A 72,089-nucleotide genomic window follows, 5' to 3' on the forward strand; every position below is an offset into this window, starting at 1 on the left:
ACAGCCTATCATCCTCAGACGGATGGACAAAGCGAGCGTACTATTCAAACCCTGGAGGACATGCTTCGTGCATGTGTGATAGACCTAGGAGGAAGTTGGGATAGACACCTGCCTCTGATCGAGTTCTCATACAATAATAGCTACCATACCAGCATTAAGGCTGCGCCTTTTGAGGCACTATACGGTAGGAAGTGCAGAACACCCATTTGTTGGGCAGAGGTAGGAGACGTTCAAGTATCAGGACCCGAATTAGTCCTGGAGACGACCGACAAAGTTACCCAAATCACTGAGCACCTAAAAGTTGCCCGTGATAGACAAAGAAGCTATGCCGATGGTAAGCGAAAGTCCCTCAAGTTTGAGGTTGGCGATAAGGTTTTGCTCAAGGTATCACCTTGGAAAGGGGTAATGAGATTTGGCAAGAAAGGTAAGTTAAGCCCAAGATACATTGGACCATTCGAGATCATCGAATGTGTAGGATCAGTGGCTTATAAGTTGAACTTACTAGAAGAGCTTAGTGGTATTCACAATGTGTTCCACATCTGCAATTTGAAGAAGTGTCTGGCTGATGAATCGCTAGTCATACCGCATACAGATGTGCATATTGATGAAAGCTTGAAGTTTATAGATAAACCTGTGTCGATTGAGGACCGACAGGTAAAGAAGCTTCGAAGGAAGCACGTACCCATTGTCAAGGTTAAATGGGAGGGCCGCAGAGGTCCTGATTATACGTGGGAGTTAGAATCCACGATGAAGGAGAAATACCCTCAATTGTTTCAGTAAATCTCGAGGTCGAGATTTCTTTTAAGGGGGTGAGGATGTAACACCTCAAAAATTCCTGTCCATTAGAATAAAGGCACGTGTCATGTGTGACAGACGTGTCAGAAAAACCGGATTTAATAAAGAGATTTGTGGTAGGATTTCTAATAAAAGGGGGCGTCATGTTATTTAAAATACCTCTGAACGACCCAAGGGCGACACGTTATTAAATCACCTCTGAGCGACCCGAAATTTTCATAAATCCCAAGATCCTTAAATCAATTGATGATCATCTCATTCGATAACCGGTTGCCCTCAAATAAATAAAGTTCCGTCTTTATTAAGGGCTATGGAATTATAGGTTGTTACTACTCATAAATTAAATAAAATTATTATGAATAAGAATTGTTATAAGCTTGGCCAACTCCTATGAAAGTCCAAGACTCATTTCTTTGAATCTCCGTCAAAATACAAGTCCCTTAATAGGTTGATATGAATGGGGAACATGTAAGAAGAAGTAAGGCATGCAATGGCTGGTCTTGAAGGCCCCACATCTGAAAAGAGACAGCATGTTTCGGGTATTGTGGTTGCATGGTCAAGACTTAAAAGTTTGCAAACTTTTGTCTTCTGGCCATCGCTTACGGACCGCAAGACCCTTGGCTTACGGTCCGTAAGCAGGGTACCTGGGAATGTTCCGCATGGATCGGTTACGGACCGCAAAGCCCTAGGCTTACGGTCCGTAAGGTGGGCACCTGAACCATGTTTCAGTAAAGTCTGTTACGGACCGCAAATCATGTAGCATACGGTCCGCAAGAGGTCCTTACGGACCGTAAGGCCTCAAGCTTACGGTCCGTAAGACCGTCACTGGCAGTATGTTTTGGACAGCTACCTGTCCAATGCATTTAACCGACTTAAAACGTAAATTTCCGATTCTATGGGCTTCCTAGGCAGTATTTAGACCCTTAGGGACATCTGGGATGATCTTGTAACTACCCTAGACTTGCTTGTCAAGATCTTGGAGCTTCTAGTTCACTATATAAAGAGCTTGAAGTGTGACCATATGAACTTGCTCATTTGGAACTTTGGCTAAAAGCTCTCTGGAACTCCTCTGGTCACCAACACATTTTCTTAGGCTCTCTAATCCATCTTAGGACCATTGTAAGTGTCCTTAACCTTCTTTAATCCTTTCTAGCTTAGCTAATTAAGTAAAAGTCAAACCGTCGTAATTAAGGTTTGACTTCGTGATTAAGCATAATGTACTTTGTCTAATCACGAATTAAAGATACATTTAGGAAGGTAATTAAGTGGGTAACAAACCCGTAAAAGGGTGTTTCCAGATTCCCACTCTAAGCATGCTAATTGTCGAGTCAAAGCTAATTATAAAAAGTCAACAGAATGCTAAATTTCAAATTAACGCATAATTAGCAATGTAGGTTGAATGTAACCTGTTTGAACATTAATATAACTTGGTAATAAGTATAAGAACATGTTCCAACATGTTCAACTCGACAATTTTCTGTTTAGACCCGGTTCGGAACCGAAAGTCGCATAGTTTGACTTTCGCTTTGACTTTCAGTTCTGACCCGTTTTAGTCAAGATTAAAATACCTTAGAGCTTCTTTTGAACCTATTAACATGTTAGTATATCCTCCTGTGATTATACAATGTGGTTCATTAGATATCTTGTTCATATGCATGTTTCCGTTAAATGCCCATATGTTGACCATTATGCCCGAATGTCCAAAAATTATAATTTTTGAAAATGTAAAAGGGTAGACACCTTAGTTACTGAAATATAAAGTTGTCCCCAAAATTTGACATCAGTTTGAGGTCTAGATTAAGAGTTATGCTCGTTAGCGTAATTAGAAGCTTTCTTAATAAATAATTAGCGCATTTAACGCATAACCTATCTAAACCCGAATTTTATACCAAAACTTTATACCCACTATTATATAATAATATTTTGGGAATTTTAAAGATTTTTATTCACTTTTAGGCTGAGCATAACTAGAGGTTCTAAGCTTATTTCGGCTTATGCCGGTTTTACCCTTTACGGTCATAAAATGAGTTTTACATGACCTTTTGACCCCAAACCTTTTCCTACTGATTTGTTATATTAAATATGATATTTTGAGCTTTCTGGAAATATAAAAATATCAGCTTTCCTTTTAAAACCCGGAAATGGCTCCAAATCGCCTTTTTAGGCATTTTTACGACATAGTATATGTCAAAACGAGTTTATATATAAAAGGTCTAATACCTACTGATATATTTTGTGAAAATATATATTATAACAGTAGACTAAAGTTGGAAACTCAGATTTTCCGTTTTTACCCTTTTAGCCTATGTAAGATTACCAAAATGCCCTTATGAGGCGTAATTGGCGTATAAAAACATTTGGGGCATATTTGGACATACCTTACTGATATTACAATATATTTGGTGCATATAACCTCAGGAAATCTTGCATATGACTTATATGGTTACTCGTTACGCACTTTCGCGTTCGGATCGGCTTATGTGACTAGTTCACGCATATTAGCCGAAACGGGTCAAACCATATCATCTTAGTCTCAAAATTCAGAATGTGTTTAGTTTACCCATAGTATACAAGTATCCAAGCTTGTAGGGTCTAAATCACATTCCTTCCCGGTTTTCGCACTCCTCGCGAGTAAACCATATTTATTCTTCGAAACTAACCGGTCTAAGCTTAGGCTACGTTAAAAGACCCGTTAGGATTCTAATAGGTTATTATAACCTTCGTTCCAGAATAGGAGCCCAGTAAAAGACACGTGCATTTTTGAAATTGTGGTTATACTTGCTCAGGTAAATACTTTTAACTTATTTTCCCTTATACGGACTTGGGGGTACGGTATATAAAATACCGCTTGGTCGGGCGATTGACCCCATCTCATTAGTAGATGGGTATTATCAATGGGACCCGTTTAAAAACTTGGTGTTGTTTGTTTTTATGCCTTTGGGAGCTTAATGACCATGTCCCGGATATCCTTGGCATCATTTTTGGCCACGACCTTGACACCCGGGTGTAGGCGTACACCCGGTATTATGTCCATTATTTTTAAGGTATTAACGTTGGCTTCCCGCCGCGGACTTATACCATGTGGTGTGTCATTTAACCTTAAACCCGATACGACTCGGGCGACTGAACGGTTAACAAACATGTAAATCTTTTACAAGTTTAACTCTGGTTAATTATTCCCAAGTTATAAAATGTTTTGTGCCTTGTGCATTTAAAACCAATTTTTAAATATTTTCAAAATGAGTCAGTTAAATTGTATTTACCAGTGCAAACTGACGTAATTTTCCCAAAAAGATTAAGTGCAGGTGTTATACGCAATAGGTTGGTTTCTCCTTAGCATCATAGAGTCTCGCAAGCTTTGGGATGCATTTATCTGTTGAACAATTTCCTTCTTTTATTTTCGATCCGCCTGTGGATCTATTTCGACTAAATTGTGATACTTGATACTACACTTAATGGTGGAAATAAATCTATTTTCATTTGCTTCCGCTGTGCATTATAATTTGTGTTGTTTGACATATGATGGTATCAACTGCGTCACGTAATCCCCCACCGGGCCCACCGGTGACACGTGGAAATTAGGGGTGTGACATGTGTGTTTACAAAAATCACTCTTGTTCATGTAAAACCTGGTTTAGAAAATATGATTTCTTTTGACGCTTGGTCCTTTGAAAATACCACTTGTAGATCCGTAGATCTACTAGTTTACAAGTCTATTTCATAAGAAAGATTGTCTTTACACAAGTTCATGCTTGATATGTAGTAGTGTTCATCATTTAACCTCTTTCATACTTTAACATATTCTAGGTCATGTTTCATAGACATGACTTAGCCGGGTTAGATGACGATCCGAGCTACTACTAGCATAGATCAACACTAAATAATCGCCATAAAACAAGTCTTACAAGTTTTACACAACTCTATTGTTTTTATCCAACATGTTTATCATTTTTGTAAACTTTTAGCATGTAATCTTGTATATTCATGATTTTAACCGACAAAGTTCATTTTAACCACTTTAGAATGGATCAAGAAGGCGTTTAGAGTCACTTACTACTAGCTCGAGGCTAGGGAAGAAACTAGTCGGAAATCAAGTGGATAAAAGCAATGTAGTGAGGTCCTTCGCAATCCGAGTGCACCGAGGTTCCTTATACGTGATCCTTAACCCTTGTATGTGCTTGGAATGTCTTGAATGAAATCGAAAAATGATGGATGGTGGTGCTTGGTGTTCGGCCGAATGGAGCAAAGGAGAGGAGAGAGTAGTGTGGTGATTTGTTAAGTGTTAAGTGAATATGATGGATCATGCTTATTACTTATAGATAAATCTTTCCATTTTAACCAAAGGGTTTTATGTCCACTTGATTTTAGACAACCAAGATTATTTTAATCTTGCAAGGACAAGGGGTGTCCCCTAGGGGACGATTTCGGTTCAAGGGGGGGGGGGTCTTTGGTTCGATTTCAACTAGATAATTAGGATATAGTTATGTTAAGTTAGGAGCTTAAGACTAGATATTGGCATGTAGTAAGTTGTAACGGGTGTTAGAGTATTCGGGGACCCTAACTGGCTCAGAAAAAGAAAAACAGTGTTGATGGCAATATTTTTATGTTCCGGGTTAAGCCCGGTTGTACGGTTGGATATTAATCCGTTAAAGTGCTTAACAAAGCTTTAAAGTGTCGTAAATACTATTTTTAGTGACACGATTTATTCCCGACACTTTGGAAAGTGTCTAGTAATGTTTTTCTCATGTTTTGGCACTTTATTAGTTGGCTAAATGCTGAATTTTTATTTAAAGTGCTGAATTTTGTATTTAAAGTACGTTTTAGCCACATCCGGTCACTATAACTTATACCTAGTGACGCAGTTCTAAAACCCTCATATCCCTACACTCTCTACTAGTGTAGTGATCTATTCCTAGCTCATACAGGCCTTAGAGGCAGTGCCTGCCTGGTGCTGGCTATATCAGCATGTTAAATGGGTTATCCGTTCATTGTGCTACTGTGCTTTTGTGCATCAAGGTTGTCACTAAAGTTCTGTATGTAAATAATGGAGTGACAGCAAATAAAGTATGATGCAAGTATGTATATGTATTAGTATTCAGGTAGCAGTTTATCCATAATTTCAAGCAAGCACAGTAATTAAGCAGTAATTAAATATTAATTAAGTCGTACGGATACCTGATTTGGTGAGGGTTGTCACACGTGTTGTTCAAAGCCAGTGAAAGTTACAAAGACTGAGGCAATGAAGAATAACAGTCGTCAGACCAAGCCCTCTGATTTTGACTGGAATGCAGCCAAATAAAGAAACCAACAATATCAAAGAAATTTCCAAAGAAACAAACGTAATGCTTTTGAAAACTACAATTTCCAGTGGTCAAATCAATACTGGAAACCCAAGGATAAGGCTGCTCTGTCAAACACGTGTTCGAACAAGTTTGTCAACAAAGACAAGTCAAAATTTCTGAATAAAGAAATTTAGTTTGGCAAAAAGTAACGTATATTGATGCACAAGGAAAACCCAGATCCACCATGCGCTGGGTTCCCAAATCTAACTAATCCCGTAAAACGTGCAGGAACAGCTGTGGAGGACTACCGTGCGACTTTAGTACATGGATAGTGGCTGTTCCAGGCATATGACAGGAGACTTGTCTCAACTTGAAAATGTCAGGGAATTTAATGGTGGATATGTCTCTTTTACGGGAGGTGAATTAGGCAAAATCACTCTAAAAGTAACAGTGAGAAACGGCGTTTTGAGCTTCGAGAATGTGAATTATGTCCCAGAATTGAAACACAATTTGCTGAGTATCTCACAGATTTGTGACCGAGGAAATTCGGTTCATTTTACTAAGAAAGGTTGTCACGTGCTCAAACCAGGAATTGTGATTCCAGAAGATTGGTTTTTGATGACTGCAGAAAGACGTGGAAACGCATACATTATTGATATGAACAAGAAACCATGTGAAGAAATTACTTGTCTCTTCTCGAAGATTTCAGAGCATGACAGTCTTTTAGGGCATCGTCGTCTTGGTCACGTGAATATGAAAAATTTGAATCGTTTGGCAAAAGGTGAGTTGGTTCGTGATCTACCTGTTAAGGATTTCATGCTGGTAGAGAAGTGTGTTGCTTGTGCCAAAGGAAAGGCTCATCGGAAACCCCATAAGTCTAAGCCTGCTCCATCCACAAAAGCTATACTTGAGTTGCTACACATGGATCTCTTTGGTCCAGTGAATGTTCTCAGTATTGGCAAGAAGGCGTACTGTCTTGTGATTGTCGATGACTACTCTCGTTACACATGGGTTTATTTCCTTAGTCATAAAAGCGAGGCTGCAACTTTGATCAAACAATTTGTCACTCTCATAGAAAATCAGGCCAGTACCAGAGTGAAAGCAATTCGATCTGACAATGGAACGGAATTCAAAAATATCACCTAAGACACATTCTGCGCAGAAAAGGGAATTGAACGCCAGTACAGTACCCCACGAACTCCACAACAAAATGGTGTCGCTGAGAGACGAAATCGTACTCTCATTGAAGCAGCTCGAACCATGCTGGCTGACTCGAAGCTTCTTAGTTTCTTCTGGGCTGAGGTAGTTAACACGGCTTGTTACATCCAGAATCATGTGTTAGTTAACAAACGTCACATGAAAACTCCTTATGAGATTCTGGAAGGACGTAAACCCTCTGTTTCACATTTTCGTATCTTTGGTTGTCCATGTGTTTTATTACTCATGGACACTAATGGAAAGTTTGAAGTCAAAGGGGATGAATGTTTCTTTATTGGATACGCTAAAGGATCTTCCTACAGAGTATACAATAAAGTAACCAAGAAGGTCGTCGAGTCGTGTAATGTTGAATGGCTAGATGAAAACTCCACGGATGCTAGAGTTGGTCCAGATTGGTTGTATGATTATGCTGGCTTGTTCAAATCATTTAATATTTTGTCTAGTGTTGTTCCTGATGCAGGTGTGTTGAATATGAAACAATCACTTTCATTTGGTGATCCAGAAGAAATGGAGCAAGAAGAAGGAATCTCAAAAATCCACACTATTGATCCTCCTGGAATGCGATTTACTGAGAATCCATCGTCTCAAGTAACCTCTGAAGGTGCACAATCTAGTGGTGCTTTATCAAATGCATCTGGATCAGAATTATTTACTGATCCCATTCCTGAAGATTGTACTGTCACCACTCCGGTGGAACACAGTCTGTTAGCACCTGATGAGGGGGAGCCAAGCAACATCAACACACTTCAAGATGAAAACGTGTTTGAATTTGTTATTCCAACAAGCGTTCAAAGAAATCATCCTATTGAGAATGTGATCGGTCCTGTAAGTGCAGGAGTTCAAACCAGGAGCCAATCAGGAACCATTAATTTGTGCTTATACTCTAGCTACATTTCTCAAATTGAACCTAAATCTATTGATGTGGCGTTGCAGGAACCAGGATGGGTTGATGCTATGCATGAAGAGCTAAACCAGTTCGAGAAGCTCGGAGTATGGAAACTTGTAGTGTTGCCAAAAGGAAAACGGAAGCTTGGAACTCGCTTGGTTTTCAGAAACAAGCAAGATTCTGAAGGAGTTATTGTTCGAAATAAAGCACGATTAGTGGTTCAAGGATTCAAACAAATAGAGGGTCTGGATTACGATGAAGTATATGCTCCGGTTGCCCGATTTGAAGCCATCCGAATCTTCTTAACTTACGCGTCATATATGGGATTCACTATGTTTCAGATGGATGTCAAGACAGCGTTTTTGTATGGAGATGTTAAGGAAGAAATTTTTGTTGAGCAGCCACCGGGTTTTGTTCATCCAGATCATCCAGATTATGCCTACAAGCTTGACAAGGCATTGTATAGATTGCACCAAGCACCATGAGCTTGGTATGCTACTCTAACTGAGCATCTTCTGGCTCATGGATACACACGTGGCATGATAGACCAGACTCGGTTTATCAAGAGAGTGGGCAAGGATCAAATCTTGGTTCAAATTTATGTCGATGACATTATCTTCGGATCTACAAGTGAGGAGCTTTGCAAGGAGTTCGAGAGAGTTATGCAAAAGAAGTTTGAGATGAGTGCGCTCGAAGAAATGACATTGTTTCTGGGTTTACAAGTTAAACAAGATTCACGAGGCATTCTGATTCATCAAGGGAAATATGTGGATGATGTGCTAAAGAAATTTAAGTTCTCAGATGCTAAACCGGCATAAACTCCAATGGCAGAAAGACCGTTGTTAACTGAAGATGTTGAAGGATCTCCTGTTGATCAACGACTCTATAGGTCTATGATAGGATCGTTGATGTATCTGATAGCTAGTCATCCTGACATCATGTTTGTTGTCTGTAATTGTGCACGATATCAAGCTAATCCTAAATCTTCTCATCTTACTGCTGTTAAATGAATCTTTCAGTACCTTAAAGGCCGACCCAGGTTTGGTATGTGGTATCCGAAGGATTCAAATTTTGACCTGTTTGCGTTTTCTGACAGTAATTTTGGAGGCACTGACAAGGACAGGAAATCCACCTCAGCTGGATGTCAATTTTTGGGTGACAGGCTCATTTCTTGGCAATGCAAGAAGCAACAAACGGTAGCTATTTCCACAGCTGAAGCAGAATATGTTGCAGCTTCGGCATCTTGCTCTCAAGTGGTGTGGATGCAACATCAATTGCAGGACTACGGTTTGACTTATCTTAAGACTACCATATACTGTGATAATGATGCTGCTATACAAATTGTGAAAAATCCTGTTTCCACTCAAAAACCAAGCACATTGATATTAAAGTTCATTTTATACGCGACTGCTTTTCAGGGGTCTTATTAAATTGGAGCAAATCGATACAGATGCAAATGCTGCCGATTTGTTCACCAAACCTATCAGCGGTTCGAAATTTCAAGTGCTTGTGGATTTTCTGAAAATGATCCGCTTTACTGACTGAGCATGTTTTGTTTTATGTCATAGGTAAATTTGTTCATAAAGTTTTCTATTCTTAGGTAGTTTTTATTTATGCTCAAATTTAGGGGGAGAAAATTTTGAAAAATACAAAAACATTAAAAATTTTGAAAAATACAAAAACATTAAAAATTTTGAAAATACAAAAACATTAGAAATTTAAAAAAAATACAAAAAGAAGCATTGCATGACATGGGAAATGAAATGAATTTTCACATCATGGTAGAGGGCTGACTCATGTAAGACCAGTATCGAAATAGTTTGACTCTAGTATGATGTGCTGGTAGGCTCTATCCTTAAGGTTGGAAACATTGGCTGTTTCTGTTCAGAACTAAAATTGTACATGACCCCAGGAAAGAAAGTCACTTGGAATTAGCTCATTTCTATTTGAATGTCTGTATGTTGTCCCGATACACACAATTTTGATCTGATTCTGAAATCTTCTCTGAAAAAGTCGTGTACCTCCTCTGCTGCATCCAGATACATGCTGACCTGGAGGTGCTAGGCAACGACAGCTTCTGCTGCATCCAGATACATGCTGACCTAGCTGTACGTTGTCGCGCTGTAGATCAATTAAACACCCGAAAGAGGCCCTCTAGTGCCCAAAAGAAACCCCAAGAAACCTATATCAAATTGAGAAAAACTCATTTGATCTGTATATTATACCATCTCTGCAAAAGATCTATTATGTTCTCTTCTCAACCTACTCCCAGTTAAGATTTCAGAAATCTGGATTGGACTTGTGAAATATGTGGTAGGGAAGATACTTGCATGATAGAATGTGTTGTTTATATTTCCGGGATTTGATTAGTATTTATTTGGGTGTTCATCGTTAAGAAATCAAAACATGATAAAACGTGTTACAGGCAGTTATATGGAAAAGGTCTAGGGAGATGAGTTTAAGTGGACAAAAAATACTGGCAATCGTCTAGATCATTCGGTAATATATCAGTGTTGATAAGTGAAGTCAAGCCCAAAACCTCGTGATTTGATCCCTGAGCAATTATATTATTTCCTGTTTATTTTTGTAAATAATACTTTTTATTATTATTTATTTTTGTTTTAGGTGTTTTGCTTTCGTAAAACGTGCTCAGAAAGTTAATCGGGTTATTGAAAATAATAGCTGTTTTTTTAAAGGATTTTGATTTTAAATTAAATTTAATTAAAAGAAATCCTTTCAGTTAAATAAAAGATGGATTTGGCCCTAAATATTGGTCTCGGCCCAAAGTCAAGGGCCCAGTCCGTGCAAGGAAATGTGATATAAAGGACAAGTCTCGAGTCGGGACCTCATTTCTCACTCGAGACTGGTTGTGTTTTCTCTCAAATACTCTCTCTAATTTCCGGCGAGTTCTCTCTGTTCCGACGATAACTATTGTTTCCGACGGTGTTTTGAGTCTTGAGTCACCAAGATTTGAAGGTATTGTGATGATGTGGTTGATGTTTTGCAGGAAATATGAGGATTTGATGATGATTTCATGAAGATTTGATGATTATCTTAAACCCTAGTTTTTGAATATATGTTGGTCTTCATAGAAATCATGGGGTGTTTATGGTGTTTGATCCAAAACTCAGTGAATTTAAGTTGTTTGTGGGGTCTCGACTAGGATTGCGACTGAACACATGTGAAGACTCGAGACATAAAGTTGCGAGTCGCAATCTCGTCTGTCTCGATTGAGGTCTCGACTCAAAGTTGAGGGTCTCGACTGAGGTCTCGGTTTAAGTTAACTTAGTCTCGACTGAGGCCTCGACTCGAAACCTCATGGTCTCGACTCGAAACCTCATGGTCTCGACTCAAAACCTCAAAGTCTCGAGTTGATTGAAGTGTGTTACTAACAGTCTATGTTTTGACTGCTGATTCAGTGTGACCTGTTTTTAAATTAAGTTGACTAAAATTTTATTTTCATGTCTTTATGCTTAATGTTTCCGTTTGGTGTAGGATATGGACTTAAAATTTATCTCAACGCACAATCAATCAAGCTATCTGGCTGCTCCTCCAGAGAAGCACAAGAGATTATATACATCGTTGATTAAAGGGTTGAATAGCTGCCGACTTGTTCATGCTTTGAGAGAGAATCCTGTTGTCTACGAGAGTCTAATTCAAGATTTTTGGAAGACTGCAAGTTTTGATGCCCTTGGAGCTGAAGGCAAAGGAGCTTTAGTTGCTGAGATACAAAAGAAAAACATTACTGTGACTAAGCAGATGATAAGGGAGGTGCTACAGTTCAACGACCAGGAAACTGATCCTATTGAGCTGCCAGCAGGAACTGTGGAAGCGATTTTGCCGAGGTTAAGTTATGAAGGAAAGTATCCACCGTTAGTGAAGAAATTTGTGCATCCCTATTGGCGTCTGTTGGTGCACATGTTCATTCTCTGCATGACAGAAAATCGAGGAGGCACTGATCAGTTGAACATTACTCAGTCTGCTGCTTTTTCCTGTCTAATAACCAATGAACCTTTCAATTACTCGAAGTACATATTCGAAGGCATGAAGAGAAATGTGACAGGAGTTCGAAAGGACAAGTTTCTGATGTATCCAAGATTTTTGCAGATGATTCTAAATGCTCGTTATCCAGATTTGGTGAGATCTGGAGATACTTTGGAGTTGAAGCCTATGGGTCCTGCTTGCTTTGGAGCTCGTACTCCGAAAAAGGGTACTGAAAAGAAGTTTGAAGGATTAATTCCTCTGGAGAAATTTGGTCAGTTTGCTGAGACTGAGGATGTAGTTGCTGATCCAGTAATAGTACAACCCGTTCCTGTAAATGCAATGGTTGCTGAAGAGCATGATGTTCAGGGTGCTGTTGATGATGATCCTGAGACAGAGATTTTAACAATTAACTCTGACGATGAGGGCATATAGATTATGTGTGATTCAGGAGATGATGAAGAGCTTCCTCCTGAAAATGAAGCTGATGTTGCTGTTTCTACTGTTCCATCTATGATTACTGCCGAGAATTTGGCTTTGTTGTTAAAGTCTGTGACTGATAAGATGGGAAATCCTCCTTCCAATCTTACAGTATCAAATGAAGAGCCTAGTGAGAACCCAAAGGATCCTGATTCATTGCCGTTGAAGCGGAAAAGGAGGGATCCTCGACTCGGAATGTATGTTGAACATAACAAAGATCAACCTGTGCATGCTGCTGAAGATGATGATGGTTTATATAACTTCGATTTTGAGAAAAGTGTCACTGATACCACCACCTCTACTGAAGACATCTTTGAGTTTAACGCTGATACTGAAAGAACTGAATCAGAAACCACCACTGCTGATGTTCAAGTTACAAATGTTGTTTCTGATGCTATGCCACTCGGTATCTCTGACTCTGCAGGTCCTTCTGGAGTAATTCATGACATGCCAAGCAGTTCAAGTCGTAAGAGACCTGAAGAGCCGCTGAGAATGCCATTTGATGATGATTCAAGTGATGAGGATTCCTCATAGGGATGAGATCGGTATGATACCGGTACCGTACCGGTACCGATACCGTAAATACCGTTACCGAAATTGAGGAAATGTGGATACCGATTACCGTACCGTATTTATAGATTCGGTACCGGTAAGGTATCGGTATCGGTACCGGTATTTCGGTACTTTACCATATTGCTACCGCTTTGGTGTCATCCATTGTTTTACCTAAAAAAATTTCTTATGCAACCCATCCATCCATTATTAATTGAACTAGAGTAATATATAGAGAAATGTAAACAAATGGTAAACATATTAAGTAATAAAAAAAAATCAAAATGTAAACATCCATGGGTCCGACCTTTAACATCCAAATTCCAACATGTCTAAAAATTCATCATAATTGATTAAAAATAACCAAACGAAAGAAATTTGATATTGTTTTTTGTAAAACAATGTTCAAGAAAATATAACTTAATAGTGGGATCTAAGATAATAGCAAAATACATAAGTCATTATTAAATTCGGTATTAATACCGGTATTTACCGAAAAATACCGGTACCGATACCGCTTTTTACCGATACCGAATTTCAAAAAATCTATTACCGATACCGGTACCGTTTATGATCGGTACGGTACGGCATCGGTCGGTATTTCGGTAAAAAATCTCATCCCTAATGAGGATGAGTTTATTAGCATGAGGGAGATGAAGAGACGAATGGTTGTGCTCGAGCAAGATTCTATTCACAAAGACGCCAAGATTGTCCAACTTGAAGATACTATAGTGAAGAAAGATCAACAAATTGAACAGCTTCAAGGAGATGTCAGTTTGTTGTTCAATATGGTGTATGATTTACGTGGGAAGCTGGAGAAGAAATTTGGGAATGAATTTTCTGATCCAACAGATGTGGAAAACAGAAGAAAAGCCTTTAATAGAGATGATGCTGAACGTAGTACTGCTATGGAAAAATACTTTGAAAGGGTAATTGATCCAGTTGCAGAAAAGGAAAAGGCTGAGAGGATTAAGAAGAAAAGGGAGTTTGTTATTCTGAAGAACAAGAATCTTAATCCTGATGATGATGATGATGCTCAAGCAACTCATCATTTAATGGATGTTGGTGAAACTCTCTATGATAAAGTTGGAAATAGATCTGGTGTGGTTAGCTGGGGATTTGATCATGACCGTAAAAGATGGTGGATAAAGAGAAAGGTTGGTCCTGTTGAATGGTACAAGAATCCAGCTCAGTTTCAGACATTTACAAAGATTGATTTGACAAACTTGTCTAATTCACCTTATGTGGATGATAAGCCTGGAGGTCGTGGTTATTTGTTTTACGAGAGATTGAAGAGGGAGGTTCTTCGTGGTTTTCCTTCTATGCATACTGCAGAGTCTCTTGTTAAACCAGCTAAAGGCGTTCGAGATCCATATACAAACAAGCGGATGAAGATTGTTCACTGGCCTGCAACTGACAAGGAGAAGGTGATTCCTTTAGTAAGAAAGATTCCAAAAGGCGCTTTGAAGTCTCTGCATTTTTGGGCTTATGATGAGCGTCTAGGGCAGGCGGTGATTGTTTGTGATGATGATGTGAATTTCCGTTTGGTGGATCAAGTTGATTTACTGAATCTTGCTTATGAAGATCTAGAGGTGTTAGCTCAGAATCAAATTAGAGCTACTGAGAAATATGAAGAAGTTGCTAAAGGATAGACTGCAGCTGTTGCTTCAGCCATTCACATTTGCACAAAAGGCTTTGGTGGGCTCAAAGATCGTCTGGGTGGTGATCGTGACAGTTGATGTCCGAAGACTCTCTATGCATAAACCTAAGGGGAGATTGTTGGAACCTTGAAGTTTATACATAGAGAAATATAAAAGTTTAGGGTTGATCATGTAATGTTTAACTAATTAGTGTTTTGGGTCGAAACTATGTATGGGTCATGTGAGGTTTCGGTTGGGCTTTAGTGGGTTCACGGCCCATAGTGTTTAGTATATAGTAAAACCTCATTAGTTGTTTTGAGGTTGATCAGTTATCAAGAACTAGGGGAGCCGAAACCTTATTGGTGTCTTGTATTAGTCACGAATCAATCAGTGAATGCAAGTTCCGGTTTGTTTTGATATATTGTTGTTGGTTTCGATTACTATTATACTTGAATCCACTTGTGTTTCATTTACGCACTTACACAAGTTATTGTTTGATATCATTGAAAGATCCTAAAGGATTTTACAAAATATAAAATTTCCCTTGAGAGCAAACATTACAGCTAATTATTAGCTTCAAGAATCTTTTAGCTCTTCATTATGTTTCATATCATCATTGACTCGGTGTGGTCTAACCGGTCATGCCAACTAAGTAAATAATCATGATACATAAACTTCTAGTTTATGATCGTATGTGTGTTAGTTGCATTATGCGAGAGAACAACTCATTATCATTGCAAACTATCATGTTATATAACTTTTATCCTTTTCACATTTTGTTCTCATATAATCGCTCTCATAATTTGCCACTTCTAGTGGTCTATCTCATTATGACCATTATTACAATTCTGATAGTCGGTCTCATTATTAACTTGGCTATCAAATAGTAATATTCTGATGGTCAATCTCATTATCAACTTGGTTATCATAGCACTTCTGATTATCGATCTCAATACTAACATGACCATCATTACAAATTTCTCAATTATGTCATATCTATACTATCTATATAAGAAACAATAGCATGCATAATAGAAGCTATACAAATAATCAAATCATATAATACATTACACTACAATATGTCATCATATATAAGGAGTTACACTAAGACATTTTCGAAATAATATTTATTTCATCACTTGAAAATATATATAAATTATACATTAACCTATTAAGGTATAATTAAAGGTATATCTTATTTATAAATATTGTCACTCTAATTTGAACCAAAACAAATATCCTCGTATGATGTTTAAATAACATATAATCAAATAAGTTTTTTTTTCTGTAGTAACAAATAATCTCAAATTCTCAATGTAAAGTTAACTTGCAATTAACGTACATGTTTCACACGTTTCATATATTGTAGAAAATAACAAATAATTATGATGATATCTTAGGATATATGATGGAAATAAATACATATTCCAACTTTGATATATGATAGAAATATATATACACATTCCAACTGATACAACATAAAGATAAATTAACTAATAATATTAAAATAGTATCATAATCCTTTCATTTATATATCCCCTTGTATCTTAATGATTGCTCATATTAATACGTTTTTCTTTTAAGATTTTCTATAATATTTTAACAATATTTTATAATAATATAATATTAATATATTGAAGATTGATATTAAATACAGTGGCGAAGCTTCGCCCCCCCCCCCCCATTTTTCCGAAACCGGGGGGTGGAAACATATATACCTAAAAATTTTCTATACGAAAGTACTATTCATAACACTACGCATCGAAAAATTCGAGGGGTCGGGCGCCCCCTCGGAAGTCTTCTAAGCTGCGCCCCTGATTAAATATATGATATATCAGATTATTTTCATGTTTTATTTTCTATACGTATAATATATTAACAATATTTTTTTCCTTCATAGATATTATAAAATATATCATGAGGATTTCAAGGTTATATTATTTCATTGTCTCTTGTCACACGAATGTTTCATCTATTCGTATTTTATACAATCCATTTATGCTTTAATGACGTTCAAATATCAACACAACATATATGATACATCTACCGATATCATAGTAAATAAAAAGAAGATAATAAAATCAATTAAATTAAAGATGATACATACCTTGAGATCTTGATGGTAAATTGATGGAAGATTTAAAACTTCAAAGATACTATGACGATGTCATCTCCATGTGATAAGCAAGATTGAGAATTCTCAATTTTCTCAATATATGTCACTCAGTTTATGAACATCAATAAATATAAACAATGGTTACGGAGAAGATCAAATAAAACAAAATTACTAAAATAATTACAATATATGGAAATATCTTTTCATGATTCTTATTAATCATACTAAAAATATGTTAGACAATTTACGAGTTTTAATAAAAATATTCACAAATAACACCATAATAATTACTCCATTCAAATCATGAAAAGGAAATAAATCAGGGGCGGATCTATGCTTTGTGGAGAGGTAGCCCGGAATACCCCTCAATTTCCTTGATGAAGTACAATATTCTTTCTTTTTTTCTCTGTTTTATTGTATGGGATACCCCTCAACATATATCAGGATACCCCTAAATACACGTGGGTGAAAGAAATCAAGAACCAGTAGTAGAATTCTCTGGTAAAAAAGCAGCGCAGAGTTTGTTTGGTTCAGCTCTGGTTATGAGTTTTATCAAGGAAGGAAGAAGATGACTGAAAAAAAGTATATTTAAATACTGAAAAGTTGTGTCCTGTGCTCTTTGAATTAAAAAGCAACTATACCTAATTGCCTAAGGCTAGGTCTCACTGTGTAATTATTATTACATTAAAAATAACAGTTTCTTTCTATGTCTGCACGGTTCACAAAGAAAAAGAAGAACATTGAGTATTTTGTTAATTTAATTATTCATTTAGGTTTTTATATTTATATTTTTTTCATCTTGCTGTCTGCGAGAACTAGTTTATTCTAAATAATTATATAAAAAGCTAGGTTCTTATATTTTGTAATATTAATTATTAAATATTAAATATGATAATTTAATTGTCATTACTTTATTTGTTTTTCATCTTAGTCTGAAAAAAATGTATTTTTTTCTAAATTGGTTTGACCACTTATCTGGTTATCTCAAATGTTCAAAATTTTATCTAGTTCTTGTAAATGTGTTCTTATCACAATCATAGACGTTAAAGTCTTATCAAATCAACAAATTTCTATAATTGATTATATGGTTAGATTAATATTTTGATCGAGTATAGTATATGATTAGTCGATTAGATTAATATTTAAATCTTATGATTAGATAACACTTATGTTTGATTTAGCCTACTTTAGCATAATCTTAGCTAGTAGCGTTACAAATTTTAAGGGAAATTGGCCTGTAATAATCCCACCTAGACCTTATTGGCCATTAATAATCCCACCTCAGAATATTCCCCCCACCAGTCCCACCTTTCACCTATTTTTCCTACAATGGTCCCTCGTTAAAAAAACTTAACGGAGTTAAGCTTTTTTCCAAATTATACAGATTTTTGAGGGCTTTTGATTAGAACGACGAACGAGTCCATTCATGTAAAACTTGCCTCGAAAAGGTGCTCCAAACGATGAAAACGGCGCTTCAATTCGGGTGTTTAAATTTCCAATTAACCAAAATCAAGTCACTTGGAGCACCATTTCGAAGTAAGTTTTACATCAATGGACTCGTATCATCGTTCTTATCAAAAGCCCTAAAAAATTTGTTTGTAATTTGGAAAAAAACTTAACCTCGTTAAGTTTTTTTTAACGGGGGACCATTGTAGGAAAATTAGGTGAAAGGTGGGACTGGTGGGGGGAATATTCTGAGGTGGGATTATTAATTGCCAATAAGGTCTAGGTGGGATTATTACGGGCCAATTCCCCAAATTTTAATACCCTCTATGCAGGCCGCGAGTAATACACCACTAGTTAAATTTAAACCCAACAAAAAAGTAGTAAAAATAGATTATTTAGTTTTTTTCATATTCAAGGCTCATAAAAACGTCTTATTACTGGTTTTTTATAAATAAGTTTGTATTTAGGGGCCTATGTTTTCCTCTATTTGCAAAGGGCCCTTGAGGACATCTGAATTCTCAAGTACGCCCCTAAGTATTTGTTTTACTTTATTTATTATCGTGTTTTGTTTTCTTATTGTACAAATGCACGGTAAAAAAATTTAGGATACCCCTTAATTTTTTTTCTAGTTCCGCCACTGAAATAAATTTTATGATTATAATACACTGTTTTAATAATCCTTATACTAGTTGTAGACCTTAAAATTTATTTAAGATTTTGATAAATATATTTATCCAATATAAATCATATATGTTTTAAATTGATTCTTGAAATTCACTCGTTGATTTTTATATAATATAGATCAGGTTGAAAAATTATGTGTAAAAAGAATGAATCATAAAGCAATCGTACTATTCGTCTAAAAAAATAAAAAGATCAAGCTGACATCACGAGGACTTTTGACGCCCATGTTACAAAACTCATTTGTTGATAAATTGATTAGGCTTTAATTTCAATACTTTCCGATTCTTCCTTTTAAAACCAATGTTGTCGAAAATATATACTAAAACCCAATGCAAAATTTCAAGCGGTGGTATGTATATGATTATTTAATGTATACTAATAAAAGAAGATTCAACAAAGATTACCCTTTTTTCTCGAAGGATGACACTTTAGCAAGCTGTGGATCTCAAACTGCCCAGATAAGCATTCACGCCATTTACGATGTTTGACAGAGTAATAAGGTACGTAATGACGACTATAGAAACAAGGGTTCTAGGTGCTGATAACGTGTTGTGAAACAACGACCTATAATTAGCCTAATAGCAAACAATAAGAAAAAGAGATGTAGGGAGAAAGAGACTGATATTTCATTGATAGATAAGTCATAACGAAAGAGCTATGAAGCCGAGTGGAAGTAAAAATGTGGATCTGGACAACGAGTGCCGAGCAATAAAAAGTTCAACCCAAAAATAAAAAAAAAAAAAAACTCAGATGATATGACTGTTTTCTTCCTGCTCTTTTGCTTGAATTAAGAAAAAAAATCATTAAAGTTTAATAACTGTAAATATATATTGTACAGATCAAAATCAAAGGAAACCCCTTCCGAGTTGTGAGAACTTAGAGAACTCAGCTTTTCCGTGCGAGTTTTGCCCCCAAGTTTTTTTCACACCCCTAGATAAAAATGTTACAAAACACTGCCATAATTTTTTTTTCGAAGTCGTGTTTTTCGGTCCCTGAGCTGTAAAAAGCTGATGATATAAGAAGACATCACTTTTTAAGCATTTACGGCTGCCGTAATTTTGGAAAAGTTGATTTTTTAAGGATTTTTGGTAATTTAAAAAAAAATCTTTCGTAAGGTCGAGTTCTCTAAGTTCTCGCAACTCGTATAAGTTTTCATTTAAACTCGTAGTTAAGCTTGACTTTGTTCATTTAATTTAACGAGACCAAATATAAGCTCAGGCTCTGGCTCGAGCTTCTTCACACTCGGCTCGATTTGAGCTTTTAACAAGCATAGATTAAGTAGCTCACGGGCAGGTCAACTTGTTCACATCACTAATAAAAAGTCATTGCTTTGTAATTACTAGAGGGGGCAATCTTGACCCAAAGCCTTTTAAATGGGTCAATTTGGGTTGCTTTTAAAATTATATGGGTTGGTTTGGGTAAGATATTTTAACTAAATGGGTCACAATGGGTCACTTGAAATTCCATCTTGTTATTTTCGGGTCAAAGCGGGTCGACAACATTAAAGAAATGGGTCGATGTGGGTTAGTGTCTTAAAGAAACGGGGCATGTTTCGGATCGGAATGGGTTTCGAGTCGGCACAAGTATCCGCACAAGACGGGTTACGACACGAAACGGGTTTAGGGTCGGGACGAGTTTCGTACCGTTTCGACCCGTAGCATTTCGAATCGAACCGTTTCGACGCGAACCGTTTCGACGCGTACCGTTTCGACGCGAACCGTTTCGACGCGTACCGTTTCGACGCGAACCGTTTCGACGCGTACCGTTTCGACGCGTACCGTTTCGACGCGTACCGTTTCGACGCGAACCGTTTCGACGCGAACCGTTTCGACGCGAACCGTTTCGACGCGAACCGTTTCGACGCGAACCGTTTCGACGCGTACCGTTTCGACGCGAACCGTTTCGACGCGAACCGTTTCGACCCGTACCGTTTCGACGCGTACCGTTTCGACGCGAACCGTTTCGACGTGAACCGTTTCAACCCGTACCGTTTCAACCCGTACCGTTTCGACGCGAACCGTTTCGACGCGAACCGTTTCGACCCGTACAAGCACAACATACATCTCTCGGTATATTCAACGCCCATCTCTTTGTCTTCACAACATCGCTCGCAGCTCAAAGTTCCGGCCGTTTCTGTCGTTTCTCTGTCTTGGCAGCCGTGTTTTAATCGTCACAATAAGCAGATTATCAGTTGATAATCTGCTGCGTTTTGTTCCAGATTTGCGGCAAGTTGCGGACAAGATTACTGCTGTGTTTGGTTCTTTTTACGGCACTGGACAGATTGTTCTCTGTGATGTTAGTGTTTTACAGCTTGAATAGCAATTGCAACGTTTGAATTTGTTCGAAGTAGATGTACAGATTGTTTTTATAAATAAAGTTTGTGGCTGATATCCAGTTGTTGACATCATGACGATAACTACCATCAAACTCCAAACATTTCCATCTCAATTTTAGTAACAATCCCCCACACTTCAATTTAAATCACCAACACTTACACTAACTAAGCTCTTTAATCAACCCGAACCGACCCGGACCCGTTTCAACCCGACAAAATTGCCCCTTGATGTACAATCTCTCTCTTTTTTTTTTTTAAAAAGCATTTTTTTTAACAAAACTGACCCGACCCGACCCGAAACCCGTTCTGACCCGGACCCGTTTCAACCCGAACCCGTTCTGACCCGAACCCGTTCCGACCCGAACCCGTTCCGACCCGAACCAAAACAACCCCTTTTTTAATTGACCCGTTTTGACCCGAACCCGTTCTGACCCGAACCCGTTTTGACCCATGACCCAACCCGACCCGACCCGACCCGTTTGCCAGGTCTAGTAATTACATGCATATGATGATTAGCGCTTGAAAAACTCATACAACCCAATTTCAGGCACATATATTATATGGGGAGAAGAAAAACCAAGAGTGTAGATATGGAACGAAATATCCATTTGAAAACAATAGATGTTTGATTATCGGTTAGAGCCACTTTTATCGACGAACTACAAACTAAAACACTGGTCGCAAAATGATTCCCACCAATAAACGACTAAAAGCCTGAGCACGATATTAGCTGAAATCTTATGGTTAAACCAACAATGTGTTACCAAGGGGCAAGCCGTCATAAAACAGTTTCCAACACCGGCGGATCTTGTCATGGGCCAAGGGGTCCCCGGACCCCCCAGTTTTTTCGCGTCGTAGTATTAATTTTACCTAAAATTTTCAATTTTTGTATGTAGCGTAAAATATTGGATTTTAAGAGTCCGGTCCCTCTAATTTACTAAAAACTAAGTTTAAAATCTGCCAATGGTTCCCATTGACAAATGTTTGAAAAGCTTGTGTGGAAATCTTATCTGAAATCTTCTCTTTAGTATTAAAAACGGATAGCAGAGTGAATGTTTGTCGGAAAATAGTTCCTACCGACAATGAAAAAAAAATTATCCTCAAAAGACTTACCCACGACAATGGTTCCTTGGTAATCCGTCAATGTGTACCTTTTTTTTTCTTCTTTAGGCTATATGTCGCTGATCTTACAGTAATCATCGTCGATGAATTATACTAATGGATAGTTATATTTTTTTACTTCTTATAATTTTTTTCATAGGATTCGTCTTTTATATGTTGGTAAGTACCGAAGAAGTGTGGTCGACATTGGAAGGGTTATAAAGATTCATAGACGAATTACACCTGGATCTGGTTGTAGTGTTGGAAGCTTAGGGAAAACAGGACCAGAATACAGGATTGCTGATATCAAGTAGTTAAAGCAGTGATGGAAGCTTTTTACCGTGAAGGAGAGGGGTTATTATAAGGTTATTTTCTTAACCGGGTAGAACTAGAAGGTTAAAATCGTGTTTTTTCTTGAAAAATCTCAAGCTTTATATATATAAATTTAACAAATTTCTATGGCGAGAAGGTTAGCGGACCCTCTTAATTTCCCTATAACCCGTTCTTATGTTAGACTGTGGGGTGTGGGGCGGCGGTTTGAGTTCAACGCTGGCTGCTCCACCTCGGGCAAGCGTTGGGCATGACATTACCCCTATAGCATGGGGATTGAGCCTGGCGTGGGGCGGGGGGCTGGGTGACATGGCTGGCTTTGGTTAGCTGGTTCGATCTAGACGTTGGGGGTAGTCGTTGCCAAACAAAAAAAAAATCCACATGGCTGGCCACACCAAGCTAAGCCACGCCACACCACGCCCCTAGTTTTTGAGTATTACCTTGTTGATCTCACCATCGTCACATGTCGAGCAATGCCCCCAACCCAAGCCCTTCCACACCCATACTATTAGAGATAGAGTTAGAGATAAGTAAAATACTTTTTTGACCGTTTAAATTGGAGAGCAATTATTAATTGAGATTAAGAGTCGTAGAGCACTTTTTTTTCTTTCTTTTATTATGTTTATTGTTTAAATTATGTTTATTGTTTAAACCAGGTGATTACCCGGGATTGCTTCCGGACTCGAGAAACTTACTTATATTAAAAATTATTTATGATTAATACATAATTAAAATCATACAAAAAGTGACATATTAAATGTAATGGCTACAGAAGAGTTATAAACTTTTCATAAATTTAATCGTGGGTTATAAACGTGTAATAAAAGTTATAAACTTATTGATTGATTATGATTCGTGTTTGTAAATTACATTGTATTAAAAAATAAATGTATATCTTAAAACAATTGAGTACAAAATTCGTTCCTCTATGCCTGCATAATTAAGAAAAACCCAACTCAAGATCCAATCCCTCCGGTCAACAACACCAACGCCTCCGTCGCCTCCAGTTAACACCAACGCATATAGCACGCTATAATCGTGCTTGCTGGATTAACATAGCTGGACCATAAATCAGTCTGCTCTGCTGCCTGATGTGGTTGTCTGGATTGCCGGCTTCTCCATTTCCACCATTAAACAGTTACTCAATACTTCCTTTATGCCTCGGGAGCTGCCACTTGTATCTGGAAGCCATTTGTCAGAATACGACCACTGATGCTACAATTGACAAAAAAAATTCCAATAATAAGAAATCCAAAATCTAATAAATATATGTGAACTACACTTATGTGATTGATTATCCAACCACAATCAAACCCATAAACAAACAGCCGATTTCAATAAAAAAACGTATTATCCACAAGTTACGGGTGCTTACTTCTCATCAAGAGCAAGAATCCCCCATTCATCGTCATGGTAAGCAACAAAATAGATCACTGAATGTAAGTAATTAGAAAATTAAAAGTTAGGGTTGTGGCAATAGTTTGATTATTGTGCTTGATAGTGAATCATTACCAGCTTTAGTTAATACACAGAATGTAATATCCAACATTTCTTGACCTGGAGTCCACCTAACACGTTGAGGTCGAAACCACCGGATACTATATTCTTGTCCTGCATTCCACCAAATACAATGGACAAAAAATAGTAAATGCATAAAAAACACCTGCTTTAATACTATATTCAAAAGGGGATTACAATCGTCCTCCTTTTATGAAGAAGAGGTTATATTCTACAACAAAATTTTCAAAAAAAAAGGTTTAGTGAATCAATCAATCCAGTTTTAAGTAAAAAGTGTTTTAAAAGCAATCACAAAGCATAACTGGGCTGTATGATCTTCGTCAACAAATTGGCGAGCCTTGAGATGTGAAGTTGTTGGTAGCTGAAGTGAAAAAGGAGTATAAAAGATAAACTCAAACTAATTTAATGATACATAATTCTTGCATTATAAATTAGACATTAAAAAGCTTCATACCACCATCAAACTTTTAGGAATCTCTTCATTCCCTGTAGAAAATTTGGAAGAAAAAAAAAAGATGTAAGTTGGTAACGACAGCAAGATAAATAAAAAACGAAGTGGGCCACCAAAAGTTCAGAACATACCATTAGCGTCTCCATGTCTTGACATATTCTGCCAATGCTTCTTAAAGTGCCCATCTGGGATAACATTGTTATGTTTAACCATGAGTCCTCTTTAAAAAGCAACACATGGTTTATTTATAAATACTTTTACACTCATTGACCAATCACATAAAAGTAGAAGTCCACACCAATCACATAAAAGTAAAAGAAAAATCAGGTAGTTTTCAGATCCAGATCACAATCAATGGCAAAAACCTAGTATCGATCGAGACACAGGGGAGCCGGAATCCCAAAACCAAATAAAAACAAATTGATACTTTAATAGACTAAACAAAAAGAAATCAATCACAAATCGCAATCATTATATAAAAAAGCTTACATACCAGTAATGTTCTAATCGATCGCCTCGATTGCATTTCCAATGTGGCATGATGGATCTTGAAATTGATAACCTTGGTGCAATTGTGAGGATGCTGTTAAAACCGAGGTCACAGTCACCAAAGTCAAACCACTGTTTGACCAAAGTCAAACAACTGTTTGACTGCAAAAATATGATTCTTAGTGGTTCAAAAGTCTGTTTGACCAAAGTCAAACAACTGTTGTTAAAACACTTTTGGGTTAAAACAATGTTTGAAACCACTGTTGGGTAAAAACAGTGTTGTTAAAATAGTGTTTTGAAACCACTTTTGGGTTAACAGTGTTTGAAACCACTATTGGGTTAAAACAGTGTTTTGAAACCACTTTTGGGTTAAAACAGTGGTTTCAAACACTGTTTTAAACCAACAGTGGTTTCAAACACTATTAACCCAAAAGTGGTTTCAAAACACTGTTTAACAACACTGTTTTAACCAAACAGTGGTTTCAAACATTGTTTTAACCGAAAAGTGGTTTCAAAACACTGTTTTAACCCAAATCTGCAGGTTTATTCGCTGCTGTAAAGTTTTCTGAATCTGCAGTTATCCTCATTCACAAATATACAGATCAGATTGTTTTGGGTAGAATTGAACATTGTTTGTACATCCAGTGTTAAATTGATACGAATCAAGTGAATTTCACCATCCGCAGAATCGGAAGTTAACTCCACTGAACTGTATTCGCGCCATTTACAGTTTATTGTTCATCCACTTGAGCCGTAAAGGATAGATTTAGTGCAGAATTAAAGTTGATAAGTTCATTTGTTGATGTGAAGATGTTGTAGTAGAAAATCTGATTTGGGTTTCATTACAAAAATGTGTATCATGTTTTTGTTCCTATAGTTATTAGCTGGTAAAAATAATTCAGTAAGTGGGGCTTGTTTTTTAATTTGCAGTATGAAGTTTCCGATTAGACTTGGAATAATTCAGCAAGGGGTTATCAACAACTGCATCATCATGATCATGACCTAGAACAAAACATAATACAATTTATAACTAAATTGACATGTTACATTAGTTTCAAATATATAATCTATACAACAAACTATAAGAGATAAAAAAACCTTACTGCTGGACTTGCATCATCTCTCAGAAAAATTCATTTGGGTCAGCAACAAAACCATTGAATGCTTCATTGCCAGCAGTGAAGGTGTCCCTAATAGCCAGATGTCAATTATAAATACCATAAATCATATGACTACAAAACATAAGCTCATATGTTAATTATAAATACTGTAAATCATACTACCACAAAACAAAAGCTCATATATTAAACTATACCATCTACCATCTATCAAAAAAACATTTACCATTTTAAAGATTCAAAATAGAACAGTGTTACTTGACGGTGACTATGTGCACCAGTAGCTCTTCCATGGATTTGATAAAGGATCTAGCATGCTCGCTCAAAGAAATCTGCACTATAAATTAACAACGCAAGCTAGGGTACTCGAATTATATCCACTCGTGTTGTATATAGTTGATTTTATAAGCAATTCTAGAAGCTCCTTTCCTTAGAGCTGGTGGAAATAGTTCAGGTCAAGCCAAAAACAAAACACATACTAATTTTTTTTGAAACTATGGAACCATTTTGTTAATATGATCGCTCCAACTCAATTTGAGATGCTAACGGCATTCTAGAGATGCTACTAAGATGAACATAAGGCATGTTTGGATTTGCGTTTTGAAGATGATCATCTTACATTCAATAATTAAAATTATAAAAGTCGCTGTAAAAAACAAAATATGTACACTAAGAACTGATTATTGTGCACCCAAGGCATGATAGTCAGTTCAAAACCATACAGTCCAGAACGGCAGGATTTTCATCATCTGGTAAAGAATCACAATCATAAGAATATATGGCTGACCATGTGACAAAAGACATAATACATATAACGCTCACCTTTAGTGGCAACTCAAGTGCCAGCAGAAGATTTTATTGGTTAAATATTAATACCAGCTGCCTCAACATCACTATGGTTACTTTCTCTTGCATCTGCAACCGGCTGGACTAAATTACTCAATGAAGAATCATCATCTTGCCTATCGGTTTCTCTGCGTCGAGGTGTTCAATTACTCAATGAAGAATCATCATATTCACTTTGACACCAACCTGAACCGTTGGGGACCCATAAAAGCATGCACTTCGACGCCAACCCGAAGCATTGGAGAACCATACCAATTAATACAGAGAGTCAAATACAGCAAGCTAAACACGGAGTCCAAACTTAGAGTGCCAAAACTTAGTAACCAAACATGGTATGCCAGAATTATATGGCCAACCCCGGGCAACCCAGCATTGTTTTTGACCAATAAACCCCTGCAAACCCAGCCTCCTTTCATCTGAACATGGGGCTCGAACTGGGCCTTTAAAGTATGAACCATCCAAATATTTAATCCAGACCTATTACCAGCATGCAGCCAAACCATGCAGGTCTAAAAGAAAAGCTGATACAGTTAGCTCTTGGTGACCAGAAATGTGCAGTTTGAAATTTGACCATAACCCAGCATCATTCTAGAATCATAACAACACTTGAACAATCTAAAACATCATGCCCATCAGTAAGCACGTGAACACGAATGTATTGCAAGTAGAGTAGAAAGTTCAGAATCATTGATATTATTTTTCGTCTCTAGAATCAATCCGACCACCTACTCTCTTATTCTATAACAATTAACTGTTCCAGATCGTGATATAAGCTCCATCAAAGATTAGATATTACTATGATCATACAGATCTAAAAGAAGACACTAACAGCTTCAACACTCAACAAATACACATTAACGAACACACATACAGACATATAGCAAGTATAAATAAGCCGATTACGTTTTTTTGAGAGCATCAACAGATACACATCAACAAACACAGATAAACCACATATTCAAACCTGATTTTAATATACATAATAGAAACTGTAGGCACCCAACATAAGTATACAAACTCATGCAATTAACCAAATCAACAAAATCTTGAAACACAACAAAATAAAAAGAAATCAACAGCCTACAAATCTCCTGAATGCAATCAATCTTGAAACAACACATATTAATGAAAAGAAAACATAAAAAATAGTACCCGATGAAGCTTGGAGATTCTTTACAGTTGAATGAACATCACGACAGCGACAAAGCTTATTCAGCGATCTCAATGCTAGCAGTGGTTTCTGATCTTAGATGTGTTGAAGATAAAAAGCCCTAAAACCCTAAAACAAAAGAATATGGAAACGAAAATAAAAAGCCCTAAAACCCTAAAATCGACTGATCTTATATAACAAAATATGAAGCATAGTTGTGTAGATCTGAAAGCAGAGATTTACCTGGGTTTGGGAGATCAATTTAGGGTTCATCGATTTCTGGAAGGAATCGATTCCCCCACCTGCAAAACCTAACCAAAAACACAAACTCAAATCGATGCAGTTCGGATCATCAAAAACTTCAAAATCGATCAGTTACGTTAAATCGTTACAAAATAACATCTCGAATCCGAATCAAAGGTATGAAACATACCTATTTCGATATGAAACATATCATTTCAGAAAACTACTGAACAAAAACACGACAAAAAAGTTAAAAATTAATAAATAAGTGTGAGAAAGAAGAATAAGAACATACCTATGATTAATATTGATGAATCGGTGAAGGAAGAACTGATGGAGGAAAGGATCGCTCTGATATTTAGGGTTTGGGTTGAAATATAAAAGAAATCCGGCAGAATCATGTAGGTTATATATGTATACGGTTTGAATTTTGAATTTTAAATCTGGAGCCAAGATTTTGAATATGGGCAGTGGTTCATCAGTGGTTTGCCCTTTTGTATATGTGGACAGACCTTTCAAAAAGTGAATGTGGGTCATCTTGTTTATGAAATCAGTGGTTTGTAAATAAAGGAAAATAAGAAGGGGAAGGCACTGTTGGGCGGGAAAAAAAGGCATTTAGGGGCTCTCTGGTGTTGACACGTGGCCCAAATCACTTTTCATTTATTACATATAATAGATTATTGTTTGTTTGTCTCTTAGTTAGTTTTTCTTTCTTTTATTATGTTTATTGTTTAAATTAATGTTTGTTTGTTAGTTTTTCTTTCTTTTATCAGTCTTTATTATTTATATATTGTTTGTTTGTTTGTTAGTTTTTAAATATATAAAGGCAAATTTGAAATAAATAATCACACCTAATTCAATTTGGCCGATAATAATTCCAAGTTAGTTATTGACCAGATAATAATAATCTGAACTCGTCATTTTTTTTTTTTGTAAATTAGTCGGCCGTTAAAATAGCTTAACGGAGTTAAGTTTTTTTTTTCGAATTACAAACCGATGTTTTAGGGCTTTTGTAACACCCCAAAAACGGGTTTATTAATTATAATAAAGTAACCGAAAATAAACAGGTAAAATACGGTAGTGATAAAAATAAACCTAGTGAATATTAGGATCTAAATAAGTAAGCCTAATATTAACTAAAAAGTGAATCAAAGCTTTGGAGGAAATAAAGCTTATAAAACACCTGAGGTAACGGGGTGTATGCAACACCCTAAAACATAAATCCTTTTATTATAAATCCGACGTTGGTATTAACGAGATAAACTAACTAGTGATAAAACTAACCTAGTTAGATAAGAGTTTAGTGATAATAAATTAGAGTGTTAGAAACACCCAAAATAAAAACCTCATGAAAGTAGGAGGGTTAAAAGTGCCAAGTATGAAACAAGTTTTATTAAACACAAATAAAATAAAAATCCAACACACACACTGGTGTGTGGATCGACCAGAACGCAGAGGGGGGCGATCAGGTTTCTCCAAAACCCTAACTCACCCAAAAATTCACAAATTGAAGGTCAAGATCAATTCCAAAACGAAATCCGAGCCTAGATTGGTGATCTCCATTGCAAGGGGGTCATAAGGTATGTGAAATTTGATAGAAAATCTCTACTTGAAATTCTGATGAACTTAGAGAATTTAGAAATTTTTGATGCATGATTGTTATATGGATGAAATAGGAACATAGTAGTGTCTAGGAGTAAACCCTAGACAAGTATATGTTAAAATCATGCTTAGCTCAAGTAGATTCAGATTTTTGTTGATATTAAATTCATGTATGAGATGTTTTTAGGGTTTTGATTGCTAAAAATTAGTGTTATGATGTCAAGAACATGCTTAAATTGAAAGCTGAATTCAAACAGCTCATGATCAGAATTTACAGCCGACTTGTATTGGCTGTAACCTGAACAAAACGTGATAAAAACGTGTGTTTCTTCAGTCTAAAAGGTAATTCCAGGAAATATCTTTAAAACCCCACTGGAATCGCATTTTTTCGACGAAAATTGAGCGTTTTATGAATTTTTCCGTATCAAAGGTTCAAGCTGTGTTTTCTGGCAGAATTTGCAGCCCATTACGAATGTCATAACTCAATTTAGTAATTTAGTTATGGTCTCAAATTGTTACTGTAGATAGTTTTAAGCGATTAGAAGAATCGCCAATTGGAATTTCGTCAATCGGATAAACGAGGATTTTTTAATGAATTTTTCCGTAAGTTGCAGTCAGAAGTGACGAATCTGATTGCAGCTTAGTAAATGAATTTTTATAAATTTTTGGTAGAGAGTTGGATTCTAAAAATTTAACACAAGGATAACCCCTCCGAGGGGCACATCTCATAAAAATATTGTAATTTTTGCAAGCTCGTAAGTATAGTAAACGGACGTCCCCAAACAGCATATTTTCAGTGAAATAAGCTATACATGTTAATGAATGATCAATGCAAATTGAATATGAAATTACGCAAATGTATGCTCCTTATCAAGTACAATGATGTATGCTAACAAGAATGTGTTGATGATAACCTGAAAGCGTAGGAGCCATGTCAACATGGACACGAGCATGGAAGGGCAATGGGTCAAAGCTAAAAACGGAAGCTATGCATGAACTCGGACGCACGAGGTAAGTGATTTCTGTAATCACTTCTTATTTTATTTAAGTAAAGTAGCGTTAGTTGATTTAGCATGATGATGTTTGAAGTTTCATATGGTTTTGGTCGTATGAAATTGGTAATTTTAGCTTAGTAGACCAAATGGGACAATATAAAGTTGTAATGATATGACGAATAATGTCTAAGTAATGGCTACGGTATGTAACCGGGTAATGGGTAAAATTGCACATAAGTGCACCAACCGAGAATGGGGACTTAGGTTAATGGGTCGAAGTGAAGGTATACTTTAGCACGGAACGTTTGTACAAGCAATGTCGATAGTATTTCATGTGCCCGGTTAGTGTAAGGTGTTATAACATTAACATTATGTGAGCCTTAAGTGTAAACATATGAGTTGTTGATAAATGCATGACGGGTCGAATAATTCGTAATGAATAATAAGCCGAAAATGTATAAGTTAAGAATTTCCTTAACCCGGATGTTGGATTTTAGGTTCACATAATAGAATGTTAGTTTACAATCATGTAGGAAGAAACGGGAGGTTAATCGGGTAAACGGTTTAAAAGCTATGCAAGTTTTTGTGCGTGCGAACGACAAAAACAACACAGCAGAAAAATGGCAAAACCAGAGGCCGTCGCCGACGCCCCTATGGGCCGTCGCCGACGCCTTGTGCATTTTCAGTTTTCTCCGACGCCTAATTTTCCTGTCTACGGAGGTTTCTGGCTACGCGAAAAACTAATAGCCGTCGCCGACGACCTCCACATGTTTAAAATGCTGAAATTTGTTAATTAAGTTATTTTGTGTACCGTAAGCTTCGGTATATTAACCGTGGTCTACGACGGGCCTCCCAAACATAATTTTGAATGTTTCCTTGATGTTTTTGGATCATAAATCCAAGTCTAAGCACTCCATAATTAATGTACGAGTATGATAAGTGAATGCGAATAAGTTAATCAAGAATTGAATGTAAGTAAGTATGTGTAGACATGATTATGTAAGCATGTAGTTATGTATATAGGTAAGTAAATGTGTAGATATGTAGGTGCGTATGATTAGACGTATGAATATACGAATGCACGAAGTAGGATTTATCGCCTATGAAAAGAATGGGACAGGTATGCATGTATACATGGTTTCAATACGTTTGAGTATGGACGTTACTAATGATGTGCTTGAGATTGGAATGTAATGCAGGAATGAGAACGTCAGACTCTTGTAGAATTGAAGCCGAACCTGGAAGCCGAACTCGAAACAAAGGAATCCGAGAGGATAGTCGAATGAATCAAAGTTTATGTTGTTGAATGTTATATGATTTTTAATTGTACCAGATTATTGTTGTATGATGTTGTCAATGACTAATGGTTAAGTTGTATGTGATGTCCACAGGTACTACACGGATTTCTTCTACCACTATCGAAGATAAGCGGGCATATATCGAGTCGAATAACAAGGATTGTACGGAAAGAACGGTTACGTAGTCTTAATTTTGTAACGCATTAATTTGTAAAAAGGGAAGTGAATTTTGTAAGCTTCTTCTTGAATGTGTGTATTGTTTTAAGATCGTAAAGAAATTTTTTTTAAAGCTATTTTTCCGCTGCGTTATCTTTAAGCTCTTACACGATGATCTTATAGGGAATCGTTCTTATTACGAACGGGTCATGCCCGAATTTTTCTTAAATAATAGTATGGTAATATTACTTTTCGGATCAAGAAATATGGGCATTACAGCTTTTGATCGGAACGAGGATACGAGTCGATTGATGTAAAACTTACCTCGAAATACTGCCCAAACCCACGAAAACGGTGCTTCAATTCGGGTGTTTAAACTTCCAATTAATAAAAATCAAGTCATTTCGAGCACAATTTCGAGGTAAGTTATACATCAATCGACTCGTATCCTCGTTTTGATCAAAAGCCCTAAAACATTGGTTTATAATTCGGAAAAAAAACTTAACTCCGTTAAACTATTTTAACGGCGGACTATTTTACAAAAAAAAAAAAAAAAAATTGATCAGTTCGGATTATTATCGGCCAATAACTGACTTGTGATTATTATCGGCCAAATTGAGTGAGGTGAGATTATTTATTTCCAATTCACCTTATATAAATTAATTTTATGTGTACGACCGTTCAAACATGTAAAACCACCGATTTGATCATCGGTCCGATTTTTATAATGTTACTGTGCATATCTCCCATACTGATCCTAACATTTTATGGGAGTAACCAAATTACAACATGAAGTTTTATGGTATAAATTATTGGGGAATTGGCCTGTAATAATCCCACCTAGACCTTATTGGCCATTAATAATCCCACCTCAGAATATTCCCCCCACCAGTCCCACCTTTCACCTATTTTTCCTACAATGGTCCCCCGTTAAAAAAACTTAACGGAGTTAAGCTTTTTTCCAAATTACAAACATATTTTTAGGGCTTTTGATCAGAACGATGATACGAGTCCATTGATGTAAAACTTACTTCGAAATGGTGCTCCAAGTGACTTGATTTTGGTTAATTGGAAATTTAAACACCCGAATTGAAGCGCCGTTTTCATCGTTTGGAGCACCGTTTCGAAACAAGTTTTACATCAACGGACTCGTATCGTCGTTCTAATCAAAAGTCCTAAAAAATATGTTTGTAATTTGGAAAAAAGCTTAACTCCGTTAAGTTTTCTTAACGGGGGACCATTGTAGGAAAAATAGGTGAAAGGAGGTGGGGGGAATATTCTGAGGTGGGATTATTAATGGCCAATAAGGTCTAGGTGAGATTATTACAGACCAATTTCCCTAAATTATCATAGTTACTAATTTTTTTATATTTCATGAGTACACTACATAATACAACATTACACTCATAAGTTGGGGAAGGATCCACTAAAAAGTGTATTTTGCCTAAGCAGCCTAAGAAGGATTGTAATGATGACATGTGGCACTCCTAATAAGTAGGAATAAAGTGCATTTTGGTCCTTATAAATAGGAGTGATAATGACATATGGCACCCCTTTTGTGTTTTAAAAATACAACAAAAAAATCTAGTACAAAAAAAATCTAGCACCAAAAAGCTAGTACAAAAAAATATAGCACAAAAGATCTAGTACAAAAAAATAGAGCACAAAAATGTAGTACAAAAAAATATAGCACAAAAAAATCTAGTACAAAAAATATAGCATGAAAAAATTCAGGTTAAGATTCATTCTCATCCTACTTAGGCAAAATAAACTTTTTATTTGATCTTACCCCTCATAGGTTTATACAAATATAAACATTATTATATATATCAAATGATAAAGGGCTGTTGCGCCAGTTGATTTCATGAGATTTATGATTTAGCCACTAAAATTTTTCGTTCTTTGAAAATCTACTGGAACATCCATAGGTAATATTTGAGTTTTATTGGGGGAAGAGGTGGTTGGGCAAAACATGTCATCTGTATGTACAACCATTTCAACACATTTTTTTTATGATTTCTCTTAGTTTCGATTTTTTACAATAGTAATTATTAACATATGTTAATAAACAAACTGAATGAACAGTGCCATACACTTTTCATTGGAGGATCTAGCGGTGATGAAGTCATCACCGCATAGACACGCAGTGTATTTTTGGTGGTGTTTGGTGATTGGGCTATTTGGGCGGTTCACCACACGTGTTATCAGATTAAAACTCTCTTTCAATCTCTCCGGCGGCCATAATTTCAGCCCTTTCTCTCTCTCTCTCTACAAGGTCGCCGCTCCAGCCACAGCTCCACCACCCACTTTGTTTGAACGAGCATTCATCTGAATCGTAGTAAACTGATCTTCGTCAATCGGGATTGTTCTTCTGTGTTCGGAGAAAGAATGAGAATGGTATCCATAGTGGATTAGAGCAGGATCAGAAGCTCACTGCTTCCATCGCAATCCAACGACTTATCCACCATGAAACATTTGAATATCCACACCATCATGGTTTAGGTTCGTGTATTTCGGTTTGGGCTGGATTTGTTGTTTATTCAATTGCTTGCATTGTCTGAACCATGTGATTTGTGTGATTACAAGTAGATTTATTTTGTGGTTATGAACCCTAACCCATAAAGTACATCAAATCAAAACATGTATGCTTGCTTTCATTAAAAGATTGATACGAACATATATTACAAGTATCTGAAATGGGGGTTAGGGTTTTTTTAAGTGGTTCGTGAGATTTAATTTACTGCAGGTTGTTTCTTCATACACTCTTACTTCGAAGTCAGCCGGATTTGTCTGGATTCTTATGTCAACATGATGAGTCGGAAAATTTATTGATATGTAAAGCAACTTAATAAATTCATCCATTTTTCTTGTGTAGAAAATGACAAAATGAATACAAATATACGTCTTTAAAAAGCACTTTTTATGATCACAAATAAAAGATTCCTAAAAGTATTACTTTACGTTTACACTTAGTAATGTTATGTAACGCAATAACGTCATAGAAAGAAACTGCAATGAATTTTTATGTTGTTTTTGCATTTTGTAGATCGGAACTGGTGACTGTATACGTGTGTTTGTTTTGTATACCGTATGTACGCAAATTGGGCATGCAATGTAATACCAATTTTCTTTGTGAGAATTTCTATTATATTGGTGTTGGGCATGAAAGCTTTTCCCAATAATGGTAAGCATATAGTTTCAGTTGTGAGTTTGTGTTATTCTTTCTGGTTTGGAGTTCACTGGGATTTTTTTTAGCATTTTGTTTGTAGAGTGTTTCTATAGAATGGGTTAGTAACAAGTGTTATCTTTTTTTTTCAATTGTGCAGCATTCAAAGTCATGCCTAAATTGCTACCGCGTTGCGTGAGAAAAAATATCACATTCCTGTTGCGAGCGCGGGGAAAAACTAAGCTATAATAATAAGTGGTGATTGGTCATTTGAACGGTCTTGTATTGTGGCTGTGATGTTGCTCTGCCATTTGGCATGGAAACTTATGTTGTAGCCATGGCTGATCCGAACCTTCAATTTTGGATTTTGGCTCGATGATGGCGCGTTTAGGCGCATCCAAGGGTTTCTTGGTCCACCCTATGATGGCGATGGGAGCATACCTTGATTATTGCATTTTGCAGTTTAGAGTTTAGGCTATGGGGTATGGTGGGCGTGGGTTTGGGGGCATGAGTTGACATGTGGAAAGCAAACTCAAACCCACGCCCATGGGGTATGGTGGGGCTTGGGTTGGGGGCATGAGTTTGGTTTGGCCATTGAGAGTCCGCCATGTCACCTTGCTAGCCCGCCCCAAGCCCGGCTTCAAACCCAAGCCCCAAGGGCCACGCCCCAACCCAAGCCCCCGGGGTGGTGGCTTGGGCGTTTTCAGCCAACCCACGCCCCAACTCAAGCCCCATACCCCATAGCAACTTTTCCTCCTTGAATTTGTGATCTAATGATGCTTGGTCGATAATGATGAGCTTCGACCCATTAATTTTCTTATCTGCCGACGGTGGCCAAATCGCCCATACTAATTGAGTGGTGTTTGTGGTGTTGGTGCTTTGTGATTGGGCTATTTGAGCGGTTTTTTATTAAAGCTGTGATGTTGCTCTGTCATATGGCGTGGCAATTTATGTTGCAGCCATGGCAGATCTGAGACTTTAATTTTGGATTTTGACTCGATGATCGTGCATCTAGGCACATCTATGTGTTGCTTGGTCCATCTTATGATGGCGATGGGTGCAAATCCTTATTATTGGGTTTTACGGTTTAGAGTGTACATAAGTTTTTCTCCTCGAATTTCCGATCTGGTGATGCTTGGCCGATGATGTTGAGCTTTGGCTTATTTGAGAGGTGATTGAGGTTTTTTTAGCCCTAATTTTTTGGGTGATTTGGTGCTCTGGTGTTGAACATCCTATATGTTTTTGGATTAGTATACCTTGCTAGAGACCTTACACGTCGGACTCTAAATCGAATGGTTTTGAAACGAAACAAGTGATTCTTTTTTTTCGGCTGTGATCTGTCATTTGGCGTGGCAACTTATGTTGCAGCCATGTCAGATCTGAGCCTTTCATTTTAGATTTTGACTTGATGGTTCGTCTAGGCGCATCTAAGGGTTGCTTGGTCCATCTTTGTGTTCTACAGTTTAAACTTTTCAGAAATTATTTCTCCTTGAATTTGTGATCTGATGTTTGGAACAACAACCGAGTTTGAAACAAAATATGCTCCCCGTCAACGGAGATAAATTTAGGTGGAATAGGAGGCAGTGGAGATACCGATGACCCAGATTCTCTGACTCTGATTTTATGGGTTCATTTATTCAAGGTAATATTTTTTGTTTCTCTATTCATGCCTTTGACTTCAGATGCTAAATATTAATAGCTTTTGTTATCATATTTTCTCAATACAAAAAATGAAAAAGTTCTATACACATTTATTGCACAATTGTAGATACGTGGCCATCAATGGGAAACAAACCTTTGGATCATGGCATTTGTTTAGAATCAGGTTTGATGTTTCACCTATTCCACAATTTGGTTTGATAGTTTAGTCTAATTCAAGTTAGACATTGTATCTTGCATTTTATCGAACTGCCTAAATCAAAACTCCTATTTGTATAAAGTCTTGAAATAGATATTTAAACGCTTAATAGGGATTGGCCTGATTGTACAGCATGATTGTAATTTTGAAGAACTTGATGCTATTGATTTTGGTTCCAAAACTAACATATCAACTACTTGTCAAATATGCTGTTAGCAGAAGGCAACAAATAGCCAACAAGAGTTTTCTTTATATATATATATATATATATATATATATATATATATATATGAAAGTGAACAATAATATGCATATTAACAATTTATATAAATTTTCCAGGTTAGAGATGCTGGTGCACTCATCTTGAATCCTAATCATGTTGAGGCTCAAGCTACATTTATAACAAAGCATGTTGTCACACTTATAGGTATGAATTTTTTTTTTTTTTTAATTAAAAATATGTTCCAAATTTTGTACTTGGTAAATGTTATTACTATATTCATAGCCTGAGTTGGGAACTACTTCATTTGGGTAACCTGGAGCAAGTGAAACAACTCAAAAGTGGGCCGAAATGTGATTCAATGCTCACAATCACTTAATGATGCTTTATCGAAAAATTATAGTATTTTCGTTATATAGGTGTGTGTTCATGGCATCATGTGTATCACCCAGTCCAACCCGAACTGCTTTGACGCATATTAAAATTTACCGGTTTTGACCACAACTCTGTTCGACCAATTAACCAAGTCGCCCTTTATGCATCCTCCACTTTACACCCTTGACGCTTCCTTTCTTGTATATTTGGGCATGCTGTACAAACTTATATGTTGGGACTTTTTTCCTGATAGGTATTGTAATGAAATTCATGTTGGGCCTATGGGTCATCCATTCAGATCATGTCAAGGCACAAATTCTTCACTCCGCAAGGGAACCCACAAGTGAGTAGACGTTGTTGTAGTGGACGTAATAGTTCAAGCCGAAGCGTATGATTGTTTGGGAAAACGTATCCCACACGAAGAAAGATTTTCAGTCTGTAAAATCCCCACACTTAACAGAGCTATGCATCCAAGCAGGAGTCGATATACCTGAATACCCAACCCCACAAAAAGAAGAAAACCCATAAACCGAATCAATAAAAGGGAGTTTCTTGATGGAAATGAAAGTGAACATGAATTCCCTTCTTGTAACAACATATATCATGATAACACGGCAAAAAAAAAAACATATTGTAAATCGCGCAACGCGACGATGAAGAACACTAGTTTTTATTATATGTAATCTTAATTTGAGATATTAAGATACAAGTTATGCATTTATCTCTACCCATCAATATTTTTTTATTTTTTTTATTAACTAAATAAAATAAATAATACCAATTAAAATATACATGTTAACGTATCAGAAATTTTAGCTTTCAGTTTTATTAAATTAAAACAAAATTCCTCGTTAGTCAACGTATTTATGTATTGCTATATTTGATATATCGAATTTGAACTTTTGTATTCGTTTTATGGATGCAAAACATATGTTGATTTTCTTTTGGACATACCACAATTTTATTTTTGGGTCTTCTTTTTCGGTTGCTACTTGCTATACTAGCACCGTAACAAACCCAATCAATACCGACCGAATCCTTCTGTATAGTGAACACGCCACAATGTGCAAGCATTACTATCTAGTTATAATGAAAAGAGTTTGGGTTTTAACTCTAAACAAAAGAAAAAAAAAATAAAGAAAGAAAGAAATGATTGGTAATTGGCTGAGTATGTGACCATATATTCTATAATATCATTTGGACCGCAAATGTCTCTACAAAACAATAAGTTTTGTCTATGTTTGAATCTTCATTTTTTACCATCTAGAAAATACATATTCAACTTTTTTACTTCGATTTAAATTTATTATATCATATAGTTTAGTGCACCATCGGCAAAAGATATACTATACATGCAGCATGGTAGGTGGTCGTAGAGCGAAAGCAACCATTGTCGTCGTAGAGGTTAGTGACGGATCTAAGAACTTCTTTCACTCGGTTTCTTTTAATAGATTCTTACTAATTTTTTCAATTTCTTTCAAATCATACGAGGTTTTCACTAATTTTTCTCATTTTTTTCTAAACCGAATGGGTTCCTGGGAACTCACCAAAATAACCTAGATCTGCCCCTGACAGTGATGACTGTAATTTTAGAATGGTTGTGATGTTGTGGTACATATTTGCTACAATATCAACAAGTAAATGATAACGATTCACGAAATATCTCCTCCAAGATGAATAAAACATCAACACAAATCGCTATATTACATACAATCTTAAAAGACAATGTCAGTGGGGTTTCCCACCGGCTTTGCCTCCCTGCTCCTCTGTACTTTTACGATGTTGCAATTTTTGCCCATTGACTTTGATACCTTCAAAGTTTCATAAAATGGTAAATTTAGTCCCTAGACCTTCTATTTTGAATTGCAAAACCACAATCTTATCTTTCAAACTTTGTCAGCACCAACCCTCTACTTTGTTCTCTACCATCACCCCCTTAGCTCTTACACAATTACGCCACCAACCCTCTTCTTTTACATTTACACCAACACCCCCTCATCTTTTACACATTTCCGCCACCACCCCTATACTTTTACACTTTGTCTTTTCTAGACTTTGTTTTTTTACCCCTTGCACTATTACTTCATTTTTACACCAGCCCCACTTTAAAAAAAAATTGCAATTGTAACCCCTAGACTACAACTCCTACTTTTGCAAATGTCAATGCATTGTGTTTTACGAAATGTCTTAGGTATTGTGTTTTACACTTTGTGTCTACCTTTGTGTTTTACACTTATTTTGTAATTGTCTTTTACGCACTGCATTTTTTGAATCGTGTTTTGTCTTACTATATGTTTTCACCTGCCACGCGCCGCCGCAATGCGTGGTGGGCAAAATACTAGTATATATTACACAAGAACCCTATATGACGCTAGTCACTCGTCTCGATTGCACATGACCACGATTGGTACGAAAAACTGATTATGGAAGTGGGTGGAGTCGCTTCTTGAAATAAAAATCATTTCATATAAGATGCATAACATTATTAGACTTACGTAACCTTTTAAATAATATTAAAGTGACGATTAAATACAAATAAGTTTTTCTGTACTAAATTAAAGTGAAGATTGAATATAAATAAGATTTTTCCGTACTTAAGAGTATGAAGCGAAAGAAAAAAAAAACGTGTAGTAAAATTTTTATAAATAGTGCAACCCCTCGTCTTACAAATTTGTGTGTGAAGCTCATCATTTTTTTCTCTAGGAAGATATAACAAGTAAATAGGCGTAATCATTATTATAATTAAGATACTTTAATTTAGAGTTAATTACTTTTTTCGTCCATGTGGTTTGTCAAAAATAACTATTTCAGTCCATTAGTTTAAAAATTACGATTTCAGTCCTTGTAATTTCACTTTCATAACCATTTCAGTCCCTGTACTTAACAAAATAATGGATTGAAATGGTTACCAAAGTGAAACCACATGGACTGAAATGGTTACGAAAGTGAAACCAAAGGGACTGAAATTGCAATTTTTAAACTAGTGGACTGAAATAGTGAATTTTGACAAACCATAGGGACGAAAACAGTAATAAACTCTTTAATTTATTATAGTTTTAATATTATTACTATACTTCAATTATGGGTCATGCTAAAAACCTCTCTAAATTTCCTTTTGAAATATGTATAGAAAAAGATATATATAAATTACAAACAAGTCTACCACATGCTTAGAAAATCAACAAAACTGATTACCATTAGACTATAGGACGTGGAGGAGGCAAGTCTTTGGATGATGCCACTCAATATTATCATCACGTCAACATCTAAGGAGGATGCCCGTCTAAGGATGAACTAAGGGGGATGAATGATGAGTCTACCCTCATTTTTTTTTTTAAATTTAACATGTTTTTTAACATTTAGTAAGTCATAAAATAAAATCATTAATATTAAAAAAACAAACATTACACAACTTAAAAGAAAAACATACTTAAAAAAAAATACTAGATTGGTAAAAATTAAAAATCTTAAGAATTCCATTTTTAGCAATCTTTTCTTTTATTTTATGTAAAACCGGACGGTCTTCTTCCGGATACGAGTTGGTATCGGCTGTCATTATCTCCCATCCCTTTAGTTTTAACGCCTCCTGTTTCAAATGAACCCGTTCGTCCACTTCACGTTGCTTCGCTTGTGCTTTTTTGGCTGTGACCTCGGTGTATGCTTTGAACTGGGCCACCAAATTGTCCATTTTCGATCCCCCCCCCCCCCCCCGATTAGACTTGTTTTTTTTTTCAGCTGCTGCCTTTTTGAAGGAAGGAGCACACCAGAAGGAAGGGAGAAGAGGATGATTGTGGCTAGGGTTTCGAGAGAAGGTATTTATAGGATCCGTATTGTTGGTTGGATCGGGTTAGGTCATACGGGGCTCCCTTAATGGAAAACGCGGACCCAAGAGTTTTGGAGCCAAAACTCACATGAGAAGCTCTAATATTGTGCCACGTCAGCCCAAATATTTTCATTTATATAATATATACTAGGTTAAAACCCGTATAGTACACGAGGTTGTATAATAAAAAATTTAAAATGAATAAAAAAATTATAACAAATAAATACGTATCGTATTTGTACATTTTATATTTATGAAAAAATATATTTTTCTATTTAGATATTCTGCACAATCTCCTCCTGTGTAAACATGTAACAATGGTAATCAAATAATTGTGAAGCTTTTTACATGTCAATCAAGGAAAAGACTGTAAACTGAGAAACTCACTCTATTGTCACGATTTCCATGTGGGCTGCTAGCAATTTTAGGCCTAAATGCATTTGGATTGCGATCCAAGGTAGTTTCAACAACCTCTTTCCTAGCAGGCTCATTTTCCACATTGTTATGACAGTTAACATAGTTGCAACCGTCATAGTATATTCCGGATGCAAAACATTCACCATATCTGACGGACAACATAATGATAAATGTGTATAGCGTCAGAATGTAGAAAATTGATCAGGGATTACTGTTAGGATCGGAGGCTCTCATGATTGTGTTTATTTGTATAATTTGTACATTCAGAGAATATGAAATAATGTAAAGTGCAGCAGAAATGAATACAAAGTTTGTAAACACAATCAAAGAAGAGAATAGTTTGATAAACAAATGCTTCATATTAAGTCAAATGATTGAATTACAAAGCAAATGATTACAAGCATGCTTACAATACTAAACTCCCCCTCAGCCTGATGCTCCAAGGTTGGTTGCACAAGATGAAAGGATTAGACATGAGAAGAAAAACTTGCTCAGTCAATCAAATGTAACAGTACAAAGTACTGTTACATTTATAGGCAGTCCAACCCACTGGGCATCTCAGCTGACGTCACCATGAAAGTGACATCTAACAAACTAACAAACCCTATCTACTGCTCTATATAACTACTGCTTTACTAACTACTGATGTTGCATTACATTACACAAGATGAATAAAAGTGCTGCTGCATCCTTCCACTGCTGTGAACCCAGCAGTACTTGTCATGATCAGCAATGCTTGACTCAAGGCAGTAGATTGGGCAGCAGGGCTTTAGTCTTCATGAGTTTTTGATCAGATCAGCAGTTTCCAGTGTCAGCAGTTGTTGATAAAGGCAGTACTTTGGAGTATATCAGATGTTGGAGTCACAGTCAAGGGGAAAGCTTATAGTAAACAGCTGCTTATTGTGAATCCATTTTTGTGATCCGATTTTGGCTTTCATTATCTGTTCCTCTGGTAGGGTTCAATCCCAACAATCTCCCCCTGGAACAGATAATGCCAAAACCCTTCATTATTCAGGATTTTTATTTCTCATCAAAAGTTCCCTAGCTTGTCTTTTAAATGCTTCTTCAAAGGCCTTGGAACTTGAGTCATCCTCATCCCTGCACAGTGAAAGCTCAAGGAGATCCTGCAAATCTTCAACACTAAGGCCTAGTGCTTCTTTCCTTGATATATATTTCACTTCACCATTGGATCTGACCAAGGTCAATACGTGGGTCTTTTGATCAGACATCCACTTTAGTACTTTTAATCCTAATGGGTTTCTTGGGAGAGATTTATTTCCTGATGAGTTTGGAGATGTTGGCCTTGTGAAAAGTTGTAAGCTATCAGACATTTGTTTGAGGGCCTTCTCAATGACATCATTTGCTGCAGCTACATCTTTTGCAGTTTCCTTTTCAATTTGTTGTTGTCTCTTTTGTTGATCTGGCTCAATGTCTGATATTTCTGAAGTGCTTGGTGATGCAGGCTTGGTTAATACCTTTTTGAAAAGGTTTTGAAGTTTTACTGAGCTCTCTTCTTTTAGACCCATTTTCTTGATGGTTTCTGTGAAGTACTCAACTTCCTTTTCCTTTACTTCTTCACTAGACAATTGTTTTCCTTCTTCTTGGTTTGACACAAGAATAGGATTATTTGCTGATGTGAGCAGTGTTTTGAGATTTTCAATCTGTTGTTCAAGCTTTTTGTAGTCAGGCTTCTTTGAAGTGTCTGAGACAGTTATCCTTCTTTTCTTAAGCCTTTCATAAGCTTCATCAGTATGCTGCTTTGACCATTTTGCTATGGCAGTGGCAGTGTCCACCTTTGCATCCACCAGCTCCTGTTTCTTTCTCTTGTACTCAGATGTTAGGTCAGCAATGAGCTTTTTGTATTTGCGCCAATTTGGAGCAGTCTTCTTCTTTCTAGGATCGTTTTTGATTCTATCAATCCTATCTGCCTCATGCTTTAAAGCCACTATTGGCCATTCTTCAAACTGTTTTTCTTCAGCATGATAGAATTTTTCTTTCATGATATAAGCAAGAAATTCTTTTCTTAATTTATTTCGTTGATCAGCCTTTTCTTTGCTTAGTTCTTGTGCAAAATATTCCATCTGCTTAACTTTTGAGAGCAAGAATTTCAGTTTTTCAGAGATGGCGTCATCACTTTGACCTTCACGTTCAATCTTGGCTCTTATCTTAGCCTGCCTTGCTTTAAGCTCAAGATATTCATCTATATCTTCTGGGACTATGAAGCCTATGATTGAAGGGAATCTTCTGTTTAAAGGATCATCTTCAGTGTAAAATTGTCTCATCTCATTTTTTACAGCTTCCAGTTCCATCGGATATTTTGCAGCATTTGGATCATATTTGTCCTCATTTGCCTGAGTAATTTTTCTCTTTCTGGTGTAAAGCTTTGTGGATGAAATGGATTTTGGTTGTGATGTAGGAATGGTGAGAGCAGTGGTGGATGGTTGACTAACAGTGGTTGAAACTGCAGCTTTAGTTTGGCTATTCTTTTCTGTCTCGATGTAAATGCCATCATCAATTCCTTTCTTCTTCCACTTGATCTTCTCCCCCTTTTTGGCATTATCTGGGAAGGGTTCATTCATGAAGAGAACAGTGGGATGAATTTTTCCAGAGGCACTTTGGATATGAGCTTTGATAGCTTTGATGTCTGCCTGAGTATCTTTGAACCTTGATTCCACCATTTTTGTCAGCTTTTGTACATGTATAGCATGCTGCTGATCAGCCATCTGTTTTTGTCTTTCCAGCAGTGGTTGGAACATGTTCCATAACTCATTTGCAGCAGGTGCAAGTTGTGCAGGTACTTGAGCTGGAGCAGTAGTGGATTGTGCTTTTGAGTTTTTAATAGCTGCTCCACCATATCCTTTATCTCAGCAACTGAGTTTTCCAGATTTTCAACTCTCCCCGTCAATTCCTGATACTTTGAATCATCACCCGAGTTACTGGGATCATCTGAATCCCCACCAGCAGTGGTTTTACCAGTGTATGACTTAGGAACTGAATCCCAAAATTTATTCATTGATGCCCCTTGTTCTTGGTACTGGGGACTTCTTCCTTCAGCACTTGTTAACCTTGTAAAGGTACCAGTGGGCATAACAAACTCACTGGTGGTTCTCAGAGGTGCTATTGAAGAAATTACCTTCAAGGGAGTCTTATGAATGTAACCACTATCCAAATGTAAACCAGTGGGTTCAACATTTGTAGTGGCTGCTCCACTTGAACAACTGACAAGAATTACTTGTAACTCCTGTAGTGTAACCTCCTCAGTTGTTGCTGGGATATCAGAGATATCAGCATCAGACCCAGTCACTTGTGGGAGTATACTCTTAGTGGTAGGTGTTTGAGAGGAACTGGTTTGTGTCTGAGTAATACCAACTGCATGCAACAAAGGTATAATGGATGGTGGTAATGTGGGGGGTGAAGGTAAGGGAGTTAAAAGAGACATGTCCTTGGGATCAGGACTGTGGAAGATGGATCCGAGTGGCTCCAGAGCTTCATATTGTAGGGTCCCTGTGTTTACAACCTGATCCTTTTGTGAGGATGCAGGAGGAGTTTAAGGCAAGGGTGGAGATCTTTCTTCCATCTGCTGTGAGGAAGTAGCAGCAGTGGTTATTTGTGACATTTGTGTTGTCACTGGCAGTGACTCTGGGATCTTATCTTCCAGAGGTGCCTTTGTTTTGGGTTTGGGGGGCTTTCTGGATGTTTTATTTTTGGTCTTTTTGGTGGTGGCAGGTGTGGGTTTCAAAACAGTGGGTGTGCTGCTTTGATCACCTGGAGCAGTGGGCTCAGCAGCCGATACCTGAGGAGCAGTTTCATCTGCTAAATTCTGCTCAGGTACCTCTGCTTTTGTTTTTATAGGTGCCAACATTCTAGAGAATGTTTCAGGCGTTAAACCATTTATTTTAAACTGAGTACCTTGTTTGGGCAATTCTGCATCTCCTTTTTCAAATTTTTGTTCAAAATAATAACTTAGAAACCTTGGGAAGAGCAGTTTTACCAAATCATCAAAAATCTCCTGGGAATAATTAAAATTTTCATTATTTAAAATAGCATATCCCAGGCATTGAATCTTTGATGGTATTTCGTTAAAAGCAGTTGTTTTATTAGAAACACACATCAAAAGAGTGTGAAATAAAAAACCTGGGTGCAGAGGGAAAATAACCTTTTTGTAAGGTATCTCTTTTCGATTGGTCTGCATACCCTCTATTCACGAAATCATTTTTCAACTCAGTTTTAGAGAATGAAGTTTTACCTTTCAGATCATCGAGTTTAAAGACTTCTGAAATGGATTGTGGAGAAATTTGAATCTCTTTACCCTGTATTGAGGAGTTGATGGCTGTGACAATGTCTCCTTGTTTTTCAAGGGTAGCATTGTTCCAGAACTCTCTCTGGGTTTGTAGATAAATGGGAGCGTTTGCTGTCAACAAAGTTTTGTACTTTGATGCAGATAAAGTGTCGATGATGGAGTTGAAGGTATTGGTTGTTGTGGGTTTTGTGAGTATACCCAAATAGTTGTGAGGGGATTTGTAGCGAATTTCTGTGGTTTCAGCGGCCATTTGACTGACGTCTGTGGGAGCAGAGGAAGAAGATGATTTTGATTTTAATTTCGATTTTGATTTCGTCATTTTTTATGAAGAAGATCGAAGAATGTTTTGGAGTTATGAGTGGGAAACTGCTTTGTGAAAAGAATGTTTGGAATTCAATTCGACAGTGAAACCCTGTTTGGGGTTTTAATCAGGGTTTTATTTAGGAAAAGTAAATACTGACGTGGCAGCGGTTATAATGATCTGACGACTAAAAAACTGACCACGTGTCAACCCCTGATGAAAGAGTAAATAATGAAGGACAGTTGTTTTGAGAGCCACTGATGGATCAACCATCAGTAGTTACAACGGTAACAAATGAAACATTGGATGATTTTTACTATCAGTGGATAGGATATTAGTGGATAGAATACTGATGTTATACAGCAGTACTTTATTAAGAAATTGAAGGAGCAGGGGTTGACTTTCAGCAGTGGACAGACTTTAGAAAGTAGATGTTTGAGGCACAACAGTAGTTAAGGAAAAACAGTGGTAGAAAACAAAATGAAGGCCATTAGTATAACAATTGTTAGTGCAGCAGTGTTTTAACTTTTGACAGATAAAATTTGAGCATCTGCTTGTTCAGATGTGGGGATTGATTTGTCTTGTGTAAACTCAATATCATGTCCAACATCTGTTATTCTGCAGAAATGCTATACTCAACAATTTACATTTTGGATGCAAATTATAAAGATTAATTTGTCAGCAATTTTTCTAGGAGATTATGTTCTAGGTTTACCACATGTTCACTATTTCCTGACAGTGGTTTAGCATCCCAGATGATGAAAACTTCTTTACTAACGCAACTCATTTTGTGTCTAATTATTTGAACTAGAACATGAGTGTCTCAGTAGTTTTAAAATCAATTTTTCTGTGATAAACAAACTTGAGCTTAATGTGACCTTGACATGTACATCATTTCCTTTTGATCAGTTTTAGGAATAGTAATTTCACACAAAAATAAGGAAATTACATCCTGACCAGAGATGAACTTTTTACTATCAAAAATGAGTAAAAGTACAAAATATATTACATAAAAAAATAATATATATGGTTTTATCTGAGAAAAACACCTTTAAAAAAATAAAGGTTATTTTGAAAAAAAAATTAAAAAGATCTGGTAACTTTCCAAATAAGCTCATGATCACATCATTCTCAAGTAATTATGACTACTGTTTAGGATCATTTTCTTGTCAATTGATTGTAAATTCTTCTTTTAAGATCAATCACTGGAGATACCATTGTTACATGAACTTTTCCTGAATTAATGAATGCACACAGTTGCGTGATGACCATTGTTTACCCAACTTTGGACTCATAAGTGTTTTATGTTTATACTCTTTTCTTTTGGGTTCAAAAGTTTTGAGATAAACTCACTTTTGAGTTTTGTAAGTATAGATAAGATAAGATATATCAACCAAGATATCACACAAAGGCCTTTTGGCTAAATCCCCCCATTTGTGGCCTAGTGGTAGGAGACTTGGGTTTTCCGATGGAGACTCAAGTTCAATTCCCACTTGTGTCATATTGGGGTAGATATTGGGCAATGATAGTGATAAACCCACCGAGGGGGGTTCGATTCTAAGCCGCAAACCGGTTTTCATCCGGCTGTTACTTCAGCGAGACATCTCGTGTCGAGGCAGTACGGTTTCCGGTGGAACGCCGTAACCAAGTTTGACCAACCCAACTTGGACCCGGTTAAGACAACGTAGTCTGGGCAGATCTTAACTAAGACCGCCGTTTAAACGGTATGATATTGGATCACTCAAAAAGAAAGTTAATGTTCGGAAAAAAGCCTTTTGGCTATGGGATTCAGTTAGGGGGAGGGGGATATTCCACGGTCCTCCCAACCGCCGAGGTGATCCCACCTCGCAGACCGCCACCCAGCAAGCCTGAGTCTGGGGGTAAATCTGCTACCGTAGGGGCATTGGGAATGAGCAAGACTCGAACTCGCCACCTCCGGGTTAGAATGCGGGCTGGTGGCCATTGGGCTGACACCCAATGGTTGCTATGGGATTCAGTATGCAACACAAAAAATATAAAAATAGGCTTAAGAAAGTGAATGCTTGTGCATCATAAAAATAACGAGTGATATTCCCCCGCGCTTTGCGGCGGGAATTCATTCAGTTCCTATTCGGTTCGTTACAATACTGGCACTCGTTGTAGTAAACGAAAGAGAAAACCTTACATCGATCGAAAACAGTAAAAGCGAAATCGATACCGGTACCGATGTTCAATTGAAGTTGATATCGGTTTAGTTCGTTTGCGTCCTATGTATATTTTTTCACCATTGCCATATAAACTTTTTTGAAAACTTCTATTGTGCCGCTATCGTACCAAACCGAATCCAAACCAACTGAACAATATTTGTTTCCAATACTGATATTTATTTTTATTGTTTTGCTTTCAATAAGCTAAGATCATATCGCTACCATACCGTACCGAACCGAATAACATCAGTACCGTTATTTATTACTTTTTATGATTTCTTGTTTGATAATAGATATCGTAGTGAACCGAATTGAAACCGAACGAACAACATCAGTTCGGTACCTGTATTTATTTTTATTGTTTTTTTCGATAAACTGGCGTACCGTCCCAAATCGAAATTGAATGAACAACATCAGTTCGGTAATAGTATTTATCTTTATTATTTTTTTCTTTCGATGAACTGATATTGAATAGATGGCGTACCATCCCAAACAACATTGGAACCGATACGTATATTCATTTTATCGTTTCCGTTTTCAAAAGATTTTCATTTTTACAACTCTGTCTGTGACGATAAATGAATATCGGTACCGGTATCGTGACAATCTGAATCGATTGATACCGTTCGAACAACACATGTTGATTTCAATACCGAGCACATAAAGCATACCGGTACTGTAACGAATCAAACCAATACCGATCCAACGCCCGCGGTAATGTACCATCACAATGCGCTGGCAAATAACTTGCAATCTTAAAAAATAAATAAACATAGATGTAGATTTACAATTTTACAAAAAGTTAACGAAAAATCAAGTTAACGATGGTAACATTAGAACTGATATCTGTATTCATTTTTATCGTGTTCGTTTTCAAAAGATTTTTATTTTTACAACTCTGTCTGTGACGATAAATGAATATAGGTATCAGGATCGTTACAATCTGAATTGATTGATACAGTTAGAACAACACATGTTGATTTCTATACCGAGTATATAAATCGTACCGGTACTGCAACAAATCAAACTGATACCGACCCAACGCTCGTAGTAACGTACCATCACAATGCACGGGCAAATAACTTGGAACCTTAAAAAATAAATAGGCATATATTAGATTTACAATTTTACAAAAAGTTAACAAATAATCAAATTGAATGCTAAATAAATAAAATACTACCATAAAAACAACTAAAGAATTATAAACTACTATTTTATTACTAAAGTAAATGAATAAGAAATAAAATATCACTAAAAATAAAAAATAAATACTTAAAAATTAACAAATCACTATTCATCAAGACTTTGTATTCATATAGATAATGCTAGTTAGTTTATTTAGTTTATAAAAATCGGTAACACAATGTTGACTCATCTTTAACAATCATTAGTGTCCTAGTGGTGGCTACGGGTATTTAATTTTCACTTATGGTGGGTTCGAGTGAGTTTTCCCCTCAATGTTTCAAGTTTGAGTCTTGATGATAGGGGTTTCTCATTGAGAGGTTTAAATTGGGGATCTATTATGCGAGGAGGCTCTCTAACACGGACCCGATTAAAACAACGTATGCTAGATCTTCCGATATTCGCAAATAATTCATATTAAAATGTTCACTCATCTTTTGTTTTACACTCAGCCTGTGATCTTTTTGAGTGATGGGCCAGCATGTGATTTTCTTTGGGTGGAGTGCCAGCATTCTTTTATATAATCTAACAGCGACCCACTAATGGATCTAGCCAAAAAAAAAAAGAACAAAACAAACACTTACCCTCACTAACAAAGATATCACCATGTATGACGAAGAAGTGGTGATAATAGGGGCAGGGATCAGCGGGCTAGCGACGGCCCTCGCCCTTCACAAGAAAGGGATCAAAAGCGTAGTAATGGAGAGATCAAAAAGTCTAAGGAATGATGGATCAGCTATCGGAATCCGGCCAAATGGGTGGCGAGCCCTGGATCAGCTTGGCGTCGCGGATATCCTTCGTCCCACTTCTATCCCTTTACAAAGGTCCCCTCATATTTTCCCTCCTTTTGCTAATAGTTAGTTTTCAAAATACGTTGCAATTATGTGAAGAAGCTCTATATGATGGATAATATATATGCAGCAGTAATAATTAAAATTTGAATGGTTTTTAAGTGGTATTTTTTTTAACATAACACTGGAAAATAATTAACTTTTGAATTGGACACTGATACCTAATTTAGTAAATAGGTTGTGTTAATTTTCATTTAATATGTCTAACCCGTTTAATAAATAAACCATGTTTAAGTACTATTAAAATGAAAAACTTTGCACAGATAATTTGTAGATTGAAGGGGTTTTTAAGAGTTTTCTTGAATATTTATATCCTGCAAAAAAATTTTTAAGGCTTAGAGTAGATAAAAGAAGTTTTATGTATTGTATATAGGTTAGAAGGTTTTACATGTATTCGGGTTAATATTGATATGTTTAACACGGATGATTATATTGGTCTTTTTTGGGTTCCTTTATGGCAAGCAATTAACCGATACCGAACTGATCAAGATGATTAATGATTAACTCCCCTCATCACTATCTATTTTAAATTAAAAGAACTTGTTTTCTATTTCGTTCAGATTAAAAAAAAAAAAAAAAAAAAAAACCATTTACGAATTTTGTAATATCATGTTTGTCACTTATTGGTATATATCCTCAATAATGAGTTAATTGGGATATATATCCTCAATAATGAGTTAATGATGCTAACATGTGATGGTACTTGTCTTTGTATAGAGAAAGGGTCGTATCGCTTGATGGAGGGAAACAACAAGACATCTCATTGTAAGTTTTATAAGCTTTGGTGACTTAACGAATGACATATTCTAAATTGTTTTTATGTTAGTTGTTACATATTTAGAGTTTAATAATGTGAAAATAATGTAGAATTATGTACGTGTTTGATGGATATCCTTTGTTTTTTTCTTCATCTTTGCCAGACTGAATCAATCATTTTTATATTTTTTGGATCAAGGAACTTGTATATTACATATTTTAATATAATAGGGATTTACTTGTGATCAAAGTGAATTTAAATACACATTAAGCAAGTTAGAAGGTGCGATAGTGTACATTTGTTTGAGTTGTTAAAGTTCTAACTGTTTGGGTGGACCCTAATCAATGGGGGTTCTAAGGAGGCAGGACCCCTAGGGGCAGGGTACAACGGGCGGCAACCCCTGCCTGCTAGAGTCTAAGGGGCAAAGGTCCTGACTAGGATCGAGCTTGAAAGTGATTAGATTTTTCGAATAAACTACCGAAATAATTCGATTTGAAAATGAGTAAACGCCACTCAGATTATATTATATTATGTTGAAATCCCTATTTCTCCAACATTGTAGCGTTTCTTTTTTTTTTTTTTTTCTTCTTACTCAAATATAAATAATATGGTATTTTTATGCTGATTTTGTTATACTTCTAACTAAAAAATTAACTCGTTTAAATGGATTTGAGTAAAAAAATATTTATAGGCTAAGCCACTACAAAAAAGAATTGAGGGACTTAATTATTAAAATCAAGGCGTAACACTGGTACGTCGATTATGTAGGCGTGAATTTTTAATACGTTTAGCTAAATGGGTTGTGTTTGTGTCAACCTGATAAGTATACAATTGACCTTTTAACCCGTTTTTTAATAAAATATGTTTTATATCATAAATTAAATGTGTTCTATGATAAAACTTAAGTGTAAAGGTTAAATACAAATGAATCTTAACATACAAAATATCCTTAACGTTAGAAGCGAATGAGCTTTTTTTATTTTTGAATTTTTTTTCTCTACTATTTAAGAATGAAGTTTAATTGCAGAATGTAAAAAACAGAATTCGTGACTTTACAGTATTAGAGTAATTATTCTACAAAATTACATAATTACTCTTATAGTGTAAAATTACGAGTTTTTTTTTTTTTTTTTTTAATTCTGAAACTAAAATACGTGTGTAATAAGATGGGGAAAAATTCAAAAATAAAAAAAAAATTGCCTCCTTCACTTCTCACGTTAAAGGTATTTTGTATATTAAAACTCATTTGTACAATAACTTAACCTTAAAACTTAAAGAGTTAAAATTGAATTTAACATAAGGTTATCCAATTCCTGACCAGGGTCCAACGGGTCATCCACAACAATTGCTCGGCACCAAGGGGACGAGATTTTGTCTTTGGCAGATTAGGGTTTGCCATTCAGAAAGGGGTGGCGGCGCAGCTTGTTGCCCGTCTACCTTTTGTTTTGATGTAACTTGGCAAATATGAATGAAAAACATATATTTAAGGATAAAAAAAAAATTTAAAAAAAAATTGTAACCTTAAATTATTAATTATTTTACCGACATTTTTTTATCTTTGTCATCCATAGGTCTAACCCAACATCTAAAAATAAACTTCAAGGGCTAACTCTTTATTTTTTGTGTGTTTAGGTACCATTGCATTGGCGAAACACGTTGCTTGCTAAGGAAGGATGTTATAGACACTCTTTATGCTGCACTTCCACCCACCACCGTTAAGTTCAGTTGCGAACTTGAATCTATAGAATTAGATCCACTTACTACTAAACCAGTTCTTAGGTTCATAGATGGAAGCACAATTACTACAAAGGTATAAACCATATCAGATCAATGTTGCTGGCCAATGCAAGTTACTGCATGATGTAATTATAGAGTTAAACGCCTGGTTGGTTCTTATGGTTTGCCATTTTTGCAGAGCTAGTTCAAGACTTTAATAAGTACAAAGTTGGTAACTGTGGTTGCAATCTTTACACTCGAGTGATCCTTCTCACTAACCTATGTTAAATTTCTTAGTTAAGCATGTGTGAAATGTCTAGATTACCTTGAACAATTAAAAAAAATAAAAAAGCAAAAGAGATGGCCACCACTCATCTTCTTAGAAGTAGAAGATGAGGGTCAGCCCATCTTTATATTCTTATTTATTTATTTTAAATGTTTAGGGGCAATCTAGTCATTTCGTACACACTTAACTCTGAAACTTTACATAGGTTAGTGTTAAGATCCACATGAGTGCAAAAATTATTGTAGGTCCCTCGGAGGTTGAGGTTTAACCTATTCCTTGTTATGTTCAACACTCTAGCAAGTGCGGAATCCAAGCTAGAGTGCAACCGGAGTTTAGATGAAAGCAAAGATTACAAAGAGAAAGATAGACACGCAAGATATCAAAGTTTTCTCTTGTATTTCAGTGGACACGGTTACAGACCTTGACCAAACTGAAATGCTCTCTATTACAGACCTGGGTTTCACACACAAAAGCTCTCTACACCTTGAACAACCTTACACAGAACTTGTAGAACTAGTTGTAAAGTGAAACCCTCATGGGTATATATATACCCATACTAGACTGACATGCACGAAGGATAAATGTTCTGGTCGAAGGATCATCTATCGACCAGAAGTATCTTCGAAAGACTTCGAAGGATCTCAACATACCTCGAAGGATAGTATATCCTTCGAGGTCCATCAATATCCATCGAACCATAATCTTTCGAGGACATCTAGGTCATCGAAGGATACTATTCAACCTTCGATGACATCCTTCGAAGCATGACATCTTTCAAACACTAAGTGTTGAACTTAAAACACTAAGTGTTGATGTTTGGCCAAGTCAAACCAGGAGGATGGTTGACTTGGTCAAACACATATTACAACACATAAACAACATACAAAAGACGTAAACACAACCGACAAAAGACATCGTTTTATACATTACAAAACATAGACAAAGTACAGACACAAAGTGCACCAACAATTATAACCACTTAGACAAACTCTTTAATTATTGAAGTCTTGGAGACCAACTCTGCTATTTCTGCAAACCACTGGAGACCAACTAGACATTTAACTCTTTCATTGAAAAAACTATACTTCTTGGTTGTTGCAGGTTGTAATTGGTTGTGACGGTGGCAAGTCGATCGTTGCTAATTTCCTTAAACTCAAGCCTACAAAGATGTTCACGGCGTCCACAATTAGAGGCTTAACCAACTACCCACATGGTCATCCCTTCGACCTCGAGTTTACAAAGTTTAAGAAAGATGGCATACTTGTGGGTAGAATTCCGATTGACAATAACATGGTTTACTGGTTCTGTTCGCAAGCATCCATTTCTAAAGGTCCTTTATAAATATATGTCGAAAATTAAATGTTATTCATCAACTATACATAAAAGTACAACTAGAATCATTTCAAATGAAACTTTATCAAGTCAAATATACTAATTATGGTAAATATTATACAATAAACCCTAACTAATGTATTATATATATATTGCTAACATTCCCTTCAGTAGTTACATAGCTTATTTTATTTTATAACTATGATGAACAGATGAAGAAATTTGGAAAAATCCCGAGGTAATACGACAACACACCATAGAGTTGCTAAGCAACTATCCCCAAGAATTTCAAGAAATGGCTCAAAATGCAGACATGAACTCATTGTCTTTTACACACTTAAGATATCGTCATCCATGGGAGCTGCTAACGGGGACATTTTTTAGAGGAACAGTGACGGTTGTTGGCGATGCTATGCATGTCATGGGTCCCTTTTTGGGACAAGGTGGGTCTGCAGCTCTAGAAGACGCGGTTGTATTAGCTAGAAATATGGCTCAACTAGGTTTAAACCATGCTGAGAGCGGAAGTAAAGTCATTGTCCATAGAGTTGGGAAAGCATTTGATCAGTTTGTAAGACAAAGAAGGACCAGAGTAGTTCGACTAACACTGCAAGCTTACCTTATTGGCATGTTGGCTACTTCTTCGCGTCTAAAGAAGATAATATGGATCATGTTATTAATTCTTCTATTTCCAAACCAGAATAGTCATGTGGATTATGATTGTGGTGATCTTTGATGTGTTCAAAGATATTTATGCTTGTTTAATTAATATTGCAAAGATATTATAGTATAGGTGCAAAGATACAAATGAATAATTAAGTTGTATAATATGATTACAAGTTTGGTGAGATATATACTCTTACTTAGACCACATGGTGTACTCACCCAAACACATTGCAATCTTTGGAAGAGTGATGTCATGCTGAGTTGGAAGAACAGGGTCGTGGGGAACACCACACCATGATATGCGGCCCCCACGTGTGGTTTTTCGCACTCAGGGTTGTGATGTTGTAGGAAACATTATAATGCAAATAACTGAGATATACAACAAAAATATGTGCAACTAATAAGGGGTTCAACCCTTATCTCGAACAATGGGGAATGTAGCACAACACAATCATGGATCTTGTCGTATTTGTTTACTCATCGGGTTCAGGTTTGATTGTCATCCTGTTGGAAATTTATTCGATTTACTGATGAACATGAGATGAAATTTCAGAAAACAAAATTGGATTTCTCTTGGAATTGTGTACGTACAAATCTCTTTCAGATCAAACTATTTGTTGGTACACACAAGTATTTAATCGGATTAGACTAAGAGGTTTGTCAAGAACAAAGTTGAGTTTGCATGTTGAGAAGAAACTATACCCCCTGATCTTGAATTTTGACCAAAAAAAAAATGAAGGAAATTTTCATCATGAAACTGTTCCATTCCCCATCTGTCGACTAAAAATAAAATAATATATATCACCCAGACACCCACAGGTTCCATGATATTAATTGTTTTAATAAGCAATCTGATCCAGTTACCTGATATAAACCATTTAATCTATAAGTGGGCCTAAATCCATATAACAAATCATTTGATTGATAAACTAGGCCCAAATCAGTTAATAACCAGGCCCAAATTAAAAAGTTATATACTTATATTTATATATACAAACTGAAACCCCATCTTATTAAATTAATTTGAGTCCGCACTCCCGAATCTTCTAACTCGTTTAATTTTAATTAGATCGAATTAGCCGACAAGCTAATCCAATACCACCAAAATACGTCAATAACACTAAAATTACCAACAATCCTTTCATGCCCCGCTTGTGTAGGCCGTTGGCAGGTTGGCAGCGAATATACTCCACATGTTTAGTAAACATGCATGGTAGGTGGTCTTAAAGCAAAAGCAACCATTGTCGTCATAGATGTGACCATAAATTTAAAACCGTTGTGATGTTGCCAGGGCAGTTCCCATGTTTTTTGAGACCCTAAGCGAACTACGAAGTGGAGGCCTTTTTGCAAAATAAAAAATTTATTTAAGAGTTTACCAATGAGCCTCACGGTTCGGTTTAAAACTGTGAAACCATCCAAACGGGTCAACGGTTTGGTTTCACAGTCGTTTTTTTTTTAACTTTCGATCAGTCGGTTTAAAACATTTCAAACCGTAACGAACGGTTGCGTTTACGGTTTATATCAATACCGACCATATAAAACCAGACCGGACCGCAAGTTTTAATATTGTTTTAACTTTAAACTATGTTAAAGTAAATGTATTTAGTTGTGTGTATTACCTAATTAAAATATGATTTGTTCTTAACCATTAAATAAGTGAAGTAAAATGCATAATTAAGTTAACAGCTCATGCATTGTCCTTTCATTCTTCAATTTCATCAGTGCCTCTTCGGATCTCTCATTCTGCCGCCGCAACCTTTCTTCTTCAATTTATCTGCGCGTGTGTGTCTGTGTGAGGCCTTTTGTGTTTAGATAGTTTGGACAGGCCTTTCATCTTATGGGCTGTTTGCTATAAAACTCAAAATGGGCCTACTGTAGAAAAAACCCACAAAAAATTTGGAGGCCCTTTTAATTTGGGTGGCCCTAGACCTATGCCTAGGGTCGGAAGCCCATTGGGCCGGCCCTGGATGTTGCGGTACATTTTTGCTAAACTATGTATTCTCGTTTTGGGATCTAATGATGAAACAATATGATCAACAATGATGATTCACGAGATATCTCCTCCTACCTGTATAAAATATAGCATTATTAGACAATTTAGTTAAGAAATCTTTTAAGTAATATTTGATGTGTAAGATTAAATATATTATGTTTAATATTTAATCATGTAGCCATTATAATTATTTACATAATATAGATCAAAATATATAATAACCTATTAAATAATTAGTTGGTAATTGTTGATGGACCATATTACCCTTATTAACTAATTAGGTTTCCTCCTGGGTGCTTATATAAGGAGAATTATGTAGAGGTCATTAGGTTACACACTCAATCAGAAAACCTAATCATAACATCATCATCATCATCGACCTCCCTCTCCCATAACCGATTCCCTTGTCGGTTTTCTTAGTCACCATCATCAGTTAGCACCCTAAGGAGGAACCAGATCACACTGACACATATGTCGAACACGATGGGATCATCTCTGACTGGATTCTCCACTGCACTGTCTGCTGTAACAGGTATGTTTATATGTTTTCCATTATAATTAAACAGAACTGATCCAACATGTGGTATCAGAGCATATGTTGATTAGTCAGTTCTGTTTTCTATCCGTAAATCTGGATTAAAACTGGAAAACAGGTTTTAAAACGATAATTAAGTTCGTTTTCTGTCATCCGAAATCATTATCTATTCGTTTTCTGTCATCTGGAATGGCATCTCGGATGATATATTCATCCTCATTACAGTTCCGAAATCAAAACTTTCAGAAATATATTTAAATGTGTAAGATATTTCCAGATTTCGGATGAATGTTTGAGTATTTTAATTTTAGGGTTCATCATGTTCTTAGTTAAAATTCGAAATTTCCTTTATGTTTTGGAATATGATTTGAATTGTGGAATGTTTTCCTAATTTTGATATATTTTGTCTAATAAGGATTTTCGAAATTTGTTAATAGGATAAACAGATTATGATTTTCGAAATTTTCTGATAAAATTATATCAATGATAAAATAGGAAACTCTATCACAATTCCTAAGATTTCGAATTTCCTGTTATGTTTTCACATTAACAGCTATAACAGCTTGAAGGACACGTTACGGACCTGATCATTACGGATAGTCATTCCGGATGAACATTGTTCGCCCATTATGGATCAGCAACTATCTGATCATTCCGGATGAACATTGTTCACCCATTACGGATCAGCAAATGACCATTTCGGACTAAGCATCACGGATCATCAAGAACAGACCATTTAGGATAAATCTCGGACTAAGCATCACCATCCAAAATCATCCGAAATGATCCGGAATGACTCGACTTACGCGTCTTGGACACATCCGAAATCATTCGAAATCATCCATTTCGGATAGTCTGAAATGATTCGAAATTAGTCATTTCGGATGAATCCAAGACATGATCTATCCGAAATCATGAGTGTTCATAAAATTTGGCAGTTATTGTGAGCTAAAATTTGGCTTGGGGCTCCGCCCCGAACCCCGTGCGGGGGCACGCTGTCCCCCTGCACTAATGGGAGGTTTGCTATTAAATAATTGGTTTTGTAATTACTTAGTTAATTAATCAGAATCAGATAATGTTTTACAAAAACCAAAAATGGCTTTACTTGAATGAGTTTTTGAGGTATCATTTCTAGCCAAAGCTGACTTGATACATCTACTTATCGTTCAAGTATTACGAAAGCTATGTTAAGTGTGCATCATAAGCATGAATGTCTTAATATCTGGCCAAAGCTGATTTAATTCTTTCATAGATGGCATACTAAACAAGTGCATAACTAAAGTGATTGTCTCAATTTCTGGCCAAAGCTGATTTGTTACAACCACTTTGCACATATGCTTAAATGATTACACTTCTGGCCAAAGCTGATTTGTCTTCGTTTAAGTAGAATTTTAACTAAGTATATTATTTTGATGTTAGTAATAGACAATATCACAGCTCCGTAATGTAAAATGGTCATTATTTATGCCTGCCTTAGTTTAACGTGCCCTTAGATCACATTAGAACTTCTTCCTTAGTATCATAACTTGCTCATCTTATTTCCACTATCAGCACCAAATCAGGGGATTCCACCTTTGACTGGTGATAACTTTGCTGCATGGAAGGATGCCCTCATGCTCACACTAGGATTGTTGGACTCTGATTATGCTCTAAGAGAGAATAAGCCAGCGTGTCACACCCCCAAAATCCACACGCGGAGTACCACCGCATGGGGGCGTGGCATGACCAGGATCAAGCCACCAATCATATTGAACATGTAAGTAATAAGTAAAAGTAAATGTAATCCATCACAATACAATTGGTGTTCAAACAAAAACATAGTATGAGTAGCGAAAGCATAGTATGAAAATCCAACACAAGTGTTAAGTTTAAAGAGTCATAATGTTTTCATCAGAACATCCACAATCCGTGCCCACAACGACCGCGCCTCCCGTGCAAGCTCCATGAGTACCTATGGTCCTGCAAGGTATCTAACAGAAAGTCAACAACTAGTTGAGCGAGTTCACAGTAAGTAAGTTCGTAATAGTAAGTTCGTTGCATCACCACGCGTTATAAACTAAGTCAATTGTATGTTCATTTAGTGGGGGCTTCCCATGTTGTATGTTCAGTTAGTGGGGGCTTCCCATGTTGTATGTTCAGTTAGTGGGGGCTTCCCATGTTGTATGTTCAGTTAGTGGGGGCTTCCCATGTTGTATGTACTAGAGTAGTGGTAACCATAAGTGTTCTTCTTAACCCGAGAATAGGAGTACGTACGAGGTTTACGTAGGTTTTACGTAAGTGTCCTTCTTAACCCGAGGACAGTGGTACGCGGGAGGTTTACGTAGGTTTTACGTAAGTGCCCTTCATAACCCAAGGCAGTAGTAGGTATAAGTTTACGTAGGTTTTACGTAAGTGTCCCTCGAAACCTGAGGACAGTGGTAAGCACAAGTTTACGTAGGTTTTACGTAAGGGTCCTTCGCAACCGAGGACGATGGTAGATAGTCTAGTAACAGTGTAAGTCCAAGTAATTGTTCAATCCCATTCCCTACCCACCGGGAATCCCATGCCTTGGTAAGAGTGTGAACTCACCTTGGTTTGCTCGGTATGCTAAGGTATGTGCTCACAGTTAATCAATCACGTCCTAAGGTACGCACGTATACATAATCAGTTTATGTTTACTAAGCCCACGTACGCATATATAATCACAGTAGCATTGAATAAGCAATCACGTATAACATAAGGCACTTAATCAAATTCATACAAGTCATGATCATCATTTAACGGCAGTTAATTAATCCAGTTAACACTTAACAGAGTCAAATTAAGTTACTGTGCAAAATACCCAATCCGACGAAACACCCCTGTTTCGTCGTTAAGCCCCTTTTGACGAAACACCCTTGTTTCGTCATGGTTGTTTCGTCACAAAATGGTCAAGGCGAAGCACACTGTTTCGTCGTGTTTGATTCGTCAACACTTGGCTCGGCGAAACGTCTTTGTTTCGTCGTGTCAGTTTCGCCGTCATACGTTTCGTCAACACTTTCAGTTACGTTAATCACAGAAAACCCTAATCATTGCTAACAGCCGTCAACAGCATCATCGATCATACAGGAATCATTCAGCACAGAAATCATCATGAATCAATCATCAGAAATCATTGATACCATTAGATTATACCAATCATAACAAAAGCACGTGTTAACCTTAGGTAATCTAGCATATGTGTTAGCCATTGCATGAGAGCACAATCACATAATCAACCTTATCAAAATCCTATTCTGATTATCATCAACAATTATTTTGATCTCGATACACAGAGATTGTAACCGATATCATAAGTCCTATTATTGTCAAATTATAAACCAAGTATGAACACAAACATTATTTAACATCAAACCCCATCTATTTCAAGCAAAACAGTTAGCAAAGATATAAATCAAACCATCACGCAAAGATTAAACACTAACCACGAAGAATGGAATAATAACTTGATTGATTCGGGGCTTCGGGAACACAAGATTGCCGTCAACAGAGAAAAGGGAGCTCTAGGGTTTCTGAGTTTTGCCAAAAGGTGTGAAACAGGAAGTCATTTCACGTTAAATACCCGAATTGACGTACTGGGCCCTTAACTGGGCTTCGGCGAATCATGGGCCGGCGAAACACATCCGTTTCGTCAGAACAAGGATGACGAAACACATCTGTTTCGTGGTGATGGTTTATGGCGAAACACATCTTGTTTCGTCGAGTTGTTTGATGGCGAAACACATCCGTTTCGTCGGGTATTTCATGGTTTAACAGTCTAAGTTTTTCCACAAGTTTCATGTTATACAACCAAACACATAATCATATCAAACAAATGTCTCATATAATAATTCAGTGTACAGTTACAAGTCAAACAATCGAGCACCTAACAGTCAACGTGCAATTAATGCGAATATGGAATCTTGGAAACTCGAGTTGTCACATTATCCCCAACTTGAAAGAAATTTCGTCCCGAAATTTAGCATGCGGTTACTGAGGAAGCTAGTTAAGTTGTATCGTTTACTGGTTTTCCTTGGGTGTCACATCATCCCCCCGTTGATTTGGAATTTCGTCCCGAAATTCGGTAGTAGCTTCAGCCTCAGTGGTAGTTGCATTGTTCTGGAATAACTAGGGATACTTGAGTTCCATTTGGTCTTCTCGTTCCCAGGTGTACTCTGGGCCACGACGGGAGTTCCAAGGAACTTGAACAAGAGGTATCCTAGTGTTCTTGAGGACCTTAACATCCCGGTCCGTGATTTCAACTGGTTCCTCGATGAATCGCAACTGTTCGTCGATAGTGAGCTCCTTCAAAGGAACTATGAGGGTCTCATCTGACAGACATTTCTTCAGATTCGACACGTGGAAAACATTGTGAACTGCACCGAGTTCTGCTGGTAGGTTCAGTCTGTAGGCCACTTTGCCTATTCTTTCTACGATTTCGAATGGTCCGACATACCGCGGATTGAGTTTGCCTCGTTTACCAAAACGAACCACACTCTTCCAGGGTGAGACTTTAAGTAGCACTCGATCCCCAACTTGGAACTCGAGTGGTTTCCTGCGCTTATCAGCGTAGCTTTTCTGACGGTCACGAGCCGCTGCCATGCGTTGCCGTATCTGTGCAATCCGTTCAGTAGCATCAACTACAAGTTCTGGACCTGTGATCTGACTATCGCCCACCTCTGCCCAACAGAGAGGTGACCGGCATTTACGTCCGTACAATGCCTCGAACGGAGCGGCTTGAATGCTGGTGTCGTAACTGTTGTTGTACAAGAACTCCACTAACGGGAGATGCTTTTCCCAGCTGTTGCCGAAATCGATAACACATGCCCGAAGCATGTCTTCTAGAGTCTGGATAGTGCGCTCAGAATGCCCATCCGTCTGAGGGTGATAGGCCGTGCTCATGTCCAATCGTGAGCCAAAAGCTTTGTGCATTGCTGCCATAGTTCTGAAGTGAATCGTGCATCGCGATCCGAAATAATGGATGTTGGCACTCCGTGCCTCGAAACAACTTCTTTCAAGTAGACGCCTGCTAAGGTAGAGAACTTATCCGTTTCTTTGATAGCCAAAAAGTGAGCAGACTTTGTGAGTCGATCCACGATCACCCAAATAGTATCGTTCCCACGCTGGGATCTAGGCAGGCCGGTAACGAAATCCGTGGAAATTTCCTCCCATTTCCATTGAGGTATCTTTGGTTGTTGAAGCAGGCCTGATGGTTTTTGATACTCCGATTTGACTTTCCCACAAGTCAAACATTTTCCGACGTAAGTTGCTATGTGGGCCTTCATGCTAGGCCACCAATAAGTAGTTCTGAGATCGTGGTACATTTTATCCGAACCTGGATGTACCGAGTAGCGGGACTTATGAGCTTCGTCCATTACTAGATCTCGTATCTGTGCAGGAAGACTAGACTGAATAGTAAGCTGTAATGCTCGCACGCGTCTAGGTACAGTATCCTTTCGACTGAGAGCGTCAGCCACAACATTGGCTTTGCCTGGATGGTACTTGATGGCACATTCGTAATCATTGAGTAACTCAACCCATCAACGTTGACGCATGTTCAATTCCTTCTGCTTGAAGATATGCTCAAGACTCCTGTGATCGGTGTAGATAGTGCACTTGGTACCGTACAGGTAGTGTCGCCATATCTTGAGCGCGAAAACAACAGCTCCCAGCTCTAAATCATGTGTAGTATAGTTCCGTTCATGAACCTTGAGTTGGCGCGAAGCATAAGCAATAATCTTGTCACGCTGCATTAACACACATCCAAGACCCTGAATGGATGCGTCGCAATAAACCACAAAATCGTCCGTGCCCTCTGGCAATGAAAGAATAGGTGCACTGCAGAGTCTATCCTTTAAGTGTTGAAAAGCTGTTTCTTGTGTATTACCCCAACGATAGGTAACACCTTTCTGTGTCAGTAGTGTAAGCGGCTGTGCAATCTTTGAGAAGTCCTTAATGAACCGTCTATAATAACCCGCCAAACCCAAGAATTGGCGTATTTCCGTTGGTGTACGTGGTGCAGGCCAGTTCCTGATCGAGTCTACCTTGGATGGATCAACATGAATCCCATCCTTGTTTACCACATGGCCTAGAAAGTGGACTTCACGAAGCCAGAAGTCACATTTTGAAAACTTGGCGTACAGTTGTTCTGTTCGAAGAAGTTCCAAAATAAGCCGTAAATGCTGTTCGTGTTCCTCCTGACTCTTGGAGTAGATCAGGATGTCGTCGATGAAAACAATGACAAACTTGTCTAGGTATGGCTTGAACACTCTGTTCATAAGATCCATGAAAACTGCCGGTGCGTTTGTGAACCCGAATGGCATGACAAGAAACTCGTAGTGGCCGTAGCGAGTTCTGAAAGCTGTTTTGGAGACGTCCTCATCCCGGACTCTCAGCTGATGATATCCTGACCTCAGATCTATCTTGGAGTAGTAGCTCGACCCTTGCAGCTGGTCGAACAAGTCATCTATACGTGGAAGAGGATAGCGGTTCTTCACTGTCACCTTGTTGAGTTCACGGTAATCTATACACATCCGGAAGGTACCGTCTTTCTTTTTCACAAATAATACTGGAGCTCCCCAAGGCGAAGAACTAGGACGAATAAAACCCTTATCCAAGAGTTCTTGCAATTGCTTAGACAGTTCTTCCAATTCAGTTGGAGCTAAACGATATGGTGCACGAGCTATAGGTGCTGCTCCAGGAGCTAGTTCAATCTGGAATTCGACCTGACGATGAGGAGGTAGACCGGGTAAGTCTTCAGGGAACACCTGAGGATAATCGCGTACAACAGGGATATCCTCTAATCTCTTCTCTTTTGCTGATGCATCAGTAACAAGTGCCAAAATGGCAGTGTGACCATTTCGTAACCACTTCTGGGCCTTCAGAAAGGAGATGATGCCAACCACAGCACCACTCTTGTCGCCTTGAACCTCGAGAGGTTCTTTACCAGAACGGGGAATGCGAACAATCTTTTCCTTGTACAAGATCTCTGCTCGTTGTTGGGATAACCAATCCATACCAATGACGATGTCGAAACTACCCAGAGCTATAGGAATGAGATCGATCGAGAAAGTCTGACCAGCGAGGATAAAATTACAACCCTGAACTATGTGTGTGGCCTCTAGACTTTTACCATTAGCTAACTCTACGACATGTTTAGTGTTCAGAAGTGTGGGTGTGCGCTTGAGCATTTGACTAACTTTCAAAGACATATAACTGGTATCCGCACCCGAATCAAACAATACAGTAACATAGAAGTCGTCAAGGAGAAACTTACCCATAACCACGTTAGGATCATTCCTGGCATCACCCTGCCCCAGCACAAATGCTCGACCCCTAGCGCCGTTATTCCCATCATTGTTATTTCCCCCGTTGTTGTTATTCCCATTGCCTTGATTATTGTTGTTGTTGTTGTTGTTCTGGTTTCGGTTTAACTGAGGGCAGTGTCTTTTGAAGTGACCTTCAGCGCCGCAATGAAAACATCCCTTGTTACCCTGTTGTTGATTCTGCTGTGTTTGCTGCTACTGCTGATTCTGAGTTACAGGCCGTGGGCTCCTACAATCCTTGGCCTCATGACCCATCTTGAGACACCTCTGACAACGACCCTTGTTGCACTGGCCACTGTGGTGTCTATTACAATTGTTGCACCTGGGGTGATTTCCTCGATAAACTCTCTGCCCGCGACTACCAGAAGACTGCTGACGGGGACTCTGGTAGTCATCAGTCTTTCGTTGCTGCACCTGAGACTGAACCGTAGTTGAACCCTTGCTGGAATCCCCCTCCCATTTTCTCTTGTTGTCACTGGGAGTAGCAGGAGTAGCTGAAGTGGTAGCGGTAGTAGTAGCGCTGATACGTTTAGGCAGCCTGTTCTGTTCCACTGCCTGATCTGTAAGGCGATGAGCTAGACGTTGAATATCCTGGATATTATCAAGGTTGGCCGATGTCACGTGACTCTGAATTTCTGGCGCGAGCCCCTTGAGATACAACTCAATGCGTTTGATAGGAGGGTCCACCATAGTTGGACACAAGATGGCCAGCTCGTTCGACCGTTTAGTATAAGCTTCAATCTCTGACCCAGTCATTTTCAAGTGAAAGAGCTCCACTTCCAACTTGTGGATGTCATCACGCGTGCAGTATTCTCGCTTGATAAGCTCCTTGAAATCATTCCAAGGGGTGGCGTTAGCAGCTGCCAACCCTAAAATCTGAACTTGCGCATTCCACCAAGTCAGCGCAATACCCTCTAGAGTACCAGTGGCATACTTTACCCTGCGAGCCTCAGGGCATTCACACATTTCAAACACGGACTCGAGCTTTTCAAACCAATGGAGGAGTCCAACTGCTCCCTCAGTGCCACTGAACGTGCTAGGACGACAGTCCATGAAATTCTTGAAAGTGCAAACAGGTTGCTGAGCGTGTTGACCTATCGTGTATAAGAACAGGACAAGGTTAAACACAAGAGTTGGTTCAGAAGTGTAGGATCTAAAGATCCTAGTGTGAGTTACGACTGCAGGGTATACCTCCTGCTTGTGCGGCTGCAAGTGCCGCAGCAACTTGTTCGTTAATGAGAGCCGTCAACTGGGCTTGAGTCATGTTAATGCGTCCAGCCATGATCTTCATAGCAAAGGTAACATAAGTGAGAGAGGTTCGCGAAAAGTGCGATGACAGAAGAGAGTGAGCACACAAGTATTCTCAAGCAATAGTTGCTACGTTTTTCTAGGCATACCATGAGCAAAGTTCTATGTAATCTAGCAAATGTATAAACCATGTTACCTAGGATGTTGAGTCTTGCACGTGGAGCGAGGCGTCGTTGTGGATCATTGAGCACTGTACAAGTTATAGTCTGGTTTTAATAAAGATGTTTTCCCCATATTAAAACCAAGTTCTCTATAACCAATGGCTCTGATACCAATTTGTCACACCCCCAAAATCCACACGCGGAGTACCACCGCATGGGGGCGTGGCATGACCAGGATCAAGCCACCAATCATATTGAACATGTAAGTAATAAGTAAAAGTAAATGTAATCCATCACAATACAATTGGTGTTCAAACAAAAACATAGTATGAGTAACGAAAGCATAGTATGAAAATCCAACACAAGTGTTAAGTTTAAAGAGTCATAATGTTTTCATCAGAACATCCACAATCCGTGCCCACAACGACCGCGCCTCCCGTGCAAGCTCCATGAGTACCTATGGTCCTGCAAGGCATCTAACAGAAAGTCAACAACTAGTTGAGCGAGTTCACAATAAGTAAGTTCGTAATAGTAAGTTCGTTGCATCACCACGCGTTATAAACTAAGTCAATTGAATGTTCATTTAGTGGGGGCTTCCCATGTTGTATGTTCAGTTAGTGGGGGCTTCCCATGTTGTATGTTCAGTTAGTGGGGGCTTCCCATGTTGTATGTTCAGTTAGTGGGGGCTTCCCATGTTGTATGTTCAGTTAGTGGGGGCTTCCCATGTTGTATGTACTAGACTAGTGGTAACCATAAGTGTTCTTCTTAACCCGAGAACAGGAGTACGTACGAGGTTTACGTAGGTTTTACGTAAGTGTCCTTCTTAACCCGAGGACAGTGGTACGCGGGAGGTTTACGTAGGTTTTACTTAAGTGCCCTTCATAACCCAAGGCAGTAGTAGGTATAAGTTTACGTAGGTTTTACGTAAGTGTCCCTCGAAACCTGAGGACAGTGGTAAGCACAAGTTTACGTAGGTTTTACGTAAGGGTCCTTCGCAACCGAGGACGATGGTAGATAGTCTAGTAACAGTGTAAGTCCAAGTAATTGTTCAATCCCATTCCCTACCCACCGGGAATCCCATGCCTTGGTAAGAGTGTGAACTCACCTTGGTTTGCTCGGTATGCTAAGGTATGTGCTCACAGTTAATCAATCACGTCCTAAGGTACGCACGTATACATAATCAGTTTATGTTTACTAAGCCCACGTACGCATATATAATCACAGTAGCATTGAATAAGCAATCACGTATAACATAAGGCACTTAATCAAATTCATACAAGTCATGATCATCATTTAACGACAGTTAATTAATCCAGTTAACACTTAACAGAGTCAAATTAAGATACTGTGCAAAATACCCCATCCGACGAAACACCCCTGTTTCGTCGTTAAGCCCCTTTTGACGAAACACCCTTGTTTCGTCATGGTTGTTTCGTCACAAAATGGTCAAGGCGAAACACACTGTTTCGTCGTGTTTGATTCGTCAACACTTGGCTCGGCGAAACGTCTTTGTTTCGTCGTGTCAGTTTCGCCGTCATACGTTTCGTCAACACTTTCAGTTACGTTAATCACAGAAAACCCTAATCATTGCTAACAGCCGTCAACAGCATCATCGATCATACAGGAATCATTCAGCATAGAAATCATCATGAATCAATCATCAGAAATCATTGATACCATTAGATTATACCAATCATAACAAAAGCACGTGTTAACCTTAGGTAATCTAGCATATGTGTTAGCCATTGCATGAGAGCACAATCACATAATCAACCTTATCAAAATCCTATTCTGATTATCATCAACAATTATTTTGTTCTCGATACACAGAGATTGTAACCGATATCATAAGTCCTATTATTGTCAAATTATAAACCAAGTATGAACACAAACATTATTTAACATCAAACCCCATCTATTTCAAGCAAAACAGTTAGCAAAGATATAAATCAAACCATCACGCAAATATTAAACACTAACCACGAAGAATGGAATTATAACTTGATTGATTCGGGGCTTCAGGAACACAAGATTGCCGTCAACAGAGAAAAGGGAGCTCTAGGGTTTCTGAGTTTTGCCAAAAGGTGTGAAACAGGAAGTCGTTTCACGTTAAATACCCGAATTGACGTACTGGGCCCTTAACTGGGCTTCGGCGAATCATGGGCCGGCGAAACACATCCGTTTCGTCAGAACAAGGATGACGAAACACATCTGTTTCGTGGTGATGGTTTATGGCGAAACACATCTTGTTTCGTCGAGTTGTTTGATGGCGAAACACATCCGTTTCGTCGGGTATTTCATGGTTTAACAGTCTAAGTTTTTCCACAAGTTTCATGTTATACAACCAAACACATAATCATATCAAACAAATGTCTCATATAATAATTCAGTGTACAGTTACAAGTCAAACAATCGAGCAACTAACAGTCAACGTGCAATTAATGCGAATATGGAATCTTGGAAACTCGAGTTGTCACATTATCCCCAACTTGAAAGAAATTTCGTCCCGAAATTTAGCATGCGGTTACTGAGGAAGCTAGTTAAGTTGTATCGTTTACTGGTTTTCCTGGGGTGTCACACAGCAGACCTTACCACTCAAAGTACTGCTGCTGAGCAGATAATTCATGAAAAATGGACTAGGTGTAACCGCATGTCTCTCATGTTCATGAAGCAGTCCTTCAGTAATGCAATCAGGGGAGCTATTCCTGATTCTGAAGATGCTAAAACCTACTTGGCTTCTGTGGAGGCGCAGTTCAAGGGGACGTCTAAAGCACACGCTAGTACCCTTATTCTCAAGCTGGTGACAACTAAGTATGATGGGAGGAGCGGCATTCGCGAGCACATCATGATGATGAATGACATGGCAAATAAGCTGAAGGGGCTGGAAATGGAAATCAGTGATGGTTTTTTCGTTCATTTCATCATTACTTCGCTTCCTTCGTCTTTTGAAGCATTCAAGATCAATTACAACACTCAGAAGGACAAATGGACGATGAGTGAGCTGGTCGCCATGTGCGTATAGGAGGAAGAGCGTATGAGGATGGATCGCACTACTGATGTTGCTAACTTCACCACCTCCAACACTAAGAAGCGGAAGAACAATCATCAGAGGAAGGATGCTTCAAAAGTCCAAAGGCCTAATCCTAATACAAGTGCACCCTCCAGCTCTAAGAACTCCTTAGGCAGAATCCGCTGCAAGTTCTGTAAGAAGACAGGACATATGCAGAAGGAATGCCCTGACTTTAAGGAGTGGCTGGCTAAGAAAGGTAACGATTATTTTATGATACTTGAGTCCTATAATTTAAGTGTTCCTGCTAATTCTTGGTGGTTTGATTCTGGTTCTATGGTTCATATTACCAATTCAATTCAGGGATTCCTTTCAATCCGGAAGCTGGAAAGAAACCGAAGAACGCTTAAGGTTGGGGATGATCGAGAATTAGAAGTGAAGGCCATTGGAACATTACAATTAGTTATGAAAACTGGTTTATGTATTAAACTTTATGATACCTTATATGTTCCTGAGGTAACTCGGAACCTTGCATCAGGACCAAAGTTAGACATGGACGGTTTTATTGTTTCCCGTGGTCATCGCAAACTCTCTATCCTCTATGATTCTGTTCTTTATGGTACTGGTATTCTGGATGGTGGTCTCTATAGATTAGAACTAGATGATGGCTTTTCCAAATCTTTGTTGCCATATAACATTAATGAATCACTCACAAAGATGAAAGAGAAACGAGACTTAGAGATTGCATCCATCTTGTGGCATCAGCGTTTAGGCCACATGTCAAAAAAACGATTAAGTCGTCTCGTAAAGGATGAAGTCTTACCTCCTCTCGATTTCTCTGATTTCGGAACATGTGTCAAATGTCTTAAAGGTAAAATGACATTAGCGAATAAGAAAGGTGCCACTAGGAGCTCTAATTTATTAGAACTCATTCACACTGACATTAGTGGTCCCTACCAAATCGCTGGCCTAACAGGACATACTTCATTTATCACTTTTATTGATGATTATTCTCGTTACATGTACTTGTATCTTATTAAGGAGAAATCTGAATCTCTAACAACTTTTAAAGATTATAAGGCTAAAGTTGCAAAGCAATTAGATTGTCAGATTAAAGTTGTGAGATCAGATAGAGGCGGTGAATATTATGGAAGACATACTGATGTGGGTTAAGCTCCTGGTCCATTTTATGAGTTTTGTAAGGGCCACGGGATTGTGAACCAATACACCATGCCTGGTACACCTCAGCAGAAGGGTATCGCTGAAAGAAGAAACCGTACCCTTATGAACATGGTGCGCAGTATGTTAGCTAACACTAATTTACCATTATTCCTCTGGACTGAAGCGTTAAAAGCAGCTGTTCATATACTCAATAGAGCTCCTTCTAAGTCTGTCCCTAAAACTCCTTATGAACTTTAGACAGGAAGGAAACCGAGTCTTAAATATATGAAAGTATGGGGCTGCATTGCTGAAGCAAAACTTTACAATCCTTTCCTAAAGAAACTTAACCTTAAAACAGTTACCTGTTTCTTTATTGGGTATCCTGAGAACTCAAAGGGTTATCGTTTCTATTGTCCTTCCCATGTCACCCGTATTGTTGAAACCAAGCGTGCTGTGTTCCTGGAGGATTTCAAGGTCAGTGGGAGCAGTACCAACCCTTACGAAGAATTGCAAGAAG

General features: G+C 37.5%; 1 protein-coding gene and 3 long non-coding RNA genes across 8 annotated transcripts; 3 read left to right on the plus strand and 1 right to left on the minus strand.

The window, feature by feature from the left end:
- Positions 1-28,055: 28,055 nt before the first annotated feature.
- LOC118491389 lies at positions 28,056-29,012 on the minus strand. The gene is made up of 3 exons (XR_004891559.1): positions 28,957-29,012; positions 28,662-28,729; positions 28,056-28,547 (listed from the first exon to the last, which is right to left on the minus strand). It is a non-coding gene; the product is annotated as an uncharacterized LOC118491389 (long non-coding RNA).
- A 1,094-nt stretch (positions 29,013-30,106) lies between these two features.
- On the plus strand, positions 30,107-32,839 carry LOC110936053. 2 transcript variants are annotated; one of them, XR_002589674.2, is made up of 3 exons: positions 30,107-30,241; positions 31,185-31,274; positions 32,458-32,839. It is a non-coding gene; the product is annotated as an uncharacterized LOC110936053 (long non-coding RNA). The 2 variants fall into 2 exon arrangements; XR_004891560.1 differs by having other exon boundaries at positions 30,114-30,241; positions 31,190-31,274.
- A 1,989-nt stretch (positions 32,840-34,828) lies between these two features.
- LOC110936051 lies at positions 34,829-39,058 on the plus strand. Of its 3 annotated transcripts, XR_004891562.1 has the most exons (7): positions 34,829-35,214; positions 35,459-35,547; positions 35,759-35,896; positions 36,039-37,520; positions 37,647-37,703; positions 38,076-38,163; positions 38,585-39,058. It is a non-coding gene; the product is annotated as an uncharacterized LOC110936051 (long non-coding RNA). The 3 variants fall into 3 exon arrangements; XR_004891561.1 differs by lacking the exon at positions 35,459-35,547 and having other exon boundaries at positions 34,831-35,214; XR_002589672.2 differs by lacking the exons at positions 35,459-35,547; positions 35,759-35,896 and having other exon boundaries at positions 34,830-35,214.
- An 11,967-nt stretch (positions 39,059-51,025) lies between these two features.
- Positions 51,026-56,329, plus strand: LOC110936050 (monooxygenase 1). Of its 2 annotated transcripts, XM_035989138.1 has the most exons (6): positions 51,026-51,364; positions 52,109-52,156; positions 53,470-53,598; positions 53,781-53,958; positions 55,252-55,480; positions 55,695-56,329. In XM_035989138.1, exons 1-6 carry the CDS (start codon positions 51,147-51,149, stop codon positions 56,213-56,215), a joined length of 1,323 nt encoding a protein of 440 aa, XP_035845031.1. In that variant the 5' UTR covers positions 51,026-51,146; the 3' UTR covers positions 56,216-56,329. The 2 variants fall into 2 exon arrangements, with proteins under 2 accessions (XP_035845031.1, XP_022034094.1); XM_022178402.2 differs by lacking the exon at positions 53,470-53,598 and having other exon boundaries at positions 51,033-51,364.
- The last annotated feature ends 15,760 nt before the right edge of the window (positions 56,330-72,089 follow it).

The sequence above is a fragment of the Helianthus annuus genome, chromosome 4 (assembly GCF_002127325.2).
Source record: "Helianthus annuus cultivar XRQ/B chromosome 4, HanXRQr2.0-SUNRISE, whole genome shotgun sequence".
In the NCBI taxonomy this organism is placed as follows: domain Eukaryota; kingdom Viridiplantae; phylum Streptophyta; class Magnoliopsida; order Asterales; family Asteraceae; genus Helianthus; species Helianthus annuus.

Excerpts from the sequence above, each read along its gene's own strand:
- LOC110936050 (XM_035989138.1), top strand. The coding sequence starts at position 51,147 with ATGTATGACGAAGAAGTGGTGATAATAGGGGCAGGGATCAGCGGGCTA. Across the intron at positions 51,365-52,108 it reads ACTTCTATCCCTTTACAAAG|AGAAAGGGTCGTATCGCTTG; the intron begins GTCCCCTCATAT and ends GTCTTTGTATAG. Across the intron at positions 53,599-53,780 it reads CGTCTACCTTTTGTTTTGAT|GTACCATTGCATTGGCGAAA; the intron begins GTAACTTGGCAA and ends TTGTGTGTTTAG.